General features: G+C 53.8%; 4 protein-coding genes across 10 annotated transcripts in view; 1 reads left to right on the top strand and 3 right to left on the bottom strand.

Moving 5' to 3' along the window:
- kctd16b (potassium channel tetramerization domain containing 16b) overlaps window positions 1-2,481 on the top strand; it is a 15,729-nt gene extending 13,248 nt beyond the window's left edge. Inside the window, exon 3 of the mRNA XM_076016896.1 lies at window positions 1,334-2,481. Within this exon, the coding sequence (XP_075873011.1) occupies window positions 1,334-1,821 (488 nt within the window). The 3' untranslated portion in view covers window positions 1,822-2,481. The remainder of the gene's footprint in view (window positions 1-1,333) is intronic.
- A 3,838-nt stretch (window positions 2,482-6,319) lies between these two features.
- Window positions 6,320-8,961, bottom strand: grxcr2 (glutaredoxin and cysteine rich domain containing 2). Its single transcript, XM_076016895.1, has 5 exons — window positions 8,796-8,961; window positions 7,542-7,719; window positions 7,292-7,470; window positions 6,745-6,930; window positions 6,320-6,615 (listed from the first exon to the last, which is right to left on the bottom strand). Exons 1-5 carry the CDS (start codon window positions 8,850-8,852, stop codon window positions 6,442-6,444), a joined length of 774 nt encoding a protein of 257 aa, XP_075873010.1. The 5' UTR covers window positions 8,853-8,961; the 3' UTR covers window positions 6,320-6,441.
- A 3,015-nt stretch (window positions 8,962-11,976) lies between these two features.
- lars1b (leucyl-tRNA synthetase 1b) lies at window positions 11,977-27,377 on the bottom strand. 3 transcript variants are annotated; one of them, XM_076016868.1, is made up of 33 exons: window positions 27,183-27,377; window positions 26,589-26,705; window positions 25,574-25,661; window positions 25,184-25,264; window positions 24,258-24,398; window positions 23,677-23,838; window positions 23,436-23,548; window positions 23,182-23,245; window positions 22,935-23,023; window positions 22,626-22,851; window positions 22,213-22,300; window positions 21,890-21,966; window positions 21,650-21,703; window positions 21,427-21,567; window positions 20,453-20,530; window positions 20,282-20,367; window positions 20,080-20,145; window positions 19,793-19,875; window positions 19,243-19,381; window positions 18,915-19,130; window positions 18,310-18,367; window positions 18,137-18,200; window positions 17,212-17,395; window positions 15,720-15,810; window positions 15,295-15,438; window positions 14,960-15,100; window positions 14,748-14,858; window positions 14,521-14,631; window positions 14,205-14,309; window positions 13,860-13,886; window positions 13,346-13,441; window positions 12,713-12,845; window positions 11,977-12,586 (listed from the first exon to the last, which is right to left on the bottom strand). In XM_076016868.1, exons 3-33 carry the CDS (start codon window positions 25,622-25,624, stop codon window positions 12,378-12,380), a joined length of 3,429 nt encoding a protein of 1,142 aa, XP_075872983.1. In that variant the 5' UTR covers window positions 25,625-25,661; window positions 26,589-26,705; window positions 27,183-27,377; the 3' UTR covers window positions 11,977-12,377. The 3 variants fall into 3 exon arrangements, with proteins under 3 accessions (XP_075872983.1, XP_075872984.1, XP_075872982.1); XM_076016869.1 differs by having other exon boundaries at window positions 26,589-26,710; window positions 27,183-27,350; XM_076016867.1 differs by lacking the exon at window positions 13,860-13,886 and having other exon boundaries at window positions 11,978-12,586; window positions 26,589-26,710; window positions 27,183-27,374.
- Window positions 27,378-28,524: 1,147 nt separating this feature from the next.
- Window positions 28,525-45,272, bottom strand: rbm27 (RNA binding motif protein 27). 5 transcript variants are annotated; one of them, XM_076016874.1, is made up of 21 exons: window positions 45,031-45,270; window positions 41,354-41,472; window positions 39,136-39,263; window positions 38,983-39,062; window positions 38,281-38,483; window positions 37,870-38,199; window positions 36,817-37,068; window positions 35,371-35,571; window positions 34,708-34,878; window positions 34,437-34,599; window positions 33,433-33,586; window positions 32,995-33,234; window positions 32,782-32,913; window positions 32,501-32,632; window positions 32,353-32,427; window positions 32,107-32,283; window positions 31,915-32,019; window positions 31,501-31,731; window positions 31,298-31,384; window positions 31,092-31,217; window positions 28,525-30,547 (listed from the first exon to the last, which is right to left on the bottom strand). In XM_076016874.1, exons 1-21 carry the CDS (start codon window positions 45,087-45,089, stop codon window positions 30,437-30,439), a joined length of 3,276 nt encoding a protein of 1,091 aa, XP_075872989.1. In that variant the 5' UTR covers window positions 45,090-45,270; the 3' UTR covers window positions 28,525-30,436. The 5 variants fall into 5 exon arrangements, with proteins under 5 accessions (XP_075872989.1, XP_075872988.1, XP_075872985.1 ...); XM_076016873.1 differs by having other exon boundaries at window positions 28,525-30,550; window positions 45,031-45,269; XM_076016870.1 differs by having other exon boundaries at window positions 28,525-30,550; window positions 31,915-32,283; window positions 45,031-45,272.
- Between the last annotated feature and the right edge of the window lie 9,728 nt (window positions 45,273-55,000).

Below are 55,000 nucleotides of genomic sequence, written 5' to 3'. Positions count from 1 at the left end.
CGGTTCCACAACCTGCTGATCATGATGTGAGCAGCTGGATGGAACCCTCACCACCTCCACCGCCGCCTCCATCCTTCCATCGTTCCCAAATAAACTGAAAGGCAGAAGAAAGACGAGCAGAAGAAAGACGAGCAGAAGAAAGACGAGCGCGGCCGTTTATTTCTGGCGGCGGTTATTTATAGCGTGGAACCATCTGGAGCCCCAGGAGGACCAGGAGAGGAACAAAGGTGCCGCCGGGTTTGATGTGGAGATGTGAGGGCCGGAGCTGAGTGAGCGTGTGTGTGCGTGTGTGTGTGTGTGTGTGTGTGTGTGTGTGTGTGTGTGTGTGTTTGGATCTCTGCTCTCTAAACAGTCCGTCAGAAACAGGAAGTGTGTCAACCTGCAGGTGGTGGAGATGAACTCACAGCTGTTGCTGCTCCGCCCCCTCCTGCTTCTCTCCACGGCTGCTCTGTTCCATCTCCTCCTGGTTCTGGTTCTGGTTCTGGTTCTGGATCTGGATCTGGATCTGGATCTGGATCAGGTTGCAGTTGCAGTGTTGTGCAAACACAAACACGTCGGACTTCCTGTGTGCTTCACTTTAGCGCTCGTTTAAGAAACCGGCCCATATTCTGGTTCTGGTTCTGGTTCTGAAAGGTCCACACAGTATCGACACCCAGCTGAGCATCGTGTCCAGCTCTGCGTTAACCTGGTATCAGAACCAAAGTCCAGAGTTCTGGGTTGAGGGGACCTGGAGGTGCACCTGTCGTCCAACCAGGTGTCACCGCGAGCGACAGCCCTCTCTCCCTCCCTCTCTCCCCCTCTCTCTCTCCCCCTCCCTGCCCCTCCCCCTCTCCCTCTCCCTCTCTCTCTCCATCTCTCTCTCTCTCTCTCCCTCCCTCTCCCCCTCTCTCTCTCCCTCCCTCCCTCCCCCTCTCTCTCTCTCCCTCCATCTCTCTCTCTCTCTCTCTCCCTCCCTCTCTCTCCATCTCTCTCTCTCTCTCTCTCCCTCCCTCTCTCCCTCCATCTCTCTCTCTCCCTCTCCCCCTCTCTATCTCTCTCTCCCTCCCTCCCTCCCCCTCTCTCTCTCTCCCTCCATCTCTCTCTCTCTCTCCCTCCCTCTCTCCCTCCATCTTTCTCTCTCCCTCTCCCCCTCTCTCTCTCTCTCTCTCCCTCCCTCCCTCCCCCTCTCTCTCTCTCCCTCCATCTCTCTCTCTCTCTCTCTCCCTCCCTCTCTCTCTCCATCTCTCTCTCCCTCTCCCCCCCCCCCCTCTCTCTCTCTCCCCCTCTCTCTCTCTCTCTCTCTCGTTCCTGTGGTCTTCTCTCTGACTCCACCCTTCTCTCCTCCCACCTGCAGGCGGAGCGTCGCGCTGGTCCCCGTCGCCGTGCGACTGCTGCTGCAAGAACCGCAAGGGGGGCGACGGCGAGGGCGAGAGCGGCACCTCCTTCAACGACCTCTCCACCTCCAGCTCCGACAGCCAGTCCGAGGCCGGCTCCCCGCAGGGCACCGTGGTCCGCGGCCCCGTCTGCGGCCGCGCCGTGCAGACGCTGGACCGGCCCGCCAAGAAAGGCCCCACGGTGGCGCCGCAGCAGCAGCAGCAGCAGCAGCAGCAGCAGCAGCAGCGGCGGGCGGAGCAGCGCAGGAAGAGCGACCTGCTGCGCACGCTGACAGCCAGCGCGCGCGACACCAGCTGCAAGAAGCGGCCCGCCGCCAAGGAGAAGATGACGGTGGAGGAGGAGCTGGAGAAGTGCATCCGGGACTTCCGCAGGATCAAGATTCCCGACAGCTTTCCCGAGAGGAAGTACATGTGGCAGGCCGACCTGCTCAGGAAGTACCGCCTCTGAGGGGGGCGGAGCCGCAGAGGAGGCGGAGGAGCGGCCGCTTCCAAGGGTTTTTATACGAGAACACCACTTTTACAGCTGCAGCAGCAGCAGCAGCAGTAACAGCAGCAGCAGCAGCATCCGCAGCAGCAGATGAAGCTGTCGGAAGCCGACCAATGAAAATCCACAGACTGCTCTCCTTTAAATATGTCCTGCACGTGTGTGTGTGTGTGTGTGTGTGTGTGTGTGTGTGTGTTACAGTGACTGGTGCACACCCGACAGGCAGGGGGCGGCGCCGCACGCAGCAGGTCGCTGAGGAGGAGAAGAAGAAGAAGAAGTGGACTCGCATTAAAAGTGTGCACGTGTGTTTTCTTGTGCGCGTGGTCGCCCCCCTGTGGCCCGGAGGTCCCGGACTGACGCGCATTAACTGTTGCTGCTGCTGCTCGGAGCTCCGCCCACTCCCTCTCCGACCTTTGACCTCTGCCGCCGCCGCCGCCTCCACACTTTTTTGGAGAAAAGCAACACAAACGAGCACACGGACACGGGCCCTCGGTGACATCACAAAGGGCCTTGCAATACCGCAATAGTGACCGTTTTGGTTTCATTTCAGTTCGGGACGTTGAAGCCTTTTAAAGTTTTGCGTGTTTGGTTTTTGTCCCGTGAGCCCAGCTGCCATGCATAGAGTCAAAGGTCGGCGAAGGTCGGCAAAGGTCGGCGAAGGTCGGCAAAGGTCGGCGAAGGTCGGTGAAGGTCGTCCTGCAGAAACGCAAAGATTTTAAAGGACCAAAGAACTTTCTCTCCTGATGGGACTCAGACAGATGAGTGTAGTTGTGGTCTGAAGGTGAGCTGCACGAGGTCGACCTTCTGACCATCTGACCTTCTGCACCATGTGGGAGGAGCTTCCAGACAAGGCAGTCTTTTTTTTAGGAGGAGTTTTGCTCTGTTTGGCCGGTCGGTTGTTGGCTCCACCCACCAGGACCTGCAGCCACTTCAGGGAGTTCCAGGCTGCCAGCCGGAACGTCGCTGGGCCTCCAGGACTCCAGGAGGCTTTGTTCAGGGAGCAGCAGCGGGCGCAGCGTCCACAAAGCACAAAGACAAACATGAAGAACAACATGAGAGAGAGAGGATGGAGAGAAGAGTGTGATGAAAGGACGTTTGAAACAGGAAGCTCAGAGGGAGGTTCCTCTGAGGTTCCTGTGACGCTCCAGAGGTTCCTCTGAGGCTCCTCTGAGGTTCCTCCTAGGTTCCTCTGAGGTTCCTCTGAAGCTCCTCTGAGGTTCCTCTGAGGTTCCTCTGAAGCTCCTCTGAGGTTCCTCTGAGGCTCCAGAGGTTCCTCTGAGGTTCCTCCTAGGTTCCTCTGAGGTTCCTCTGAAGCTCCTCTGAGGTTCCTCTGAGGCTCCAGAGGTTCCACTGACGTTCCTCTGAGGCTCCAGAGGTTCCTCTGAGGTTCCTCTGAGGCTCCTCTGAGGCTTCTCCTAGGTTCCTCTGAGCAGGTGGAAAACAACAACAATAGGCCCAATAGGCCCAGTTGCAGTTCTAACTTTTCACCACCACCATCAGAAGCATCAGAGGCAGCAGCAGCAGCAGTCACTCAAAGTGGGCGGGGCCTCAGATGAACACTCACAGTGCTGGACATTTATTTGTTGTTCTGAAAATGTATCTTTCCAACCCCCCCCCCCGCTTCACCCCCCCTCCCTCTCACCCTGCCCCCCCCATCCCCCCACGCCTCACATGTAAATACACTCTGAGGTTCATCAGCCAACCACAGCGCTGTGTTGACACCCTAACACACACACACACACACACACACACATTGATATGCAGCAGAGTGATGCTAATGCTAACGGGTGGGTGGGGGGGGTGCAGTAACAGCAGCAGCAGCAGCAGCAGCTGTTACTCTGCCAGCTGCATGCAGTCACCAAGCCGACCACCAGGAGGCCTCGGTGAGGTTCCACCCTCCTCCTCACCAGGAGGTGATGAGACACGAACATTGTGAGTGAGAGCAGGTGGACAGGAAGCTCCGCCCACCACCACCTCAACAACCAATCAGAGTCACCGCCCCCTGTGTCATAAAGTGGTAATACAAGCACAAAGCTCCGCGTCGTCCGTCCGTCCGTCCGTCCTCTGCTGCCTGATGAGGAGTCGGGGTCTTGTGGTCTCGGGGTCTTGGGGTCTTGGGGTCTCGGGGTCAGCTCCTCCAGTGGGACCCCAAGGCTTCCCAGGCCAGCCAGGAGACCAGGTCCCTCCAGCTGGTCCCAGGTCTTCCTCGAGGGTCGTACACACCTACATGTAGACCACCTTCTGTCTTTCCTCACTGATGTATTCCTTCCTCCCTCCTTCCTTCCTTCCTTCCTCCCTTCCTTCCTTCCCTCCTTCCTCCCCTCCTTCCCTCCTTCATTCACTCCCCTCCTTCCTTCCTCCCTCCTTCCTTCCTTCCTTCCTCCCTTCCTTCCTTCCTTCCTCCCTCCTTCCTTCCTCCCCTCCCTCCTTCCTCCTCCCTCCCTCCTTCCTTTCTTCCTGCCTCCCCTCCTTCCTTCCTTCCTTCCTCCTCCCTCCTTCCTTCCTCCACCTTCCTTCCTTCCTTCCCTCTTTCCTTCCTTCCTTCCTCCCTCCTTCCTTCCCTCCCTCCTTCCCTCTTTCCTTCCTTCCTCCCCTCCCTCCTTCCTTCCTTCCTTCCTTCCTCCCCTCCTTCCTTCCTTCCTTCCCTCCTCCATGGTTCCTCAGTCAAAGTCTGCAGCCCAGGAGGTGTGAGGAGCTCCTTCACACGCAGCAGCACCTGGTGGCCTTGTGGAGAACTGCAGCTGTTTTTTGCACAATGTACAGAGTTTTGAAAAGACGGCAGAGAGATTTAGTGGAGGAGAAGAGAGGAGGAGGAGGAGGAGGAGCTGCCACCTCCTCACCTTCTCACTCTGGACCATCAACCACTCATCCACTGCAGGTCTCCAGGTCAGACGCAGGAGTCGTGTGTGTGTGTGTGTGTGTGTGTGTGTGTGTGTGTGTGTGAGACGCTGGCGTGACGTTGACGTGTGTGATGATGTGTCTGATGCTCCTCCAGCACCCTATTTTGATAAATGTTGTTCTCACACTGAAAATGAAGAAAATGAAAAAAAACAAAAAAACACCAGAATTCCAAGCTGGTTGCAGAAGCGTGTTGCTGTAAGAAACCTGCTTACAAGTGACTCATGAACAGTGACTCAGCCGCCGCAACTCTCCAACTCATGTTGTGACAGTGAAACAATAAAGGCCACATTGTGAACAGCCACTGCGACTCTGATGAGTGATTCTTTCTCTTCGGGGCGAATCAGCCGAGCGGCTCAGTGACTCAGCGACTGAGTCACAACGACTCAGCTGCTGCGATTTGAACTGATTGAGAGTCCGACGTCGACATTGGCAGAGAAGAAGGGGCGGAGGGGGAAGAGAAGGAGGAGGGGACAGGGAGAGGGGGAGGAGCTTCGGGAGAGCAGGAAGTAAAACCTGGAGAGGAGGAAGAGGAAGAAGAAGAGGAGGTAGAGGAGGAAGAGAAGGAGGAGGGGACAGGGAGAGGGGGAGGAGCTTCGGCAGAGCAGGAAGTAAAACCTGGAGAGGAGGAGGTGGAGGAGGAAGAGAAGGAGGAGGGGACAAGGAGAGGGGGAGGAGCTTCGGCAGAGCAGGAAGTAAAACCTGGAGAGGAGGGGGTGGAGGAGGAGGAGGAAGCAGCAGCAGAGGAAACAAACAGATTCAACATTCAGATTAAACAGCTGCTGGTCACCTCACTCACCACCAGGGGGCAGAAGATGACCACTTGTCCCTCAGTAGCTCTCTATGTGACGTCATGCAGGGAAGATGTCTGTCCAGCAGGTGGCGCTAGCAGGAGCGTGGATGTCTCTTCCAGAGGAGCTGAGAGCCTCCAGGATGGAGAGATGTTCCTCTGCTGGCTCCTCCCTCATATCCAGAGGAGGTTAGCTGGGATAGCAGGGGAGCTAACCGCAGCTAGCAGGGGGAGCTAGCAGCAGCTAGCCATCCCTCTCTCCCTCCCTCCCTCCCTCCATCCATCCAACCCACTGTGGCCCACCAGTCACACAGCAGAACCAGCCCTGGTCCAGAAGGTCCTGAAGGTCCAGGGATGGTTCTGGTGATGGTAGAAAGACAGCAGAGTCTTTGGAATTCAAACATGAGCTTTATTTTCATGATTTTCATTATTTTCATTCGTTCCTCTGCTTCTCCATCTGTCTGTCTGTCTGACTGACTGGCTCCGCCCCCTCATGGTCAGGTGATCTCCCAGGCAACACTGCTCTGCCTCTCCTTCAATTCTGCTCCCAGATGGAGAGATGAACTTCTTCAGGCTTCTGGTCCTGGTTCTTGTTCTGCTGCCTGGATCCATCCCTCCATCCCTCTATCTATCTATCTATCCATCCCTCCATCCGTGCGTCCATCTGTCTGTCATCCCTCCATCCGTCCATCTGTCCATCCATCCATCCATCCATCCATCCATCCGTCCGTCCATCCATCCATCCGTCCGTCCGTCCATCATCCTGGATCTCTGATTGGCTGCCACAGTTCTCTCTCTGAGACGGTTCCTGGAGGCCGGAGCAGCAGCAGGTGCAGCAGGCGGCTCCACCTACAGGCTGGGGCTGGAGCAGCAGCAGGTGCAGCAGGCGGCTCCACCTACAGGCTGGGGCTGGAGCAGCAGCAGGTGCAGGCCTCCAGGCCGTGGGGGAAGCAGGCCTGGCAGCGCAGCTGGCTGACGGAGCGGTGGCAGCGATTGGCCAACATGGACAATTTGCTGCCATGACACTGAGAGCAGGGGGCGGAGCCTGAACCAGCACAACGATGACACACCTGGAGGAGGGGGGGGGGGGTTAGAGTAGAGGAACAACCATCCCAGTGTGACATCACAGCAGCAGCAGCAGCAGCAGCACTACTACAACCAAACACAGGGGGCACTAGGACCCAGCAGTAACCTTTCACCTCGGTCTCAGTGTGGTGGCTCCGCCTCTCCTCGTCGTCTCTGGCTCCACCCCCTCTCCTCCCCCGCCGCTCCCTGGGCCTGGGGGGGGATGAGGGGGGCGGGGCCTGCAGCCGGGGGGGCGGGGCTCTGATGATGCGCAGGTTACTGGTGTAGATGATGATCTTCCCAAAGTCCATCACTGAAGACTGGGAGAGAGGAGGGGTGGGGGGGAGGAGGGGGGCGGAGCCAGAAATGTTTGCTGAACTTTGATTGGATGAAGATCAGCAACACGTTGAAGAAGATCAGAAGGTCTCTGACCTCAAGCTCCCATCATCCTTTGCTCCAGGCTCACAGCTACAATGATGAGGCTTCCGCTGGAGGTCAGTTAGCATCTAGCTTAGCATCTAGCTTAGCATCTAGCCTAGCGTAGCTGCGGCGCTTAAACTCAACCTGTCTCACTGACCAACTAACTAACACACCTGGTAGCAGCGTTAGCCGGCAAATGTTAGCCTGCTAGCGTTAGCATGGAAACTACAGGTATCTTTAAAGCAGATGAATGTGAGGAACTTCCTGGAACTCAACTGTGGACCAATCGGACGGCAGGTGGATCAGACTGGCGGCTGAGCTCACCGTGCCCGGCTCCGCCCCCGGCTCCGCCCCTGGCTCCACCCCCTGCAGCCCGCAGCCCTCCGTCCCTCGGTACACGTTGATCCGCTGGGCCGTGAGGCCGGCCTGGGCCGGCGCACCTGGGGGGGCGGAGCTAGTCAGGGAGGCTGGAGGCGCAACAGGTGGAACGAGCGGAAGAGGCGGAGCTCACCTGGCTCGCCGCCTTCCTGGAAGCCCAGTAGCTGCTGCAGCTCCAGCTGCCCCGGGGGCCCCTGGTGCTGCAGGAAGCGGTGAGGGTACGACTCCTCCGGACTCTGCAGCTCCTGGCCGTCCTCGTACACGTGCTTCAGCACCCGGCCGCTGTAGGAGGAGGCCAACTTGAACCTCACCTGGGGGTCAGGGGTCAGAGGTCAGAGGTCAGAAATGCCCCCTAGTGGAGGTGGTGGAGACTCACACGCACTGCAGAGGCTTTCGGTGTGAACGGACGGTGGAGCTCCAGACACACAAAGCTGGACCACACCTCTATTCAAACATCCTGTTGTCACCTCATCATCATCATCATCATCATCATCACCTTCATCTTCATCACCATCATCATCACCATCACCACCACCATCTTCACCTTCACCTTCATCTTCACCTTCATCTTCATCTTCAGCATCACCATCATAATCATCATCATCATCATCACCTTCATCTTCATCACCATCATCATCTTCATCACCACCATCATCATCACCATCATCACCTCCATCATCTTCATCACCACCATCATCATCATCTTCATCACCATCATCTTCATCATCATCTTCATCATCTTCATTACCTTCATAACCTTCATCTTCATCATCATCACCATCACCATCACCATCATCACCATCATCATCTTCATTACCTTCATTACCTTCATCTTCATCATCATCACCATCACCATCACCATCATCATCATCATCACCACCACCATCTTCACCTTCATCTTCACCTTCATCTTCATCACCATCACCACCACCACCATCATCAGCATCATCATCATCTTCATCAGCATCATCTTCATTACCTTCATCTTCATCATCATCATCACCATCACCATCACCATCATCACCACCACCATCTTCAACTTCATCATCATCTTCAGCATCATCATCATCATCATCACCATCACCATCACCATCACCTTCATCTTCATCATCACCACCACCACCACCATCATCAGCATCATCATCATCTTCATCAGCATCATCATCATCATCTTCATCATCATCATCATCATCACCACCAACTTCAACAAACTCTGTGACTGTCCTCCTCCTACCTCCTCCTCCTCCTCCTCCTGGCTTCAACCAGAAGCACTGAACCTCATCCGTTGCTTACATTCAAAGTGTTCCACACCAATATCAAGAGCAGTGGTGACAGCAGCGGCCAATCACAGAGCAGCGGGTGAGTCAGGTGACCCACCTGGACTCACCTTCCTGGGTTTGGTGTTATGGTAGCGCTGGTCCAGCTTCCGCCGGAGCTCCTCCATCCTGGACGTCCCACTGCTGCAGAACCAGGAGACCAGGACCAGGACCAGGACCAAAAGCAGGACTAGGACCAGGAAACAAGGAGACCAGGACCAGGAGCAGAACCAGGACCAGGACCAAAAGCAGGACTAGGACCAGGACACAAGGAGACCAGGACCAGGACAAGGAGAGAAGAAGACCGGGACCAGGACACAAGGAGACCAGGACCAGGAGCACGACCTGTGTGTGTGTGTGTGTGTGTGTGTGTGTGTGTGGGTGCACCTGCTCTCTCAGGCTCCGCCTCCTTCAGCAGCAGCAGATGAATAATTGACTGGCGGATCAGGTGTTGAAACAGTAGCTGTGTGTGTGTGTATGTGTGTGTGTGTGTGTGTGTGTGTGTGTGTGTGTGTGTGTGTATGTGTGTGTGTGTGTGTGTGTATCAGATTTCTCAAAAACACTTCTCAGTGTTTTGTGTGTGGTTTGGTTTCTATCTGCTGCATGTTTGTGTTGTTTGTTTGTTTGTATCCAAGCCGTGTGTGTGTGTGTGTGTGTGTGTGTGTGTGTGTGTGTGTGTGTGTGTGTGTGTGTGTGTGTGTGTGAAGAGGGCTCTTGGTGACTCACTGCTTGTCTTCCTGCTCCTTCTCACCGGCTGGGAAATATTAAAGTTTCACAAACTGGAGCCACAAAGACTCACTGGAGACACAGACACACACAGACACACACACACACACACAAATGAATTATTCATGAAGTAAAGAATGGATATTAAGTGGAGTCAGTGGAAGCATCTCATTGGTCCAGGCAGCAGCACGGCGTCCTGCTGGAGGAGGAGCCTCAGCTGCAACAGCGCCCCCGGTGGCAGCCAATGACTGCTGCCATGGTCTCCACCAGGTGGCGCCGTCTCCATGTTGGAGGATCCTGGTGTCTCCAGGAGACCCGGGACCTCAGCTGGTCCTCACTGACGGTGACGAGGAGGATGAAGATAATGAAGATGAGAAGAAGACAGAAGGATGAGAGAAGGAGGAGGAGGAGGAGGAGCTGCTGTCTTCACAGTTACACACCTACACACTCTCTTTAGACACTTCACTGTGGCACTGCATGTTCATCACACACACACACACACACACACTTGAGGTAGCAGATGAAAGACCACCTACACCAGTGTGTGTGTGTGTGTGTGTGTGATGAGGAGCTGCTTGTTGCGTAACTCTTCAATCTTGGCAACACACACACACACACACAGCTGCCACTGACCATGCCCACAGGTCACATGACTTGGTGTGCGTGCAGGGTGAATGGAGACAGTGACCCCGCCCCCTCAGTGGCCTCCCTCTGATTGGCTGACCAGACTGACACCTGCTGGTCAGTCAGTGGAACTGGACACTTCACACCTCCTCCTCCACCAGCTCCTCTCCTCCTCCTGCTCCTCCAGGGATGACTGACAGCTCTCCTCCTCCTCCTCCACCAGCTCCTCTCCTCCTCCTGCTCCTCCAGGGATGACTGACAGCTCTCCTCTCCTCCTCCTCCTCCTCCACCTGCTCCTCCAGTGATGACTGACAGCTCTCCTCCTCCTCTCCTCCTCCACCTGCTCCTCTCCTCCTCCTGCTCCTCCAGGGATGACTGACAGCTCTCCTCCTCCTCCTCCACCTGCTCCTCCTCCTCCTGCTCCTCCAGTGATGACTGACAGCTCTCCTCCTCCACCTGCTCCTCTCCTCCTCCTCCTCCTCCAGGGATGACTGACAGCTCTCCTCCTCCTCCTCCACCTGCTCCTCCTCCTCTTGCTCCTCCAGTGATGACTGACAGCTCTCCTCCTCCTCTCCTCCGCCTCCTCCTCCTCCAGGGATGACTGACAGCTCTCCTTCTCCTCTCCTCCTCCTCCTCCTCCTCCTCCTCCTCCATGCTGCCAGTGTGTGTGTGCTCCTTTAAGAGGCCCAGGCTGGGTGGAGGAGAGGAGACCTCCCCATCACTCCATCCTTCACTCCAGCGGAGGACAAACACTCACTCATTGACTGATTTACCTCCTCCTCCTGCTCCTGCTGCTGCTGCTCCTCTTTCCTCCAGTTGCCTCACTGGGCTCTGCAGCTGCAGCTCCTTTGAAGTCACTGCGAGCTCTAATTGAAAATTTCAACTTTGAAGTGAATTTTCAACTCGGCATCGGCTTTTTCTTTTTTTGCTGCGTCTCTTCGTCTAGTCGCTGAATATAAAGCAGGAGAGGGTTAGGGAGCAGAGGAGCTGCTGCTGCTGCTGCTGCTGCTGCCTGGTCACCAGGACCAGCAGCAGGACCAGCAGCAGCAGGAACCAGAGACCAGGGCTTCTTGACCTCAATGTTTTCCTGCTGAATGATGACGACCATCAACTCAAATCAATCAATCAGTGGAAACATCTGATTGGAGGAGAGGACAGGACACGCCCCCCCCCCCCCCCCCCCCCCCCCCCAAAAGGGTGATGGTGACGCTGGGTGAAAACAGAGAGACAGCAGAGAGAACGACAGGAAGGAGAGAAGGAGGGAAAGAAGCAGCAGCCCAGAGGGAGGGAGTGTGTGTGTGTGTGTGTGTGTGTGTGTGTGTGTGTGTGTTATATAAATCCCAGGTGGCGCCTCTTGTTGTCCTGGATAGATCCATCACCAGGGGGACCACTCCTCCCTCTCTCTTCATCTTCCTCTTCATTGCCTCCACGAGGAGAGTCCCACCGCTCCTCCTGCTCCTCCTGCCCCTCCTCTCAGCAGTGCCGCCAGTGGGCAGCTCTGCTTCAACACTGCCCCCTAGTGGCGCAACCCCCTGCAGGGCCACCAGGCGGGAAATGCAGGAAGAACAAAGTGAAACAAGAATGCACAGAGGTCAAAGTGCACGTCCAGCCTGGTCAGCTGACTGCTCACATGACTGCTCAGACGACTGGGCCTGGTCACATGACTCTGATGTGGAGCTGCACCGTAGGAATAATAAAGGAAACATAGTGAGAAACCAATTCACATCTGACCATCAAGGAATCAAACACTCACACACACTCATATATATGTGTGTGTGTGTGTGTGTGTGTGTCCACCAGGAGGCGGAGCCTCTGCAGGAATCAAAGGAAGAAGATTCAAGTTTACATGATTCAAAAAGTTTTTATTGATTTTTTTTCTGGAAAAAACTCAGACAGAGAGAGAGAGAGAGAGAGAGAGAGAGAGAGAGAGAGAGAGAGAGAGAGAGGGAGGGAGGGTGAGAGAGAGAGGGAGAGTGAGACAGGGTGAGAGAGAGAGAGTGAGAGACAGGGTGAGAGAGAGAGAGTGAGAGAGAGAGAGAGACAGGGTGAGAGAGAGATAGGGTGAGACAGAGAGGGAGAGTGAGACAGAGAGAGAGAGGGAGAGTGAGACAGAGAGAGAAGAGAGAGAGAGAGAGAGAGAGAGAGAGTGAGACAGAGAGAGAGAGACAGAGAGACAGAGAGTGAGCAGCGTCTCACTCCAACATTAAAACCCTCCTGATGATGAAACAGCTGCTGATGTTTGCAGGACATCAGAGAAGAAGTCCAGCTGCTGCTGCTGCTGCTGCTGCTCCAGCAGCTCCAGCTCAGAGCAGCAGGTAGGCCAGGGTGTCGCCCACCTCCAGCGGGGGGGCACCGCCGTCGGCCAGCGTCACCCTGCGCTGCTGCAGGTCCACGCTGAAGACGGAGGTGGAGGAGATGGGCAGCTTGCCTCGCTCCTCCTGGCCCAGCACAGGAACCCTGCGAGGTCCCATCAGGGGGTCCTCGAACCTCATCAGTTTCACCCTGGACACATCTGGAGGGGGGGGGTGGACTGGGAGTGAGTGATATTTCATGTATTTTTGATTCCTCTGAATGTTCTTCTCTTTGCACCACACTGTGGCAAAGACAGGCTGCAAACAGCGGGCTAAACGGTGCCGACCTTTGATGAGGCGGTTGACCTTGGCCAGGCGGCGCAGCACGGCGTCCCTGGTGTCACCCTGCCGCACCTGCACCCTGCTGGAGAAGAGACTGGAGCAGGGCTGAGGGTTGACCAGGGTGAGGAGCACTCCTGGCTGCAGGGGGGAGGAGTGAGAGAGAGAGAGTGAGGGAGAGAGAGTGAGAGAGAGTGAGGGAGAGAGAGTGAGAGGGAGAGAGGGTGAGAGAAAGAGAGAGTGAGAGACAGAGAGTGAGAGAGAGGGACAGAGGGAGAGAGAGAGAGTGTAAGAGAGAGTGAGAGAGAAAGAGAGTGAGAGAGTGTGAGTGAGAGAGAGAATGAGAGGGAGAGAGGGTGAGAGTGAGGGAGAGAGAGGGAGAATGAGAGTGAGAGAGAGTGAGAGACAGAGAGTGAGAGAGAGGGACAGAGGGAGAGTGAGAGACAGAGAGTGAGAGAGAGGGACAGAGGGAGAGTGAGAGAAAGAGAGAGTGAGAGACATAGAGAGTGAGAGAGGGTCAGAGGGAGAGAGAGTGAGAGAGAGAAAGGGAGAGAGAGAGTGAGAGAGAAAGAGAGAGTGAGAGACAGGGTCAGAGCTCAGCACGGACAGCTGAAGAGAGACACTCTGGAGAAGTGAGAGACCTCTGATCTGAAGACACTGAAGGGCTTCCCAGGACAGCACTCCTCCCTGATCTTCTCATCCGCTGCTGAGGAGAAGATCACATCAATCTGCTCCAGCTGGAGAGGAGCAGGAGACACAGTCAGGTGATCAGCTGGTCCACACACACACACACACACACACACACACACACACACACACACACACACACACACACACACACACACACACACACACACACAGTGTTCAGCAGTGGTTACGGCCTCCACTAGGGGGAGTCGCCAGCTGGAGGTCAGAGGTCACCCTCAACCCATCAGCCTCAGGCAGGAAGAACCTGGATTTGCCTCCCGACCACAAACAGGAAGTGAGGAAAACAAGGCCAGTCGTCAGCGTCGCTAACTGCTAATTAGCAACACTCAGGACGGCTGCCAGCCGCTGGACTGTCTGACTGCAGACGCTGGCAAGACTGACGGAGGAGCACCAGGAGAACAGCTGAGAGGAGGAAGAGCTGAGGCCTCGTGGTCCTCATGGTCCTACCTGCAGCAGCTCCTCACCTCCCACGCTCTTGAGAGGAGAAACATTGACAGAGGTCACTGCTGCTGCTGCTGTTACTGCTGCTGCTGCTGCTGTTACTGCTGTTGCTGTTACTGCTGCTGCTGTTACTGTTGCTGCTGCTGCTGTTACTGCTGCTGCTGCTGCTGCTGCTTTTGCTGTTACTGCTGCTGCTGTTACTGCTGCTGCTGCTGCTACTGTTACTGCTGCTACTGTTACTGCTGTTGCTGCTGCTGCTGCTGCTGCTGCTACAGAGTCGTGGTTCAGCCACGGACTTGGATCAACTCTCCACAAGCCTACAGGTCATGTGACTGTGGCACCTCCACGCACCTCCAGAGAGTTGGTCAGGTAGACCAGGTTCTCCATCAGCACGGCGCGCTCGTCAAACTCCAGCTGCAGCTCCAGCACCCTGGGCCCGTTCTTCTCCAGGCTCTCCTGCAGAGAAACAAAGTGAGTCGCACAAAAGAAAGAAAAAAGAATCAAAAGAATCAGAACCACAGTTTTGATTCCCTGGTCACCGAGACTCAAAGAGCAGCAACACTGAGCACTGGCAGAGCAGAAGAAAGGCTGCTGCTGCTGCTGCTGCAATGACCAGAGCGACGTTCAACTACGAGTGTCAGGGGATGGAGGACAGGAAGTGACCGACCTTGATCATGGCCACGAAGGGCATCAGCCTCTTCATGTACTTCTTCAGCTCTGGGAGAGCTCCTAGCTCAGCGGCTAGCACCTTGTTCTCCGGCAGGGTGCCACTGTTGTTCTGCAGGGGCGGTGGAGGAGCAGCAGGAGAAGGAGAGAGGGAGGAGGGAGGTGAGGAACCAGGAGGAACCAGGAGGAACCTGAGGAACTCTACGACAGTGGAGATGCTTGGGTCACCTTGTAATGCTTGGCCAGCAGTGAGAGGGCGCTGTGCTGCCACGGTGGGTAGGTCTTGGCCACGTAGATGCTGCAGTGGGACGGCTTGGCTGGAGGGGCGGAGTCACTCTTCTGATGGAGGAGGAGGAGGAGGTTGTTCATCATCATCATCTTCACCACCACAAGGTGAGAGAGACCGTGTGTGTGTGTGTGTGTGTGTGTACACCCCCCACCTTGTTCTTGGGGGGGTTGAGGAAGGCCTTGAGCCTCAGTCTGAGGTCGTGGGCCGTCTCCATCAGGTACTGGGAGGAGCGGATCAGAACCTCATCCACCGGGCCGGCCGTGGGCCACGACGCCTTCATCAGGGAGCCACTCTGGGGGGGGGGGGGGGGGGGGTCAAAGAGCACAGGGGGGAGGGGGGAAGGGGGGGTCAGAGTGTTTTTGATGAGTGTTGTTCTGCACTGGTGTTGCTAAGCAACGATGGAGGAGGCGGAGCAGATCTACAATGTGTGCGTGTGTGTGTGTGTGTGTGTGTGTGTGTGTGTGTGTGTGTGTGTGTGTGTCTCACCTTGCCCAGCAGGCTCCAGGTGTGCTCACACAGGTGAGGGCAGATGGGCGCCAGCAGCAGAGTCTGTCTCTCGATGAAGAGGAAGACCAGGTCCCGGTGCATCAGACCCTCTAGGGACAACTCCCGGTAGCGGTCCTTCACCGCCTGGACAGACACACAGACAGACAGTCAGGGAGGAGGACAGACAGCAGGACAGGGAGGAGGACAGACGGACAGCAGGACAGACAGACAGTCAGGGAGGAGGACAGACAGACAGCAGGACAGACAGACAGTCAGGGAGGAGGACAGACAGACAGCAGGACAGATGGACGGACAGCAGGACAGTCAGGGAGGAGGACAGACGGACGGACACCAGAGTTGAGTCCTCCAGCAGCTGCACAGCCACTGCAGGCCTCCGGCCCAGCAGGGGACAGCATTGGACCCACCTGGAACTCGAAGAAGCCGCTCTTCAGCGCCTCCTTGTACATCATGCGCTCGTAGTGCTGCTCCGTCTTCACGATGGCTGCGTTCATCTCACTGACACACAACAACAACAACAAGTTTGTTTGTTTGTTCATTTTTATGCTCAGCATCAAAAAAACAGAACCAAGAATCACTGATTGGTCGGCCACACTGAGAGGAAGCATCAGGTCAGGAGGGGGAACCAGCAACTCTGTTCACAGTGCGGGGGAGGAGCCGTTGACCTCCACTGGGGAGGTGGGTTGGGAGGTGGAAGGAGAACTTGGAGGATCTCCTCAATCCCACCGTCACGTCTTGTGATGAGGGAGCGGAGGCAGGAGACTCGGAGGTGGACTGGACCATCAGCCAAGCCGAAGGAGGTCAGGAGGCTCCTGGGTGTGGAGGTGCCAGAGGTGGAGGAGATCTGCCCAGAGGACCTCCAGTCTCTGGATGTGCAGGGACTGTGGTGGCTGACCTGTCTCGGGGGCGGTGCCTCTGGACTGGCAGGCCAACCGGGGGGGTGGTTCCTCTTTGCAAGAAGGCGGACCGGAGGGTGTGGCTCTGATTATAATGGACCACACTGCTCAGTCTCCTGGTAAAGTCCACTGCAGGGTGCTGGAGACCAGCTTCACACTGGTCCAGTGCTCCACACTGGTTCCAGCTTCACACTGGTCCACCTCCAGAGTAGACCAGCTCCACACTGGTCCAGCTCCAAACTGGTCCAGGGCTTCACACTGGTCCACCTCCACACTGGTCCAGTGCTCCACCCTGGTCCAGCTCTACCCTGGTCCAGCTCCACCCTGGTCCAGCGCTTCACAATGGTCCAGCGCTTCACAATGGACCTGCGCTCCACACTGGTGCAGCTCCACACTGGTCCTGCGCTCCACACTGGTCCAGCGCTTCACACTGGTCCAGCTCCACACCCTCTGCAGGGTTCTCAAGGGTTCATGGGAGTTCGCCCCACTTGCCCTCATATGCTTTGTGGATTTGGAGGAGGCGTTGGACGGTGTCCCTGGAGGTGTCTTGTGGGGGTCTTCCAGGACTATGGGGTCCAGGATCAGGGGTCCGGGGGGTCCTCTGTCCAGGGCCATTCGGTCCCTGTACGATCGGAGCAGGAGTCTGGTTGCATTGCCGGCACGAAGTCTGAAGCCTGGTTCCCTCTGTCAGCGGTTCTGTTCATTATTTTCACGGACAGAGGTTCTAAGTGCAGCCAGGGGCCGTAGGGGGTCCAGTTCGGGAGCCACGTGACCGGGCCTCTGCTTTTTGCAGATGATGTTGGCTTCATGGAGCCAGGACCTCCAGTGTGCACTGGGGTGGTTTGCAGCTGAATGTGAACCAGCACCTCCAAGTCCGAGGCCCCGGTTCTCCACTGGAGAAAGGTGGTTTTAGACCACTGAGGTCAAACCAGGGCCCCCCCTGACACGGTCTCACGGTGGCCCTGTGGGTTGGAGTGCTGGAGGAGGACGTGGGAGCTCTGACCTGGCAAAGACGCGGTCGTGGAAGGAGTCTGCTGGGCCGGTCCTCAGCAGCTCCTGGCTGGAGGTGACCTCCTTCACCCACTCCAGCCACGTGTACAGGCGCAGGATCCCAGCGTCCGCCATGGCCTCCACAAAGTTAGCGTCCTCCACTGTGTCCCCCGCGTCCGCCAGAGCCAGGCGCATCCCTGAGGGGGAGCAGGAGGAAGAGGTGGTGGGGGAGGGGGAGGAGGAGGAGCAGGATGAGGAGGAGGTGGAAGAGGAGCAGGAGGAGGTGGAGGAACAGGAGGAGAAGGAGGTGGAGGGGGAGGAGGAGGAAGTGGGGGAAGAGGAGCAGGAGGAGGAGGAGGAGGAAGTGGGGGAAGAGGAGAAGGAGGAGGAGGAGCAGGTGGAGGAACAGGAGGAGGAGGAGGAAGTGGGGGAAGAGGAGCAGGAGGAAGAGGAGGAGGAAGTGGGGGAAGAGGAGCAGGAGGAAGAGGAGGAGGAGGACCCCAAAGCCGAGGACCTCTGCTGTCAAAAATCTGCTGTCTCTAAAAACCTCATCCACCGTTGCACTCAACTACACAACTGCAGTAGTTTATACACTGCACCAACCACAGTCCAGCATCAGTCAATGAGAGAGGGAGAGAGAGAGAGGTAGAGGTAGAGAGAGAGAGACAGAGAGGAGGGAGAGAGAGAGAGAGAGAGGTAGAGGTAGAGGTAGAGAGACAGAGAGGTAGAGACAGAGGGAGAGAGAGAGGTAGAGAGAAGGAGAGAGGGGGAGAGGTAGAGAGAGAGAGAGGAGGTAGAGAGAGAGAGAGAGAGAGGTAGAGACAGAGAGGTAGAGACAGAGAGGTAGAGGAGGTAGAGAGAGAGGGAGAGACAGAGAGAGAGAGAGGTAGAGACAGAGAGAGAGAGAGACAGAGGGAGAGAGAGAGAGAGTGTCGCACCGTCTGCTGAGAACTTGTCGATGGCCTGCGTGAGCGTCAGGAAGTTTCCTGTTGACTTGGACATCTGGAGGAGAACACACACACACACACACTCATCATCATCATCATCACGTGTGTGTGTGTAGGTGTGACACGGGTTGGGGTCATATGAGGTCAGGTGACCTCAGACTCACCTTCTCTGAGTTGAGCAGCAGGTGGCCGTTAGCTCGCACCGCCTGGGGCCACTTCCCACTGAGACACACACACACACACACACACACACACACACACACACACACACACACAGTGTCAACTGAACAGCTCTGATACAAACATGTCGACAAAGTCACTGAGACAAAGTCACCAACATGAACAACAACGAGGAGCAGGAGGAGGAGCAGCAGGAGGAGGTGGATGATGAGGAGGAGCAGGAGGAAAAGCAGAAGAAGTTGGATGATGAGAAGCAGGAGGTGGAGCAGCAGGAGGAGAAGCAGGAGGAGGAGGAGGAGGAGCAGTAGGAGAAGGTGGATGATGAGGAGGAGGATGAGGAGGAGCAGGAGAAGGTGGATGAGGAGGAGGAGCAGTAGGAGAAGGTGGATGATGAGGAGCAGGAGAAGGTGGATGATGAGGAGGAGGAGCAGGAGCAGGAGTAGGAGGAGGAGGAGGAGGGGGAGGAGGAGCAGTAGGAGTAGGAGGAGGAGCAGGAGGAGGAGAAAGTGGATGATGAGGAGAAGTAGGAGGAGGATGATGACGAGCAGCAGCAGCAGCAGGAGGATGGTGAGGAGGAGGAGCCACTGGCCTGTCGTGGGGCCACATGGCCACGTGGTTGTACAGGTAGTAGGACAGGTGGTTGGGCACCAGGTCCTTGCCAGACGCTCTGACGTCCACTGGGTACCAGTAGTTGAACTCCCTGCGCAGCTGCTGCAGATGTTCTGCAGGGACCCCCGACTGCTGGGGGGGCGGAGCCTCGCTGAAGAAGATGAAGTCCCACACCTCCTTAGTCATCTGCTCAGGCCTGGAGGAGGAGGAGGAGAGTTAGAATAGCGCCCCCTATATTCCACACACTGATCCCCCTGTGTGTGTGAGCAGCAGCAGCAGCAGCAGCAGCAGCAGCAGCAGACGCCCACCTGATGTGGAGAGGGGACTGGCCCTGGCCGTTGAGCTGGCCTCCCTGCAGCAGGTGGGCCACAGTGTAGTAGGCCATGTAGATGGTGGAGTCTGACAGAGACTCGATCAACCACTGCTGGTCCCAGGGCAGCCTGGTACCTGGAGGCAGGGAGGTGGATGCATAATAAGAATAAGAATAATAAGTTGGTTCTAGGAGGTTCTAAGAGCTAAACACCCTGGTGGTTCTAGATGGTTCTGGGCGGTTCTAGATGGTCCTAGGTGGTTCTAGGTGGTTCTAGGTGGTTCTAAGAGCTAAACACCCTGGTGGTCCTAGATGGTTCTGGGTGGTTCTAGATGGTCCTAGGTGGTTCTAAGAGCTAAACACCCTTGTGGTTCTGGATGGTGCTGGGTGCATCCATCTGCTGCTGCTCTGCTACCCCCCTCTGGCACATTCTAGAACCCACTGTGACCCAGCAGTCAAACAGTTGGACCACCTCTGTTCCAGACCAACAGTGGACTCAGTGGCTACAGGTGTGACTGACTCACTGACTGACTCACTGACTGACTCACCAAGGCCGTAGGTCCGAGAGCAGGCGTGCTCCTGCAGCCAGGCCAGGGTGGCCTCAAAGTTCCTCCGAGTCTCCTCACAATATCTGCGTGGTGTGGAGAAAATCAATACATCCATCCATCCATCCATCAATCCATCCATCAATCAGTCCATCAATCCATCCATCCATCAATCCTTCAATCCATCCATCAATCAGTCCATCAATCCATCCATCCTTCAATCCATCCATCAATCCATCCCTCCATCAAGGGCAGAAGATGAGAGAAACCAGGCAGTGTCCAGGTCTTACGTCTCCAGAGACTCCAGCACCTGATTGGCCTGTCGCTTCCACTCTGCATCACCATAGTCCAGGTACCTGCGCGCACACACACACACACACACACACACACACACACACACACACACACACACACACACACACACAAGGTGGTGAACGTCTCCCTCCTCCATTGGCTCCGCTCCCCCCCCCGCCCACCAGCAGGAAGCCTCACCATTGGTCGCAGAGGGCCACCACACACTCGTCAGCCGAGCGTGACATCACCTGCTTCTCGGGCTCCATGTAGATGGCGGCCTGGCCCTGCAGAGGAGAAGGTCGTGGTGAAGGTCGTGGAGAGGTTCCAGTAGGACCATGGTGGGACACGTGCACGCTGCGGTGGTCTCACCTTCTCCACCATCATCTTCTGGATGGGCTTCTTGACGTCCTGCACCTTCTGGCCCTGGTAGCCCTCCACCAGCATCACCTGGAGACACAGCAGGAGACACTCAGAACACTCCTGCTGCTCCCAACCTGGACCTGGACCTGGACCTGGACCAGGACCGCTCGCCAGTCCTCAGACACTGCAGGAGAACATCACGCATGCAGGAGCGAGGCCTGATTCCAGCAGCACTCAGGGGGGTTTAGCAGAAGAAAAAGATCCAGAGAGTCAGTGAGTCACTGAATCAGTCCTGGAGTTACAGGGATCAGTGAGTCACTGAATCAGTAGTGGAGCTGCAGGAATCAGTCAGTCAGTTATTGAATCAGTCCTGGAGCTGCAGGGATCAGTGAGTCAGTGAGTCACTGAATCAGTCCTGGAACTGCAGGGATCAGTGAGTCAGTGAGTCACAGAACCAGTCCTGGAGTGGCAGGGATCAGTGAGTCAGTGAGTCGCTGAATCAGTCATGGAGCTGCAGGGATCAGTGAGTCGCTGAATCGGTCCTGGAACTGCAGGGATCAGTGAGTCAGTTTGTCACTGAATCGGTCCTGGAACTGCAGGGATCAGTCAGTCAGTGAGTCAGTGAGTCACTGAATCGGTCCTGGAGCTGCAGGGATCAGTGAGTCGCTGAATCGGTCCTGGAACTGCAGGGATCAGTGAGTCAGTGAGTCACTGAATCAGTCATGGAGCTGCAGGGATCAGTGAGTCGCTGAATCGGTCCTGGAACTGCAGGGATCAGTGAGTCAGTTTGTCACTGAATCGGTCCTGGAACTGCAGGGATCAGTCAGTCAGTGAGTCAGTGAGTCACTGAATCAGTCCTGGAGCTGCAGGGATCAGTTTCTTACTGACTGGAAGCTCCAAGCAGCGTCCAGAGCTGCAGTTTAACCTTCTCAACCTTCACCTGCTGGACTCACTCAACCTTCACCTTCACGTGGTGGACTCACCCCTTCATAGAAGCCCTTCAGGTAGACCTTCTCCTTGGCCTCAGCCAGCTTCTCCCTGTCATTCTGACTCTGGATCTTCAGCTCATCGCACACCAGCGGAGCCGACAGGCTTCCGTAGCCTGGGATCTCGATGATGGGCACCTGACAGACAGACAGATGTTCTGTCAAACCTTCTTCTTGCCACTATGTAGAACATCACTACAGAACAAAGAGAAGCACTCACTGCTTCAAAAGGCAACACCATCTTGTCTTCGATTCCGTATTTCTCCCGAAGAGCCTTCAGAGGAACGGAGGGAGAGAGAGAGAGAGAGAGAGAGAGGGAGAGAGAGAGAGAGAGAGAGAGGAAAACCCAAGTGTCAAGGTCAACTTGGAACATTAGAAACATCTGGAGGAGGAGGAGGCGGCCTTCATCCCTCCACCATCACAGCCACAGCAGGAGAAGAGACGCGAGGAGGAGGAGCACCTGCTTCTTCTTGAGGTCTCTGAGAGCTGCGATGTCATCGGGGGCATCAGAGGGCACGCTGGTGACCACCCCGGTGCCTGGGGGAGGGGCCACACACAGGACACACTCATTTTACACAGGCTCAGCTTCACAATGTATTCCGCGAGGGGTTTCCCCGCACTCCTCCAGAAACATCGAGAAGGTCCCGCAACCAGGCCTTCCAGAAACATCTCCGCCGCTCCGGTGGGATCCGGGACCTTCCACAAGTTTGGAAGGAGACCAGAAGAGCGGCGGTGCGAGAGGGCGGTAGAGGGGGAAGGTGTCTGCTGGGTTCAGGTTCCTACCCTTGTCCTCCTTGATGGTCAGCATGGGCAGAGCGTAGATCGTTTTGTAGGAGGTGAGAGGAGCACTCAGGGCACAGCCCAGGATGTCCTGGAGGAGGAGAAAACAATATACACAGTGAGTCAGTGAGTCACCTCTGAAACTCAGACAACAGACTGAACAACAGGATTTTATTGTCGATGAAGTTCTGGTTGTCTGAAGCTTCTGGGTGGTCCAGCTCATGGCTTCACTTGTCTCTCCACTGGACTCCATCTGGAAGACCTTTCATCTCAAAAGGTCTTCGAGAACAAGGACAGTGACCTCTACATGGTCGAAGAAGTTCTCCAAGGCCCAGAAGGGTCCAGTTGAGGACACTGGACTCCATCCTTCCAACGCTGCAGATGAAGGTGACGAGCAGCAGGAAGTGGTCTCCTACCTGTCCCAGGACGTCCATGATGACGGGCACCACGCCGTTCTCCCTGGTGAAGCCCTGGTAGGCCATGTTCCTGGCCGAGCGCCGGCTGCAGACGAAGACGTCGCCGGCGGCCGTCTCAAAGGCCACGTACTTGATGTCGGGCCGCACCCAGCAGTTGGTCTGGCCAAACATGGTCTCTGGCCGCAGGGTGGCGGCCACCAGGTAGATGTCCTTGCCCTTGACGCCGCTGGCGGAGGGAGAGACGGACCATGGTGACGCAGCAGGACCGGCAAGGTTCTGCTGCGCCCGCACACCTTCCGGCTGGCTCACCTGCTGAAGAAGACCTTGGACTTGAACCTGGCGGTGAACGGCTCCACCACCTTCATCTTGATCAGGGTGTACTCCTGAGGACCGACCCCCTGCACGCAGGACACACACACATGGTCTATTGTCAACCTGTCACACAGTTCAGTCCATGAGGGCTCCATCTACCGTCCTATTGGAAAGCCCAGGTGGTCGCGTGTGTGCGTGTGTGTGTGTGTGTGTGTGTGTGTGTGTGTGTGTGTGAGGTGAGGACCTCTCCAGTCTGCCTGTCATGGTCCATGCATGGTTGTCCATCCTTGGGACAGTAGATGGTGTATCTGCAGAGGATTGAAGGAGGCGAGAAGGTCAGAATCCCTCAGTGAGTGTGGTCGGTTCTTCATGCACCTCCTGGAGTCCACGACACCAACAATGTGACTGCTGCTACTCCTGCTGCAGCAGCAGCAGCAGCAGCAGCAGCAGCAGCAGAGGTTGGGAGGCCAGGCCGGTGGTCTCCGAAGACCTTCTCACCTCTTGCCGAACTTGATCTTCTTCCGCTCCTTCAGCGTGAGGAACTGCCAGCGGACGAAGGAGTCGTAGAAGGGGTTGACGTCGGTGGTGATGAAGGACCGCCTCCAGTCCACCTGTCAGATGACCAATGGGAAGCCAGCTCAGACATGTGGAGACCAGCGGCCTCGGAGCTGCTCAGCAGCATTAGCATTAGCATTAGCGATCGGACAACGCCAGGAGGTTTGGAGAAGACGGTAGCAACCTTGACTCCCATCCGCTTGAGGTCCTGGATGGCCAGCGGAGGGAAGTAGTCCAGCCAGTGGTCGGCGTTGGCAAACCTCCCAATGTCCTGGTCGCTGAGGCCCAGAGACCTCATGATGTCCCACTGGAAGGCCGCGCCCCCCATCTTGGCCACCGCTTTGCTCTGAGGGACACCACAAAGGGAATCAAGACCTTTCGCCACCACGTGACCCAGCCCAAGGTTTCTCAACGGGTGGGTCACAGCCCACTGAGGGACACCACAGAGGGAATCAAGACCTTTCTGCACCATAAGACCGAGCCCAAGGTTTCTCAACGGGTGGGTCACAGCCCCCCGAGGGACACCACAGGGGGAATCAAGACCTTTCCGCACCACGTGACCCAGGTTTCCAGACTTTTGATTTCTGTGGAATTGATTAGCAGGGAAAAATAAATCGACAAGGTTCTGCTGTCAATCTTCTCGTCTCTTTTCCACTCCCTCCAGTTTCCCATCAACTGGAGAAAAACCTGCTGGTACAAACACAGAGCAGCACAACACGTAGACTTCCGGTGCCAAAATCAAACACCTCCTCAGATCCACCACACCTTCTTGCCCTTGGCTTTGTCCTTGATGACGATCTCCTCGGACTTTGGAGCCTCCTTCTTCTCCACCTCCTCGTCCTCCTCCGGGAAGACGGGAGGGTTCCCATACAGCTCCATCTCCCTCTTCAGCTTGTCTGCGCAGGCCTGACGAGAGAAGCAGCGTCAAACACCACACGGAAGCCCCTGAGCCCGGCAGCCAGGGTCAGGGTCCAAGAGGTGGACCTGGGGAAGATCACCTCCCGAGCAGTGAGAGGAACGAGCGTCTCACTTCCAACAGGAAGGAAAATGTGGTGTGAAAGTCATGCTGATTAAAGCGGCAACAGTTCCACTGGGGGGCGCCATTCCACAAGGGTGTGTGTGTGTGTGTGCAGATGATACCAGTGTGAATCGCTGGCCGATTTTAGATTTTGGTCTTCGTTTCTGGGGGGGGTGTTGTTACAACGTCTCAACACTAGATGGCAGTAAAGCGGAGCAACTGTAGGTGTGCACAGGACAGCTGTTTTTTTAATTGTGTAGGTGGCGCCATTGGGCCCATGGGGTTGATTTTTCACAGTGGCAAAGTGAGGACGGACGTGGGGTTCCACCTCGTGAGTGTTTTTTAGCGCCCCCTGGTGGAAACTACTTCAAAGGGCTGTAAAATGTAAACGGTTACAGTATTTAGAATCATCACCGTTTCATCGCCGCATCATTCACCAATAATTACGCTTTTGTCACTTTGAAAAAAAAGAAATTCTGCCACTTAAGAATTTTTGTTTTTTTTTAGACCTTATGGAAAAGTCAGAATGTATTAAATGCAGGCGTTGACAAGACCAGGCCAGGCTAGTGGCCACTAGGGGGACTCTAGTGCTGACCAGGAGGAGGAGGACTGATTGGGTCTTGCTTCCTTGGCTCTGGTCCAATCAAACGAGAAAACGAGGGCGGGCACTCACTTTGATTGGCATTCCGGTGCAGTGGAGGCCGAACGGGAAGAGGCAGCGCTTTCCCTTCAGGGCCTGGTAGCCCACTGCAAACTGCAGCACAGAGCACACATCACACACTGAGCAACACAACCATCAACAGAGTCCAGTACGCATACCAGTGACACCAGTAGGAGTGACAGTGTGACAGTGTTGTGCTTGTACTGCAGTGAAAGTAGAAGAACCTGCTGAGGAATGTTGTTCTAATGAAACATCAACTGTGGTTCTGAGGTGCATTCTACAGAGAGTCCTCAGTCTGGGTGAGCACTGGAACACCAGTTCTGGTACTGGCTGTGCAGTGCAGTGCAGTGCAGCGGTGCTGTGTGAGCGCCCCCTGCTGGAGGAGGTGAGTGCAGGTGCTACCTCACACTTGGACAGGCTGAAGGTGTGGCCCAGGTGCAGCCGGCCGTTCATGTAGGGGTAGGGGAAGGTCACCAAGTACTTGTTCCTGCTGTGGGGGAGGAGAAGGTGGGTTAGAGAGAACCAGAACCCACGTGGAGACAAGGTCAACGCAGTGCCGAGTGCAGTAGCCGGCGTACTGCGCGCCTGACCTCATGCACACAAGGTGGAAAGGTCAATGTCAAAGGTCAGGACGTGCGTATGGAGCCCTGACGATAGAAGAGGGTCACCGTGTCAAAGGTCAAGTCATGCGTTGATGCCCCATCGCATTGGTTTGACTGCTCCAGCCTCAGAAACCACTGGAACGGTCAAGGACCACTGGGTTATGGAGTCATGGATAGGGAATCATGAGACTTCCAATTGGTTGGCGGCCTCACATCAGGATCAGCCTCTGTGCAGCCACACTGGAGGACCTGAGGCTGCTGGTCCAACGCCGCAGCTGCCTGGCTGCAGTGTTGCCAACCTGGCCACTTTCTGGCGACTTTCTGGCGACTTTCTAGCGACTTTTTAAGCGACTTTCTGACGACTTTCTAGCCACTTTTTGGCGACTTTCTGGCGACTTTTCCTGGTATTTTGTAGACTGACATTAAAGCATGCACGCTTCCTCAGCACTTCCTGTTTTCAGCGAGTGCTGCCGAAAGCCCCTCCCCCGCCCCAAAGTAGCCACAGGCTTTGGCCTTTTTCGGTAAGAGTTTGGTAAAATAAATATTTGAAAAGAAAATATTGTACCGTGACTTTCATCGACAACTAATATTCATCATAACACCACATCGTCTGTATGGAAAAGATGTGTACATATGCATCATGTCAACAAGAGCACAACGTCCCCACGTGACTGCTGCTGCTGCCTCACCCACCCACACCTGCACAGCTGGTTTATCAATGACATCAACTGCTGCTGCTGCCTCAGTGAACGGTCCCTGTGTGACATCACAGAGGGCTCCAGGGGGGGTGAGATGGTGAGGGGTGAGACACTCACTCCGCGCACTCCTCTGCACTGGTGGGTGCGTCCTGCTCGAAGGCTCTGTCCCTCTCCCACTGCTGCTGCACCTCCAGCTCCACCTTCTTCAGGAAGTCCAGCTTGGCTGTTCCCTTCCTGTCCTGCAGGGAGACACTCCATCATCACTCCATCACTCTACCATCACTCCACCGTCACTCCATCATCACTCTACCATCACTCCACTGTCACTCCACCGTCACTCCACCATCATCACTCCATCACATGCCAATCATCTTCCATCAGTGGAGGCTCTCTCTCTCTGACACACACACAGTGCGCCCCCCCCACTCAAGAGTGCAACACACACACACACACACACACACACACACACACACACACACACACACACACTGCCCCCCCCCCCCCCACACACACACACACACACACTCAAGAGTGCAACACACAAACACACTCAAGAGTGCAACACACAAACACACACACACAGGCTGAAGGCTGAGCCTCAGCAATGCTAACTAGTTAGCTCTGCTAGCTCGCTGTGCTAGGAGCCTCGCTCAGTTTCTGAAAGAGTGTCAGAGTGAGACCGGAAGTGAGTGGAGGAGCTGCGGGTCGCACCGTCATGTTGGCGCCTCGGTCCCGGTCTGGTTCTGTGTCCTGGCGAGGAACAGCAACAGAAGAAGAAGAAGAAGAAGACGAGGAGAACTGTGGTTCCCACTTTGACAAGCCAGAGACCCACGCGACGACACCGGCGGCTGATGACACCGGATGACGCAGATGACGTTGACACCCGCGAGGTGCTCTGGGAAATGGCGTTGCTCGATACACGGGTCGTTCTTACGTCAGCTGTCCTCCTGTGCCCAATCCCCGGGCCGCGGACCGGGAGCGGGTCATTGGGTACCGGAAGAACATCACGACTTCCGGTGTATTGATGCTCTGAGTCGGAACGACGTTTAACTTTGAAAAATGATTGGATTTTTCTCTGTTACCGCCTTCCAATGGCTCGACTTTTGACGCACGTCAACGACTACGGTCACGTGGACCGAAAGACGCTAGCATGCTAGGTTTGTGGGTTCAACAAAAAAAAAAAAATTGAAATAAAATAATAATAAATGAATAAATAAATAAAATTAAAGCTAATTCGTCTCCCAGAGTGACACCTCGCCCCCTTTATCGACTGTTTACTTTTTAAAATTTCATGAAGCAAAGTTGTTTTGTGAAAATGGCTCAACATATCTGGCAAAGCAGCAAAAATGTTCAAGACGAAGGAAATGTTGCTGTTCCATTGATGTGGTCTTTTATTTATTTATTTATTTATTTATTTTTACATCCAGTCTTAGTCTGGTCTTGATCACGTCCTGGTCTGGTCTTCGCCTCTACCTTCAAGTGTCTTGGTCAGGTCTTGGTCTCGATGCTCTCCAGTATTGATCAGGTTCTGGTCTCAGTTGGTACCGCCTTGACTCCAGTGAGAGAGATGGCAGTGGCACAGTGGATGCAAAGTGCATCCTGGGAATGTGGATGATTCTGGAGGCGTGATGAATTCTACACAGGTTTCTTTCTGCTGCTGCTGCTGCAGGTCCCACACTGAGCCCCTATAGTCCTTCACGCTCATCATGGACTTCCTGTGGCCACTGAATACATTGATTCATCTGCAGGCTGTGAACACAGGGCTAACTTAGATCATTCATCTCCGGGGGAAATGTGCATTTACAGCGGCTTGAAGAGAACTACTGCAATGTAAAAGCAAAACAAATGAAATGGACTCCCAGTACAAAGAGAGATCAAAGAATTTAGAATTACATTTTGAATGTCAGTCTGTCAGGAAGTGAGTTTAGTTTGAGGCCACGTGCTTCCAGTCTCTCCTACTGGGGGCTTCAGTAATAATGATCTTGTTCTATTGTCTACTGTCTCAGCATGAGTGTGTGATGACGACGTGAAACAAAGAAGACGCACACACGAGTTGAAGGTCAGATTTTGCGGAATGCTTTTGCTTGCTTTTCTTTCTTTTCCATCAATTTTTTTTCTTCAAATGAATTTGTTTTGTCTTTTTTTTTTTCTCTCTCTTTTTTTTTTTTTTTAACCCCAAGAGCCAATTTTGAAATTACTTTTCTTTTTTTTTCTTCTTGCTTTTTTTATTCCTCTTTTCTCTTTGCACCTGCTTTCTCCAAGCACCCAATTCCTCAAAACTTTATTGGCAAAAGCAAACATGCTAGTAAATTAGAAATCCATTATTTTCTTTCTTTCTTTTTTTTTTTTTTACAAAGCAACACATGAAGAAAATACATCCACATCCTTCAAATAGAAACAGTAACAAATCCAAAAACTATTATCCAACAAACATTTTACAATATTCTTTGTACACGGTGGCGGTGGGGCAACACTGCCCCCTACTGACAGCAGGAGGAAGGAGGTGAAGTGGAAAAGCTTTGCTTGGCTTCTCTCTGGCTCGCTGCTGCACCAACCAATCAGACCACAGCGTGGCTGGCTGGCTGGGGGGGGGGGACCCCAGACAGGAAGTGGTGGCCAGTTTGACCGGCCATCGCCTCCACCACTTCCTGTGAGGGCTCTTAAAGGGACAGCGCTCAATTTTCCCCCCACTTCCTGATGGATGGAGGGATGACGGAGGGATGGAGGGGGGGACTCTCATCCACACCTTTGTTCCTTCTTTTTTTTCACAGACGAGGGAAACCATTCCCCCCCCATTCCAAATGGTGAACAACAGCGCCTCTATCATGGAGGTGGCCAGGAGGGGAACTACACAATGAATGACTGTGTGTGTGTGTGTGTGCGCGTGGGGGGGAGGGGGGGGGTTGCTACTACTACTACTACGACTAATAATTAAAAAAAAAACAACAACCAAACATTGTACAACAGCAGTCGTCTCGTTAAAGCATTTACAAAGTTTACAAATCAGAAATCTTGTAAAAATTCAGCCTTTCTGCTGATTGTGTAAGGCAGAGAAATATTCATATATATATGTATACATATATATGCACACACAAAAATGTATATGTATATATATATTTAACTTAAATGTTTGGTATTACATTCAACCACCTGTCTGGTGGAATTCACGCCGTCCTCCTCCTGTTGTGTTGCAGTGGGAACCCAGTGTGACTCAACAGCTTTGTATTTACACACAGTGGCACTGGAGAAATGTTCAATAGTTGCTGTTGTTATTATTATTATTATTGTTATTATTAGATAAGACTGAGTTGAGAACTGCAGGGCCGTCACCAGCAGGGGGCCCTGTGTGGGAACATATGACATGCAAGCAATTGCTGCTGTGTGTGTGTGTGTGTGTTGAAACGAGGGAAAGCCACAAACAGCCACTGCGGGGAGTGAACGTGAGCTCCCCCTGTGTCAGACTGTGGTACTGCACAGTGCTTCTAAAAATAAATTAAAAGGAGCAAATCTCAGAGAGAGAGTGAGAGGGTGAGTCAGGGAGAGTGAGGGAGAGTGAGTGAGAGGGTGAGAGTGAGAGAGAGGGAGAGGGGGAGAGTGAGAGAGAGAGAGAGGGTGAGAGAGGGAGAGAGTGAGAGGGAAAGAGAGAGTGAGACGTGGCTGAAGGACTAAAAAACGAGTGGTGAGAGGAAGAATAAAGAGCTTCAATACAGATTACACATATATTTTAAATATATATATATATATGTATGTGTGTGTATATATATATATATATATATATATATATATATATAAAAATACCTATTCACACAAATGTTGTGCAGTACTGATATTGATCACATGGTGGAGCTTCAGCCAGACGCACACAGGCTTCCAGATCTATGCAGAACATCAGCCTGGTGGTGGTGGTGGTGGAGGTTCTCCTCCTCAGCAGGAGGTGGAGGAGGAGGTGGGGTTCTTGGGGGTCTTTATCGGCGCCACGATCGGCTCTCGCACTCGTCGTCTTCGTCGTCGTCCTCCTCCTCCTCCTCCTCGTCCTGCTCCTGCTCCTCCTCACCAGGCAGGTAGGAGGTCGCCTCCTGCTGGTGGTGGTGGGGAGGAGGAAACAGGACAATTGTAATTCAGTGGTTCCTCCCTGCTGGGAACCTGCTCACATTCCCAACAATCCAGGTGTGATGAGCAGCAGCAGCAGCAATCCTATTGGAACCGCAGGGGCCCCGTTGCACAAAACTAGGGGCCTGGATGGAGCCGGGATGATCCAAGGAGAACTCAAGGACAACCAAGAGGGATAGTCTAGGATCATGAACTGATCCTGGACCTGGACCTGATCCTGGACCTGATCCTGAACCTGAACTGATCCTGACCCTGGACCTGGACCTGAATCTGATCCTGGACCTGACCCTGGACCTGATCCTGGACCTGGACCTGGTCTGAAGCAGCTTCACTGCACACAATCCACTTTAGTGCCACCGGATCAGGGCTAAGTTGAACCAGGCTAAGCAATTCAGGATCCTAGCTTTGTGCAAGGGGGCCCCCTGCTGGAGGTCCATCTACTGCTTCATGTTGAGACAAGAAAAAAGGCTGGACTGCTGCTGCTGATGTCGTTGAGTGTGTGTGTCCTACCTGGTCCTGGTCTTGGTGTTCCTCCTGCTGGTCTTGTGGGGTCACTGTCGAGGTCTTGGCCTTGTTGTTGTTGTACCAGGAGAGGTGCAGCAGTCGACCTTTGAACTTTGCTCCCTGGTTGGCAGCCTGTGGAAGACAGCACAAGCAGGGGGTGTCAGCAGTGGTGGGGGGGGAGGGGGCAGCCTACCAGCGGTCATGTGACCTACGTTCTCAGCCTCGCTGCGGGTCTTGAAGGTCACCACGGCGGCGCCGCTGGAGTCCTGGTGGCGAACGTCCTCCACCTCCCCGTATTTCTGAGCAGGTCAAAGAGAAACAGTCAGTGGGGTCTGAAACGCACAGTGACTGCTGCTGCATTCACTGCTGCTACATTCACTGCTGCTACATTCACTGCTGCTGCTGAGACTCTCACCACAAAGTGTGGCAGTAGCTCCTCCCTCTCCTCCTGGCGGAGGCCCAGCACGGCCAGGGCCCGGGGTCGGTGGTCCACCACCATCAGGTTCCCGGTCCCTCGTGACATCACGTCCCGGCTCCGCCCCCTGCCCCGCCCTCCCGGCACCGCACCCGCCTCCAGTGACGCCGCGGCCTTCCCTCGACCACGACCTCGAGCAGCGGGGGGCCGGAGCAGACCCAGCCGCGTGGCCTACACACACACACACACACACACACACACACACACACACACACACACACACACACACACACACACACACACACACACACACACACACACACACAGAAGGGGCGAAACACCTGGTTGCATTATCTCTCTCTCTATATCTATATCTATACACAGACAGAGGCAGCAGGTGTGCTGCAGCAGTACCTCCACCTGCAGTTGGCCCAGCTTCCTCTTGAGGTCAGTGGTGTCCTCACCAGAACTCAGCTTCTTATGGAAGTCCAGCTCAGCATCCAGCAGCTCCTTCTGGGCCTGGAGGAGGAGGAGGAGGAGCAGTGAGTGGGAGCGTGTCATTGGCCAGAGCATCAGCAGCAGCAGCAGGTGGTGGGCGGGGCCTACGTCAGTCTTGGTCTTGGCCTGGCCGTGGTTGGTCTTCGGGGCCGGGCCCTGTGAGGTCGGGGTCATCTCGTTCTGCAGCTGACTGATCTTCTCCGTCAGCTCCTTCAGGGTCTTCATCACCATGGCACGCTCCTCAGGCTTCATCCCACGGTTCTTCTCCAGCCGGTTGATGAGAGCCTGGAGGGAGCAGAGAGGAGTCAGTGGGGAGGAGGAGGAGGAGGAGGGGGAGTGGTGGTGGTTTCTTACCTTCTGACAGTCGATTTGGGTCTTCAGCATCTCCTGCTTCTTCTTCCTCATGTCCTGCTGCAGCTTCAAGGCCTCCTGAAGGAAAGACACGAGACATCAGAGGCTGCTGCTGCTGCTCCTCCGGCACCTGCGTGTGAGCAGCACGTGCCTGCTTCTTCTTCAGGGCCTCCTGGGCCTCCAGGGCCTTGGCCGTCCGGCCCAGGCTCTTGGAGGACGACTTGAGGGCCACTGGAGGGTAGAGCATCTTCTGACTGCTGCTGCTACTCAGTGCTGCCACCACCTGGACACAGACACACACCGTTAACGGCACCTCTGGTCAGCTCAGACACCTTTGACTTTTCACCGCACACGTCCCGTGTCGACCCAGCGTGACCAATAAAGTTCTGGAATGTTGAGCGATGAAGCGTGACGACAGACGAGCAGACTTACGGCGATGGCGTCGGCGTTTGGGTTCGAGCCGTCCACCTTGGCTGCCGAGGTGGTCCCGGCCAGGGCCGCCGGCCGATGTTTGGCCACCGTCTTGTTCAGCACGTAGGCGGCGGCATTGTGCTGTTTGATTCCCTGATTGGAGGGAGAGGAAGGTGAGTGACGCTACTGCTAGTTCCTCTGTGGGGGTCACATGATGCTGCTGCTGCTGCTCACCATGTGGACGTGCTGCTGCTGCTGCTGCTGCTGCTGCTGCTGCTGTGGTGCCACGCCAGCAGTCTGCCCCACCGTGCTCTGCTGTTGCTGCTGCAGGGTGCTGCTGCCTGGCTCGCGGTGCCAGTGGACTCTGATGAAGCGGTTGTTGAGGACGGCCTCGATGCTGGAGATGGCCCGCCGGGCCTCCTCGTTCTTGGTGTACTGGATCAGCGCCGCCTCGGGGTCTCCACCAAACACCACCTGGAGGAGGACAGAGGGGACTCAGTCACATCCACACTGGCTGTTTTCTGCTAGTACTAGTACCGCCCACCTGGATGGCTACTAGTACTGCTACCACTAGTACTACTAGTACGACTACCACTAGTACTACTATTACTACTACCACTAGTACCGCCCACCTGGATGGCTACTAGTACTGCTACCACTAGTACCGCCCACCTGGATGTTGACGATGGTGCCGAACTTGCTGAAGTGCTCGTTGAGCTTGGTGATGTTGTTGAGTTCTCGAGGGACTTTGCGAACCTCCAGCTTGGTGTTGACGTAGTGGAACCTCTTGGGGAAGCCTCCCTTGGCCTGGCTGGAGAACGAGGACCTGCAGGAGGAGGAGGAGGACGAGGAGGTGAGGACATATCAGCAAGAGATAACACAGCAGCCTGCACTTCTATTAATAAAACACTCTTCTACATGGCAGTGTTACGCAGATGACTGTAAACAATCCAACGCTTCAGAAGATGGAAGTTTTATCCTTTCTTACTACTGCTACTACCACTGCGACCACTGCTACTACCGCTGCTACTACTACCACCACTACTACTACTACCACTAACACCACCACCACTACTACTACGGCTACTGCTGCTACCACCACTGCTACTACTACCACTGCTTTTGCTACTACTACTACCACCACTGCTACTGCTACCACTACCGCTGCTACTACTGCTACTACTACTACCACTACTACTACCACTGCTTTTGCTACTACTACTACTACCACCACCACTACTGCTACTACTACTGCAACTACTACTACTACCACTACTACTGCTACCAGCACTGCTACTGCTACCACTACCGCTGCTACTACTACTACCACCACTGCTACTGCTACTACTACTACTACTACTACTACCACTGCTACTACCACTGCTATTGCTACTACCACCACCACTACTACTACTACTACCACTACTACTACCACTTCTGCTACTACCACTACTGCTACTACTACCACCACTGCTACTGCTGCTACTACTGCTACTACTACCACCACCACCACTACCGCTACCACCACTGCTACTGCTACTACTACTACCACCACCACTGCTACTGCTACTACCACCACTGCTACTGCTACTACTACCACCACTACTACTGCTACTACTACTACTACCACTACTACCACTACCCCTACTACCACTGCTACTACTACTAGCACCTACTTGTCCATCCAGGGCTTCTTATTGGCCGGTCCTTCAGCTGACGTGGCCACAACGCTCCTCTTCCTGCTGTCCTGCTCCGCCTGGAAACGACTGCTGCTGCTGCTGCTGCTGCTGGTGTTGCTGGCCGGGGCAGCCGGTTCAGTCTGGATCACTATGTTGGCAGCTGGAGGAGGGACGGACAGACGGACGGACAGACAGACAGACACAGGGTGAGACGATGACAAACAGCAGCACACTGGAAGAGGAGGAGGAGGAGGAGGTGGTGTCTTACCTCTGGAGCCCTGGCCCTCCAGGCTGGAGGAGGAGGAGGTGGAGGAGGAGGTGAGGCCGATGAGGTTGCAGCGCTGCGTCTGCACTCGAGGGATGAAGTGTCGGTACGGGTGGCGGCCAGCAGGGGTCAGCGCTGGAGACTCTGGGTTGTAGCCCTCTGGGTCGAAGGGATCTGAGCAGGGACCAGGCAGACAGACAGGTTAGACAGTGTTGGGGAGGAGTAGAGCATCCAGCCAGGCCCACTGGAACCCAACAGAAATCCTTCATTCGCCCTCACTGGGAACACTGGCACCACTGCAGCAACAATACAGTGAGGAGGCCACTAGGAGCACTAGAGTCAGTCAATAGGAAGAAAGACCTCCAGGAAAACAAGAAAATCTCTTGTGTGTATATATATGTGTGTATGTGTGCATGTATACATACATACATACATACACAAATAAAAGAACAAGCAATTCCTCTAGGATTTATAATGCTGTATTCTGTTGAAACAGCACCACTCTGTGGCCAACAGGTGTCACTGCAGCACCTCCAGTTCAGAGACACTCAGTGGGTTCATTATCAATCAGTCAGTCAGCCAGCCAATCAGTCAGTCAGCCAGTCGGTTTTATGGAGAGCTCAAAGCTTCAGAGCCACAGGCACCAATCCAAGCATTCCTGCTTACATTCAGACTGGGCATACTGGGGATGAAGAGGCACAGCTGAGGACGAGGAGGGAGCAGGAGGAGGCGGAGGAGGAGGAGGAGGAGGAGGAGGAGGAAGAGTAGGAGGCAGGCCCACGCCAGGAGGTCCCAGAGGAGGAGAGGAGGTGATGGCGGCCTGGTGGCTGGAGGTGTCCACACCACTGGCTGCTATCAGTGGGGGTCCTGGGGGAGGAGACACAAGCTGATGTCTCAGGAGGAGCACAGGTCAGACAGAACAGGAGGAAGAGGAGGAGGAGGAAGAAGAGGAGGACCCTCTGTGACACGGGAGGGGGAGGAGTCACAGAGGTCCACCAGGAGTCTCCCAGGAGCAGGAGCTTCAGCAGAACCTCAGCAGAACCTCAGAGCTTCTGCAGGAGCGCCTGTGGGAGCTCCTGCAGAAGCTCAGCAGGGATTCAGAGAAGATAAAGACCACTAGATGGCGCTGCGGGTGGCCACCTCTGTGTCTCTTCAAACTGCTCCCCTCTGGACGGCGAGACAGAGCTCCAACCCACTGGACACAGGATGAGCTCCTCCCCCTGCTGCTGCTGCCCTGATGAACTCTCATCATGGACCAGGAGAGAGCTTCACAACCACTGTGCCAGAACCACCAGTGTGTCACCTGTCTGCTCTGCTGACACTGCACTACTCCAACCATGGTCCACCTCCTACTGCTGCACCTATCTCTATATTTTGGATACATTTTTTTTACATTTTAGGTATATGTTTGCACATTTGTTTACTTGTTTACTCTGCTGAGCAGAGACAACAATGGCAAACTGGAGTCAAATTCCCTGTTGGGCAGCACAACCTGGGCCAAGATCAGTATTTTCCTTCATTAGTCAGTACATATTTTATATTCTTAGTATAAATTTCTCCTCTTTGCTCTATATTGTTGCTGAACTGGTGTAAACTCGCCTTAATAAAGGCTTCTACTCTAAAGCAGCTCAACTGAAGCCATCCTTGAATCTTCATCATCTTCTGGTTGAGTGTCAAACTGCTGACCATCACTTCCAGGGTTCCACTGTTAATCTTGCCAGTGGCTCAAACAGCACAACGCCACAAACTACAGCACTAGACCCCAAACTACAGCACTAGACTCCAAACTACAGCACTAGACTCCAAACTACAGCTGTAATTTACCCCAAACTACAGCTGTAATTTACCCCAAACTACAGCACTAGAATCCAAACTACAGCACTAGACCCCAAACTACAGCAATAGACCCCAAACTACAATACTAAACCTCAAACTACAGCACTAGACCCCAAACTACAGCACTAGACTCCAAACTACAGAAATAGACTCCAAACTACAGCTGTAATTTACCCCAAACTCCAGCAGCAGTGACAGTGCTGCTAGCGTTAGCGACCACCCCATCATTGACCCCTGACCCCCTGCTGTCAGTCAGTGTGTCACGGCGCCACCTACCTGTCATGGGGAAGACCCCCGGGGGGGGCGGCTGGCCGTAGGGTGGGGGCAGCATCCTGAGGGGTGGGGGCGGGGCCTCCACCTGCGGCGGCGGCTGCTGCTGCTGCGGTGGCAGTCGGGGAGGGGGGGGCAACACGGGCGGGGGGGGAAAGGGGATGATGCACGACGGCATGACGGTGACATCGTCCACCACCAGGGGGTCGCTGCCGTGGTCGAAGGGGCAAAGGTCACCGCGCACGCAGAAGCCTTTCTCTGGAGGGGGATGGAAGGGGGGGGCAAACAGGAAGTGAATCAATCCACCAATCAGGTGCGTCAGTAGCAAACTTGACTGAAAAACACAGTATACAAATACAGTACACGGAAAAATACTGTTGCTTGGTGTGTGTGTGTGCGTGTGTGTGTGCATGTGTGTGCGTGTGCGTGTTCTCTCCACAGTCTCATTAAGGAGGGAAGAGAAGCTCCCAGTGACACCCTGGGAACTCCTCCCACCTCCCTGGTGCCTGGAGGAGCCACCAGGGGGCTCCACCTCCACACAGGGACCATGAGGGTCTGAGACAACAACAACAACACTGAGGAGGAGGAGGAGGAGTAGGAGGGACGAACACACGTCCAGTGTGGCTTCAGACTAAGTCCACCTGGTCAGGATGTGAGGAGGAGGAGAAGAAGGAGGAGGAGGAGAAGAAGAAAGAGGAGAAGACCTCCAGTGTTCAGAAGGAGGAAAAGAAGGAGGAGGAGGAGAAGAAGAAGGAGGAAGAAAAGAAGAAGGAGGAGGAGAAGAAGGAGGAAAAGAAGGAGGAAAAGAAGAAGGAGGAAAAGAAGGAGGGGGGAGGAGAAGAAGAAGGAGGAGGAAAGAAGAAGAAGAAGGAGGAAAAGAAGGAGGAGAAGAAGAAGGAGGAAAAGAAGGAGGAGGAGGAGAAGAAGGAGGAAAAGAAGAAGAAGAAGGAGAAGAAGGAGGAAAAGAAGAAGAAGAAGGAGGAGAAGACCTCCAGTGTTATACAGAAGGAGAAGGAGACAGAGGAGGCGGAGGAGGAGGAGCAGAAGAGGAGCTCCTACCGTCGTAGTCCCTGCAGCGCTGCTTGTGCGAGGCTCCCTTGCCGCTGAAGGCCTTGGCCTGCTCCTGCCGCTGGGAGCCGTAGTAACACCAGCTGTCTGTGGTGCTGTCGGGCAGGTGGGCCGGCGTGGCCACGGCGCAGGAGGAGGACAGGGAGGAGGAGCAGGAGGAGGAGTAGGGGTGCGGCGGCGTGGGCAGGGGCAGCAGCGGCGGGGGGTGCGGGGGGTGCTGCAGGTGCTGCTGGTGCTGCTGGGGGCCCGACATGGCGAGGGAGGAGGCGGAGGTGTAGCAGTCGCTCTCCTTCCTCTCCAGCTCCAGCTTGGACTTGAAGTCTGGAAGACAAAGACGCACCGGTGAGTGACTGTCGCTCCTCCAGCTCCTGTACCCCCCACCCCCACGCACCTCCTGCTCACCTCTGCCTCCTCGGTGCTCCTTGTCTCTGCTCTTCCCGCGGCTGCCGCTCCTGCTGCGGCTGCGGCTGTAGCTCCTCCCCCGGGTGCAGCCCCCGCGGCGCTCGTGCCGCTCCCGCTCGCGGTGGGCGTCGCCGCCGCCGCTCTTCCCGTGGCGGTCCAGGTCGCGGCGCTTGCGCTCCTCCCTCCTCCTGTCCTCCCGACTCCTGAGGGAGGGATGAGAGACGGGAGGACAGCAGGTGAAATATCACCAGTCAGAGCAGCAGCAGCAGCAGCAGCAGCAGAGGTCTGTGTGACTGCTGCTCAGCATGTTTGTGTAGAAAATACACAATTTGCATTTCAAGTGCATCGAACCTCAACAGGTGGGGATGCATGGACCCGATGCAAATACACTGTAGTGTGTGTGTGTGCAATCCTCATAGTCATAAGTGCGTCTGAATACTGACTTCTACTAAATTTACCAGTTAGAAGAAACAACACTTGGTTCATTTACATTCAATTTGCAAAATGCAGACCAGTCATCGTCTCTCCCTATCAATTCACACATATATATATACAAACATATATACCACACACACACACACACACACACACACACACACACACACACACACACACACACACACACACACACACACACACACACACACACACAGGACCCTGGAGGTCTGGACCTCACAAGTGATGGCAGTGTGGGGTGTTTACCTGGACTCGTTGTAGTCCACGCGGTTCCTCAGAGGACTCCTCCTGCGCCTGCTCTCCCTCTCCTCCTCTGGGGCTTCAGCCTGCAGGAGCGACAGTCACCTGGGTGTCAGTGGAAGGAGGAGGGGTGGTGGTGGTGGGGGGGTTCTCACGTACCTCCGCCAGTTCGGACTTGAGCGCAGCAGGTCGGACCTCCTCCTTGGGGGCTTCTTTGGCGGCGGGCGGTCCCAGGTAGTTCTTGGTCGACAGACATTCAAACAGTTTGTCCACGAAGCCCATGGTCTCTGAAACACAGCAGCGCGGTCAGCACCTCAACCATGAGGAGGGACAGTGACAGTCCAGGCCAGTGGTGGGCAAACTATGGCCCGGGGGCCATATGCAGCCCGTTAAAGCTTTTAAAGCTCGTCTGTCAAACTTGAAGATATGATATTAATATTCAGTCATCATCAACCAGCCGCACTTCCCCCATGTTTGCAGTGTTTCCAGAGTCATTTCAATAAAGAGCTCAACACCCTGGTGGTTCTGGGTGGTTCTAGTTGGTTCTGGGTGGTTCTAAGAGCTCAACACCCTTGTGGTTCTAGTTGGTTCTAGATGGTTCTAAGAGCTAAACACCCTGGAGGGGCTTCAGAGACTCTGACTTGGTTGCAACTTTGCTTTATTTCCCATTGACATTCCAGCAACATGTTTCCTCCATGATATCCCATAATATACTGTCTCCTCCTATGAGGAGGCTCAGCAGAACACTCCATCCATCTGCTGCAGAACCGTGGCCCACCAGCCCACCCATGGACCAGTGGCACCACCTGGTGGTGACACTGGGGATGCACATGTTGTGACATGGTGACAGCAGTAATGACTGCATGAGTGAGAGTCAGAGTGAGCCCACCGGCCGTACTCCTACTGGAGGTTCCTGAAGCTAAAGGTTCTGCTTGCTCTCCAGTGTCAGTGAGATCCAGACCAGGAGAAGCAGAGCCAGGGATCACTGGTCCAGTGACGCTGGTTGGAAGCTGCTACTCCAGGTTCTAGTGAGGTCGGGTCAGGCTCCAACACCACCGTTGTGTTGCGACTCGTTTCCATATTTATTAGAACCATATTGTTTGAGGCCACTGCTGTTCCTTCCAGAATGTACAGTTGCCCTTTGACAGCTGCCACTGCCATTTCAATCTTGTGCAGTGATGTTTGAGAGCGTTTCCAATACAGTGGTGAGCGTACAAGTACACGGGTTCAGTTTCTATTTTAAATCACGGTACTGAATTAGCATGGAGAACAGTGGACATTCACAGGTATCGCTGTGCACCACTGGACTCCTGGTATCGCTGTGGACCACTGGAATCCTGGTCACCTGGGTTCAGTCTCAGGGATTAGAACCAACAAGCAGCAGACTGACTCACTTTCAGTCTTTGGCTATAAAATCATAGAACAGTACAACTTTACAGCCGTCAAAAAAAGTCCTAGCGTTCCATTTGTTCATAGAATACATGGAAACTTGCCTGCTTCTGGTACTGGTACTGGTACTCAGGCCATCTTTAAAGGTTGTGTCAGCGAGTCAACAGCAAAGAGGCTGGAAGATTAAAGTCGCAATTGCTATCACGCTACGCTAACGTGCCGGCGAAGTTTTGATTTATGACCGGCTTCACGTGGGCCGGACGTGGCCCGCAGGCCGTAGCTTTGCCCATGCCTGGGTTATATACGGTGTTTATCGCAGTTAAATACCAACAGATCTCCTACAACTTAAAGACGGGATGAATATCCGCTAACTAAAGAGTGCTACAGTTCAGTATGAACACAGTACTGACAGGGGCTGTAGTTCACAAACTACTGCAGTACAGTGGACTAGCGCTTGCTAAGCTGCTTGTTCTCTGTTTGATGGTTCTCGTGTTGTACGCTGACGATTCATTCACGAATAAGCGCGTCATTCAAAACCCAACTACGAAATCTCTCTGCTGGACGTTATTTGTGAACTCCTCCCTGCAGTGCCCCCTGTTGGCGTATCGCCGTAGTGCTACCATGGGATGCTAGGCGAGCTTCACGGAGTTTGACCTTTGACCTGCTTCACTTTCTACGAATTATTCCTGAACTTGAGAAACTTTGGCTCGCAGTTTTCGAGCCTTTCCCAGGAAGAAGACCTTCTTCTTCTCTGGTTTTTGCAGGATGTAAACAATGAGCGCCGCTGCCCCCTTCAGGGCTCAGTACTGCACTGCCGATGCAGTACACTGACAATAAGACGACGACTTGATGTTGTGGGCGTGGCCGAGTGCGTCGGCTGACGGTTGCAGCCCAGGTGGGCGGAGTGTCTGAGAGTGAGCTTGGGGGGGGGGGGGGTGGGGTGGGGTGACTGCCTGGCAGGGTAACAGCGTCACGCAGTGTTTCGCACCTTTCTGCAGGAAGACGTCAAGCTGGTCCGCACACAGCGCCTTCAGCTCCTTCTCCGGCTTGTCCTTCTTCACCAGCGCCACCACGTAGTTGGCCAGCGCAGACGGGTCGGCGTCACATCTGCAGGGACAGCGACAGCTCTTCACAAAGTCCCGGCACATCGCTAGCATCCCTTTGCTAAAGTGGTAGCGATGACATCGCGATGGGACAAAAAACAAGATTTTCTAACGACAGAGACTGCGATTTGATTGGCGGGAGTTGACCGGTCACGTGACTTTGCGAGCGGCACGACGCGAAGCCAACGCAGGAAGTGGGAGGAGTCGATGCGACGCGCGAGCAAAAGAAGCTCTTCCTGGTCACCACCGCCTGGTGGCCGTAGTTTAGCCAAACAGTGTCGGGAACAAACTACCGAAGCACCAAGGACCACGACAGTGGGAGTTGTGTTCGCTAGCAGTGAACCGCTGCCTCGTACGTTCGCACCGTGCAGCGGTTTTAACGCCGCTAGCGTGTTAGCATGGGTTGAAAACCGCTAGCGTGTTAGCATGGGTTGAATGAAGCTGCCGCTGTTTTGTGCTTTGTGTGGACTGGAAAAAACAAAAGCACCAGTCGATAAATAAAGGCTCTTTCATATCATTGCTTTTAGCTAAACATTAGCCTAGCCTAGGCCTGGGCGATAAATCAATTACGATAATAATCATGATTAAAAACTCCACGATAACGATGATAAACGCATGAGCTGTTATTTCGATAATCCAACCAATCCCACAGCAGAGAAACAACGGCGCGCCTCCTTCCCTCCACCCGCCTCCTCTCGCTCGCAACAACTCAGATGGGAGACGCACGCGGCCGTCCGCTAAAGCTCGTTATAGGAACGTGTAGAAATGAGCAGCGAGGAGCAATCAGAAGTCGAGGGAAAGTGAAGAAATTGTCGGCTACCTCAGGTCAGACAAAGTACAGGCTGACGCTAAATGCAAATTATGTCGGAGAACAGTCCCAAGCAAAACGGGAAACACCACGAACCTCTGTCAACATCTGAAGAAGTACCACGATGAAGAATGGTATGAAAGCCAGAGTTTACGTTTTCATGCTAGCCTCCCCGCGGATAATGCTAAAAACAACGCACTGCTGGGCCCCGGGGGAGTGTTCTGCGTGATACTCCCGCTAGCAGTAGACTAGCTAGCGACAGTGCTAAGCAAACAGTTGCTCGTCAAACAACAATACAGTCAGCCTTTAACGCAGCTACCCCGTACAAGAAAATAAAATAAAAAAATCGACGCGGTACAGAAACATAACCAGAGCAGTGATGTGCAATATTGTACTGTCTGTCTGTACCTCTTTTTATTTTTGTTTTTATTTTATTTAATCAGTTCAGTACACTACCTCTAAAATGTTTGAGAGATGTTAAAAACAAGACACATAATCCTCAACATTGAAGTTATTTTATTTCAGTACATCTAAGATGTAAAAAATAATACAACATCTTGGTTCTGTCGGGTTGTTGTTGAATGTTTTGTATTGTCATACATTTTAACAGTAAATATATAACAATAATCCTTCTGGTTTCTTTGCGGTCCAAGGAGAATACTAATATTAAAACTATTATTGATAAAAAAAAATTCATATCGTGATAATTATCGACATCGAGCTCGACATCGAGCAATATAAGAGTGTATATGTTTATTATAATACATAAAAATAATAAACAATAAAAAAAAATCGCAACATTGAGGAAAAGAAAATGCAATAACGAGCGTCCTCCACAGGGCGGCTGGCTGCGGCTCAAACTACAACTCCTGTAGAAACCACAGGTCAATATTCAGACCGTGCGTCAGTTACCTGCACAGCCAGGCGGTGGCTGTGGTGGCTAACTGGAGAAAAGGTTGAGCAGCCACGGCTGCATCACCAGTGATGTCACTGCAGTCAATGGTGTGTCAACTACACCGCCTTTGGACCTGCGGGCCCGGTTCTGTCGAGTCTGCCAGCCAGACTGACTGAGAATCAAAGCGTCTAGCACTAGCATCACCTTCAGGAACCTGAACGGGCTTGATAATAGCGGCTCCAAACTACCAGAAAGAACTACGCTCCCATCACCAGCGACGCCAATATTCCTAATGGTTCCACACTGGTCCGCCTGCACCAGTCAGTGCCGCATGCTCATGGTAACTGGTCCAGAACTCGGTGCGTCGCTAACAATGTGTCAGACACTGCTTTGAACTACCACCGCTCACTGCTACCTAGAATGACTTCTTACGTTCATCATCATCATCATCAGCAGCAGCAGCAGCAGCAGCTCCAGCCAGGTCACCCTGCCTTGTCCAGGTGGGCCCAGTGCACTTGATGGCCGAGCCCTTCGAAAACGCTTAACGTAGCTCAATGAGCGAGAACAACCAAAGTTCCCGCGGACGCCTGGAGTCATGCCCCCCCGCCCTCACTTCCCCCACTCCAACAACCAAAACCATAACTCCTGTTTTCCACAGGTGTACACGTAGAGGGCTATCGCAAAACTAGCTGTGTAGGTTTCCATGACAGTTTTCACAACATTAGAGCCACGATTTGTAGGCGTGTCCTCTTCCATCCAATCACGACACGGCATTTTCGCCGGTCAGTCAACGTGTGACCCCGTAGGTCATCTCAGCCGAGGCGTCCACGTGAAAAAAAAGGCTGGAGAGGGTCTTCCAAGTTGAGCTGTTTACACGTCGATGGTCACGTGACCAGTTGACGTCCAATAGCAGCTCCAAGATGTTTAGCACCTCCACCCTGCTCACACTGGGACCTCGAGGGACCATTTTTTTTTTTTTTTTTTTTTACGATAACTACAGTTTATTTGCTTCACACCGTTCAATGGAAACACCTGCAAATGGCATTGTAGTTTGTCGGAATTTGAGAAAGATTGCTGCTTTTATTTTTGCCCCCCCCCAAAAAAAAGCTTTTATTTTGCCAAAGACTGTCATGCAAACGCAGCCAGTGATGTTGTCCCTACTCCTCTCCATAGGCGTTCATCAGAGAGACCAAGCCTGACGTAGCTTCACGAGCGAAAACAACGACCAATCGTCGCCGAATTTCACGTGGACCTCTGCGGTCACGCTCACGTCCACCTCTCCAATAACCAAACCGATAACTGCTGTTTCATGGATCGCGTCCGCGCTAAGCTTCCGTCTTCACGCGCTGCCCACAGAAAATGCGGAGAGGGTTGATTGGCCGTTTTCGGGTCATTAAACTACGTCCAGCATTTTCTCCATAATGAGCGTCCTATGGAGAGGACACGGCTTAATAACGTGAACCGCGTCCACGAAATAACGTTGACCGTTTTGGCTTTTGGAGGGGTGAAAGTGCGCATGACTAGAGACGTCCACGTGAAATTGTGTGATGGTTGACCGCTGTTTTCGCTCGTCAGGCTACGTGAACGCTTTCTACGCTAAGAGTTTACGAATGTCGCAAAAAAATAAAAAATAAAAAATAAAAAAAATTAATAAGAACGCAGCGAGACGCGCAGCGTTCGGATCTCCGCCTCTTCTTCTTCTTTTAGCTTTAGCCGCCGCAGCTAACTAGAAAGCCGATACAGAGAGAGAGCGCGCTAACTGGCCGGCTAGTAAGCTAGCCCATAGGCTAGTCTCGCTACCGCAGCGCTGCCGCTGCAGCTAAAGCTAAAGCTAAATGTCATTCGGGTTTAATACTCACATCGGCTCCAGGAGTTTTGCCAGCCACGACTTGAAGGCGTCCACATTGTCTATGATCATGGTGAGGAAGCGGCGCTGTAACTACGAGGTCTAGGAGGTGAAGGGCCGCGCTAGCAACAGCAGTCCTGCTCTCATCGTCTATTACTGCTAGAAAGCTCTGGCCCGTGTGTGTGTGTGTCTTCTTCACTTGGCAGGTCGCACAAACAAAGCGCTTTACGGCTGCGGGAAAACAATTCGAGCTGCCGTAAATCGCACGGCACGCCGGTATTTTAGCTACACCGGAAGTCTGAGGCGACGTCAGTTCCTGTGTGTCAGCGAGGAAGGAAGACGTAACCAGGAAGTAGTTGGAGTTCGCCTCGAACGTCGAAGTTGTTGTTGTTGTTGTTGTTGTTGTTGTTGTTGTTGTTGTTGTTGTTGTTTTTCAATCGTTATTAAACAATTATCATGTAGAAATACAACGGCGTGTGAGTCTTTACTCTGTACAAATAGCAACAGGTGGAGGCCAAAAGATAGACAAAGATGAAATAAACAGACGAGGGATAGCAGTGAGATTAAATATTTTTTTCTTTTTTTTATATATTTCTTTATTAAATTCACAAACATTACAATTTACACACAACAGGAGACAAATTATACTTCGCACAAGGACAAAGAAACAAAGCATTAATAAGCAATAAAAAAAATAGATGAATGAAAGGCAAACAATAAGACAAAGAGAAAACAACAACAACCAGCAGAGGGCGCCAGGGAACAGAGCGGTTCAAGTGGGAGCGTGAACTCAGCTGTTGACTGGAAATATATCTGCAGTCCCTTCATAAAGACACCAAAACAACAGCTTTTCACTTCACACACTTGCATTTATGGATGTAGAACTTTGCTAGGATTATTGTCACATTGATTAACGAAGTAGGCCACACGGTGGCGCTGCCGCCTCACAGCCGCCTCACGCCTCTCTCCCTCTGTCTCTCTCCCTCTCCCTCTCTCTCCCTCCCTCTCTCTCTCTCTCTCTCTTTCTCCCCACTTCTGCAGGAGGCTGTCAACAGTGGGCTAAGAAACATTTACCAGGATAATTCATTTCTGAGGGCCTGAAAGAGAGGGAGAGCAAGAGAGAGAGAGAGAGAGGGGGAGAGAGAGAGGGAGAGAGAGAGAGAGAGAGAGAGAGAGGGGGAGGGAGAGATAGAGGGAGAGAGAGAAAGAAGGAGAGAGAGAGAGAGAGAGAGAAAGAGAGAGCGAGAGAGAGAGAAGGAGAGAGAGAGGGAGACAAAGAGAGAGAGAGGGAGACAAAGAGAGAGAGAGACAGAGAGAGAGAGAGAGATCGGGACCTGGATGAGTCGGAGGAGAAGTTGAGAAACAAACTCAAGGAAAAAGCAAAGGCAGGACACCGAAGAGTTTAGAATAAAACCCCAATTTTATTAAAGACACAACAACAATAAACTCAAGGACTCAATAATTTAAATTAAATACACTCTTGTTTTTCCTTTGACGTGTGACAGAGTGACACACAGAACCCTGACACTGGAAGTCAGAGCGGTGCTGCTACTGTTGTGGCTGCCGGTAGACCAAGCGGGCGCAGTGCTGGACCTTCTTCAGCAGCGCCACCATCTGGACCTCCACCTCCACGCTGCTGGAACGCTGCAACGTCTTGCTGCAGTTCACCTGCAGGGGGAACAGAGACACCTGAGGTCACCTGAGACCATGGAGACCACCTGAGACCATGGAGACCACCTGAGGTCACCTGAGACCATGGAGAACTGGTAGTTGATAGCCTCCTCCTACTCCTCCTCCTCTTCCTCCTCCTCCTCTTCCTCCTCCTCCACCTCTTCCTCTCCCTCCAGCAGCTGCTCTCTTACCTTCTTGTTGTATTGCACCAGGTGCCTTAAGAGGGTGCTATTGTTGCCACACGCATGCTGGTGCTTGTTGAAGATCGCCTCCGCTTTGCAGAAGAACTCGTTCTGCAGAAGAGGAGGAGGAGGAGGAGGAGGAGAAGGAGGAGAAAAGACGAGTGTGAGGAGCTGCACAGGACTGAAGAACTCTCACTTTGTTGAAAAGTTCCGATCCGATCCGAGCTCAGAGCAGGTGTAGAGCAGGTGGGCGTGGCCTCCTCACTCACCCCGCAGCTGCCGTTGCCCTCAGCCAGGTGTGAGAGGTCCTCCACAAACAGCGCCTGTCAGGAAGATCCACAGCATCACGGCGTGTTGCTCAGAAGCACAGCACAAGCTTGGAGCAGCAGCTCCTCTACTGTGGTCCATCTTCTTCTCCACCACCTCACCGTTCACCCAGGTGCAACCAAACACCTCATCACTGCTCGCTGCTACTCCACCGCACTCTATTCTCCTGCTACTCAATGCAAAGCAATGCTACTGGAGTCTGCTTGATTCTATTCTGCTACAATCTACGATATTCTACTCTCGACTCAACTCCACTCTACTCTACTCTGCTCTACTTCTATACTCTATACTCTACTCTGCTCTACTTCTATGCTCTGTGGAGGTGAATCCTCTACCTTGGCAGCGGGCCGCTCCGTGCAGTTCTTGGCCTGGTCCAAGATGCTCCCAAGCTGCAGGTGTGTTTCTTGCAGGTTCTGAGGAGCTGGCAGTGGCAGGGTGGTGACCAGGACCAGGTATTGGAGCAGCAGCAGAGCGCCCCCCACAGGCAGCAGCAGCCTCTTCAGCATGGCGATGGTGACGGCGGTGAAATCGTATTAGACGATCGGCTTCTGCGCCTTCTGAGCTCCTGGTGCGACTCGGTGAGACTTTATAACCAATGGGCTGGACCTCCGCCCCCCTTCTCCCCCCCCACGCCTTCTTCCACCCCCCCACCCCCCACCTCCACCCCCCACTCCCCCTGCTGTCAGTCCATCTCCTCGCTGCTGATTGGGCTGATAGTCACTGCGGTAGTTTGATAAGCGAAGCCTTCGTCAGCTCTTTCTCTGAACCTCAGTTCAGCCGAGGTTGGACCGAAACCACCACGTCACATCCTGACAACACACATGTACACACACACACACACACACACACACAGCCTGCTTCATGGGTAAAATAAAAAACCAAGTCAACATCGGAAATTCTGAGGTGGAATTGTGTCAATGTCAATGTCTAGAGTGAAGGCCTGAAGATCACCACCACCACCACCATCACCACCACCATCATCATCATCATCATCATCATCATCACCACCACCATCACCATCATCATCACCACCACCATCATCATCATCATCACCACCATCACCACCATCATCACCATCACCATCATCATCACCGCCATCATCATCATCATCACCACCATCATCATCATCATCACCATCATCATCATCATCTTCATCATCACCATCATCACCATCATCATCATCATCATCATCACCACCACCATCATCACCATCATCACCACCACCATCATCCATCATCATCATCATCATCATCATCACCATCACCACCATCATCATCACCATCATCATCATCATCATCATCATCACCATCATCACCACCACCATCATCATCATCATCATCATCACCACCATCATCATCATCATCACCATCATCACCACCACCATCATCATCACCACCACCATCATCATCATCATCATCATCATCATCATCATCACCACCATCATCATCATCACCATCATCACCACCACCACCATCATCATCATCATCATCATCATCAGGTCATCGCCCTGCCATCACCTCAAAGTGTTTGTCGTACAATAAAATCAGGGTCTCAAACTGCTTGAACTCTGGCAGACTGAAGGTCGACTGAAGGTCAAAGACGCATTTTAAGACAGAATTTCAGTGATTTTTTTTTTTTTTTTAAGAAATTATCCACAAATGATGTTTCCCAAAACTGACAGTGACTGAGACGAGACCGATGTTTTCACGTCAAGAAGAAGACCATGAAAAACTGAGCAGATATTGACACGATTGTTTATTAACTTCTTAAAAAGGTGAAACATATATAAAAATCAAAATAAATTAAAATTAGAAATCAAGGACTGAAGCTGTGAGCTGCCAGCGGGGGAAGGTTCCTCAGGGTTCCTCAGGGATCTTTGTAGTTCCTCTGGGTTCCTCAGTGCCTGCTGCTGGTTCTGTTGAAGTTCCTGTGCTGGATGCAGTGGGTCAGGTAGCCAATCAGAGACTGCAGCGACCTGCTGACGTCTGTGGGCTTCACCTCCTTCAGCAACACGCTGCAGTTTGGCTGCAGGGAAAAACACGTCGCAATCAGACGGCTTCTCCAGCAGGAAGGCAGAGGGTGCTCCGTCTACGAGGGGACACTCACGCGTTTCCAGCTGAGGAACATGTGGAGGTTCCTCACCAGGTCCCGGCCGTCCGTCACTGCGTCAGTGTGGTTCTGCAGGATGTGGTGAACTTTGCAGAAGAACTTGTTCTGCACAGGAAAGAAGTGAAAAAAAGACAAAAGTTCACAAATCAAACTCACAAAAGTCACCTCCATCCATCATCATCAATATTCAGCTATCCTCATCTTCATCATCTTCATCATCACCCATCCATCATCATCCATCCATCCATCATCAATATTCAGCTATCCTCATCTTCATCATCTTCATCATCACCCATCCATCATCATCCATCCATCCATCATCATCTTTGTCATCATCATCTTCATCATCATCATCAATATTCAGCTATCCTCATCTTCATCATCTTCATCATCACCCATCCATCATCAATATTCATCCATCATCAATATTCATCTATCATCATCTTCATCATCTTCATCATCATCCATACATCTTCATTGTCCATCATCATTATCTTCATCATCACCCATCCATCATCAATATTCATCTTCATCATCTTCATCATCATCCATCCATCATCTATCGTCCACCATCCATCCATCCATCCATCCATCCTGGAGTCAAACTTCATGTCTTCAGTTCACGGTCCACTAAGGTTCTTCTCACCTCACACTTGTCTCTACCTTCAGCCAGGTGGGACACGTCCTCCACGAAGGTCTCCTGCAGCCACACACACACACACACACACACACACACACACACACACACACACACACACACACACACAGAGAAACACTTTGAGGAGCGCCTGGAGGAGAAGACGTGAGACGAAGGCGGCGGTGGTGGTGGCGGTGGTGCTCACGGCAGCCAGCGTGCGGTCGATCCTGGAGGCCAGGTCCAAAACACTGTTGAGGTTGTGGTGCAGGTGGAGTCGTCCACCAGCAGGGGGGCTGCACTGGGCCAGGGTGGCCAGCAGGGCGGCGGCCAGGAGCAGCAGCAGCGTCCTCAGCCTGGCGGTGGCGTCCTCCACGGTGGCCATCATGAAGAGGAGAGAGAGGCTGAGTGAGGCGGCGGGCGAGCGAGCCGCACCCTTTATACTTGCTCTCTCTCACCGACCCCCCCCCCCCATCGGAAGGCCCAGCGACCAGTGGGCACGTTCTCCTCCAGATAAGAAGAAGTTTCTGCGGTCGCGCTGTGAAACCGGTGCCGCTTTTCAAAACGTGACTGAAAGAAGGAAAAAAAACAACAGAAGACCGGTTGAAATGAAGTGAAAATGGCGCGTTACGATAGGACGGAGGAGGAGAGGAGGAGGAGGAGGTGGAGCAGGAGGTGGAGGAGGAGGAGGGGGAGGAGGTGAAGGAGGAGGAGGAGGAGCAGGAGGAGGAGGAGGTGGAGGTGGAGGTGGAGGAAGAGGAGCAGGAGGAGCAGGAGGAGGTGGAGGAACAGGAGGAGGAGGAGGAGGAGCAGGAGGAGGAAGTGGGGGAAGAGGAGGAAGAGAGGAAGTTCTGGTACTTCTGGCAGGACCAGTGTGTGTGGGCTGCACACCAGTCAGTGCAAACAGCCTGCAAGTCACCAGTGAATGTTGGTGAATGTTGGTGAGTTCAGTGTGCACAGAGGTGCAGAAGTCACACCTTGGTCCTGGTTCCATCAGCTGGCCAAAGGACCGGGACCCAGCGACTCTGTGGGGGGGGGGGGGGGGGGGGGGGTTCCTCACCACCGACTCTCTGCTCTGCCGCGGTGGCCTCTGGTGCCTGACAGTAGGCTCAGGAAGGAACGTATAGATCAGGATTCTCCAGTGGGACCTCCCCAGCGGCAGCGGGGACTCGGCTGAGGTGGGGGTGGAGCTCTGACAAATGACGCAGGGCCACGCAGTGGTGAGCGCTGCCGCCTCACAGCAAGAAGGTCCTGGGTTCCATTCCGGGGCCCGGGGCCTGGGACCTTCCTGTGTGGAGTCTGCATGTTGCCCCTGTGTCTGCATGGGTTCTCTCCCGGTTCTCTCCGGGTTCTCCCTGTGTCTGCGTGAGTTCTCTCCCGGTTCTCCCCGGGTTCTCCCTGTGTCTGCATGGGTTCTCTCCCGGTTCTCCCCGGGTTCTCCCTGTGTCTGCGTGGGTTCAGTCGATATCTCTTCCTTTCATCCGGTTGGTCGAGCCGTGCAGTTTTCTGGTGCCTAACCCTCTCTAATGCTAACCTTAGCCTAACCCTCTGTAGTGCTAACCTTAGCCAAACCCTCTCTAATGCTAACCTTAGCCTAACCCTCTCTAACCCTGACCCTAACCCTCTGTAACCCTCAATAGCTCGCTGGCTAACACGGAAACTAGTTCACGACTCAACTGACTCGCGAGTCCTTTCCCATGATTTTACCGTTGACGTGCTTTTTTTCCTCCCTTCAAATGAACAAATGTGAAATGCACGGTGACAAAGATAATTGTTGATGTACGAGATACGCAGGGCCGTCTGTGAAGGCTGCTTTCCGCTTTACCAAGAAGCATTTCACTCATTATCTTGCAGCGTGATCAGAAAGAGTCATCCGGTTTCTAGAGAGAAGAAGAAAATCACCTTTTGAGAAGCCACGTAGAGGAGAAAAAACCCCATAGAGAGAGGGGGAGGGGGGTAGAGAGAGAGAGAGAGAGAGAAAGAGAGAAGGAGAGAGAAAGAGAGAAGGAGAGAAGGAGAGAAGGAGAGAGAGAGAGAGGGAGAGAGAGAGAGAGAGGGGGAGAGAGAGAGAGACAGAGAGGGGAGAGAGGGAGACAGAGACAGAGACAGAGAGAGAGGGAGAGAGAGAGACAGAGAGGGAGAGACAGATGGAGAGAGGGAGAGAGAGACAGATGGAGAGAGAGAGAGAGAGAGAGAGGAGAGGGAGAGAGAGGGAGAGCGAGAGAGACAGAGAGAGAGGGAGCTCTTATCAACATCATGACGACCGGCAGAGAGACACAGTCAGCAAATATTTTCCAGCGTCTTCGTTAAACCTCGTCTGCTTCCGGTTTCAGCCTTAGATTATATATTAAAGTTAATCTGAAACTGCTCTCAGATCTGATGTCAAATAATGGAGCACACTGATGGTTCCACACACTGGCACCTCTCAAATACAGGAAATGCAAAGCAGACCATGAGCCGGTGAGGTTCTGGTCCAGGGTGGGCCGACAAAGAGGGGGCCGGAGCAGCAGCAGGTTGGCCGAGAACCACCAACTAGAACCTTGTACAACCACCTAGAACCAGCCCAGATTCAACTAGAACCACACACACACACACACACACACACACACACACACACACACACACACACACACAGCATAGGAAATCCAGCAGGCGTCCAGCAAACAGGAGTAGATCTGATTGGTCCGTAGTTTGGGCCCTTGGTTCCAAAGACTTTGACTGAGAAAGCAACCAGCAACCACCTCGGACATGGAGCCAGCAATCGCCTCGGACATGGAACCAGCAATCGCCTCAGACATGGAACCAGCAACTTCCTCGGACATGGAACCAGCAACCGCCTCGGACATGGAACCAGCAATCGCTTCGGACATGGAACCAGCAATCGCCTCAGACATGGAACCAGCAACCGCCTCGGACATGGAACCAGCAATCGCCTTAGACATGGAACCAGCAATCGCCTCGGACATGGAACCAGCAATCACCTTGGACATCGCAGTGTCGCACTCGTGCAACCGTCATTTCCGAAAAGATTGCGAAAAACGTTGCGTGTCGGGAAAACGTGAGTTTTTTTGCTCACGCGGCCGAAACCCAAAGATGGCGACGGAGTGGGCGGGGCCACGGTCACGCTTTCAGCCACGTTTCCTCCTTGCGCCGCTTCACCACCTCACTTTGGCCTCGTGCAAATTACATAATCCACATCAGCAAGATATCGTGATGGCGATAAGATTAATTTGCCAGCCTAACTGCCCCCCCCCCCTCCCCACACACACACACACACACACACACACACACACACACACACACACACACACACACACACACACACACACAGCAGCTCGTAGTTTGTGATCGTGTACGACAAGTTTTATCTGAAGTTATGGGAAGTAGAAGAAGCGAAAATCGACGCAATAATGACAAGGACACACAGAAAATAAACAGCCAAACAGACGGCGAGGAGCAACGTGAGCGCTGCGTCCTGCCGAGTCGAGCTTCTCACTGAGGGAGCAGCAGCAGCAGCAGCAGCAGCCGTTTCCCATCCCGGATCACTAGCCTAGCCAACTTTCATTCAGAAAAATAAAGGAAGCCTCCCTGGCGCAGTGCTCGGGGTCGTGACCTTCACAGGCCAGTAGTGGCCAGGAGCTCAGGGTGAGGAGAGGAGGTCAGGGTGAGGAGCAGAGGGTGAGGAGCTCAGGGTGAGGAGCTGAGGGTGAGGAGGTCAGAGTGAGGAGGTCAGGGTGAGGAGGTTGGGGTGAGGAGCTCAGGGTGAGGAGCTGAGGGTGAGGAGGTCAGGAGGAGGAGGTCAGGGTGAGGAGCTGAGGGTGAGGAGGTCAGGATGAGGAGGTCAGGGTGAGGAGCTGAGGTTGAGGAGGTCAGGGTGAGGAGCTGAGGGTGAGGAGGTCAGGGTGAAGAGCTGAGGGTGAGGAGCTGGGTCACCCAGGAGGAGCTGGGAGTAGAGCCGCTGCTCCTCCACATGGAGAGGAGCCAGCTGAGGAGCCTCGGGCTCCTGGACGCCTCCTGTTCCTCGAGACCTCGAGGAAGACCCAGGACAGGTCTCTGGCCTGTCCTAGGAACACCTCGGGGTCCCACTGGAGGAGCTGGAGGAGGTGCCTGGGTCCAGGAAGACTGGGGGTCTCTTCTGACACTGCTGCCCCCAAGACCCGACTCCGGGTGGCAGAAGATGGATGGATGGATGGAGGGAGGGATGGCGGGATGGATGGATAGATGGATGGAGGGATGGATGGAGGGAGGGATGGAGGGAGGGATGGATGGATGGATGGAGGGAGGGATGGATGGATGGTCCTGATTGTGTCTTCATAAAAGAAAATAAGCGACAATTCTGAATTTGAAGGGTTGGCAACTCTAAGATCATGCAGGTCACAGTAGTCGGGCTGCTGCTGCTGCCGCTGCTGCCGCTGCTGCGTCATGCATGCTGAGGCGTGGAGGAAGTTCCTCAGCTTCACCACGAGCAGCTTGTGTGCGGGTGAGAATGGAAAGAGTGAGTGGTGCGTCGGCCCGCCGTCCATCTTGATAAGAGAGCAGAGATGATTGTCACACAGGAGTGACAGCTGCAGCTGCTGTGCTCCGATGCTATCAGGCACCGCAGGCCTCCAGAGATGAGTCCTGCCGCAGCTCCACGGGTTTGGCGCCCCCCGCTGGTCGACCGAGGAACTGGCTGACCAGAGCCTCTTCAAGCTTCCCAGCAGGAAGTGAGTCATCGGTCTCCCGCTGTCCTGGGGTCGTTCAAACCACAGCAGGTGCAGGCAGGTGCGTCCTGATTGGCTGGAACATCCGGCTGCTTGTTCCTGAAAACACCACGAGCACACAGACAGCGCCACACCAGGCCACCGGGTCAGACAGCGCCACCACCAGGCTGGTTTCCTCAGCTCAGGTGCTGGTTCTTTAAGGTGGGTTCTGGGTTCCACCAGTGAGAACCTCCTTCTGGTCCACTGTTCAAGTCTAACTGTTTCTGCAACCTTCTGCAAATGTTTCCAACAGTTTTATCTTTGCTTTGCCCTTTGACCCCTGAGTGCATTGACTGTGGCTCCTCCCCTCAGTCCCTG

This window comes from Nelusetta ayraudi, unplaced genomic scaffold (genome assembly GCF_046127955.1).
Source record: "Nelusetta ayraudi isolate G7.1 ecotype Tasmania unplaced genomic scaffold, CSIRO-AGI_Nayr_v1 ptg000239l, whole genome shotgun sequence".
Classification (NCBI taxonomy): Eukaryota; Metazoa; Chordata; class Actinopteri; order Tetraodontiformes; family Monacanthidae; genus Nelusetta; species Nelusetta ayraudi.
This window is presented reverse-complemented; position numbering and strand designations above follow the sequence as displayed.

Excerpts from the sequence above, each read along its gene's own strand:
- grxcr2 (XM_076016895.1), bottom strand. The coding sequence starts at position 8,852 with ATGGAGGAGCTCCGGCGGAAGCTGGACCAGCGCTACCATAACACCAAA. Across the intron at positions 7,720-8,795 it reads ATAACACCAAACCCAGGAAG|GTGAGGTTCAAGTTGGCCTC; the intron begins GTGAGTCCAGGT and ends CCTGACCCCCAG. Across the intron at positions 6,616-6,744 it reads GCCACCACACTGAGACCGAG|GTGTGTCATCGTTGTGCTGG; the intron begins GTGAAAGGTTAC and ends CCCCTCCTCCAG.
- lars1b (XM_076016869.1), bottom strand. Across the intron at positions 20,368-20,452 it reads AGAAGATGATGGTGGAGAAG|GGCCAGGCCGCCATCTACAT; the intron begins GTGAGACCACCG and ends TCTCCTCTGCAG. Across the intron at positions 14,859-14,959 it reads TCAACCCCCCCAAGAACAAG|AAGAGTGACTCCGCCCCTCC; the intron begins GTGGGGGGTGTA and ends CTCCTCCATCAG.
- rbm27 (XM_076016870.1), bottom strand. The coding sequence starts at position 45,089 with ATGATCATAGACAATGTGGACGCCTTCAAGTCGTGGCTGGCAAAACTC. Across the intron at positions 37,069-37,869 it reads GCGCTGCAGGGACTACGACG|AGAAAGGCTTCTGCGTGCGC; the intron begins GTAGGAGCTCCT and ends ATCCCCCTCCAG. Across the intron at positions 32,428-32,500 it reads AGGCCCTGAAGAAGAAGCAG|GAGGCCTTGAAGCTGCAGCA; the intron begins GCACGTGCTGCT and ends TCTTTCCTTCAG.